The 72,089-nt window shown below is 40.2% G+C and overlaps 1 protein-coding gene across 1 annotated transcript; it reads left to right on the forward strand.

Moving 5' to 3' along the window:
- Positions 1-39,173: 39,173 nt before the first annotated feature.
- Positions 39,174-40,133, forward strand: LOC121451975 (olfactory receptor 13F1). Its single transcript, XM_041657819.1, has one exon. The coding sequence runs from the start codon at positions 39,174-39,176 to the stop codon at positions 40,131-40,133; it is 960 nt and encodes a 319-aa protein (XP_041513753.1).
- The last annotated feature ends 31,956 nt before the right edge of the window (positions 40,134-72,089 follow it).

Consider the following 72,089-nt stretch of genomic DNA (forward strand, 5'->3'; position numbering starts at 1 on the left):
CTGAGTTGTTATTCTTTGGGATTGCCCTATATGACATATTTCAAACAAGGGACTGAAGATGCCTCAGTGGCTGAGCACACGTCTCGCCCTTCTGTATGACCCAAGTTCAGTTCCCCTTTCCTGCAGCTCAGAATCACTTGCAACTACAGTCCAGAGGTCTGATACTCTTTTCTTGCTTTTGAGAGTATGCAGACATGATAGTGTGGATGTGTGCTTACACACATGTGTGTGTGCACACAAACAAAACTCACAAATAAAAATAAAATCTTTAGAAAATATTTCTACTATATTGAGATGCTCTCCTTCTCACTTTCCAGCCATGAAATTAACAATCCAAGTTCAGAGCAGTAATCATTACACCATGGTGCCAACAAGTACAACCCCCCCCAAAAAAAAAAACAATTAAGAGTTAAATAACATTATGTGTGAAAGTAATTTCCACACATCTCTTCCTGATTTTTTTATTGATACGCTTAACCCACATAAGATTTTGATCAAACCCACACCCTATTTTCTTCCCTACAATCTTCCCCTATCATCGCCACTTTTCCTTCATAACTTTTTATAAGTTTTTCTTTCCTTTATAAATCCAACTAAGTCCAGTTCGTGCTGCGCTTAAGTGCATTGGTGTAGGACCATTTATTTATTGGAGCCATGTAGAGGCCACATCCCAAAAGAAAACTTATTCTTCCTCCTATAGCAACCATCAATTACCAGTTACTGTTCAGCTAGGACTGTGGGACTGCATGAGCCCCTTCTCAGTCCATGTTGGGATTTAAGCTGGCTTGGTTTGGTACACTTCTCATGCATGATGTAGTCACACTTGCTTTGACTTCCTGTGTGAAATGGCCCTGATATGTAAAACAAATAGTGTTTCTCTGCAGGTGGCTACTGCCTCTGACTCTTACAATCTTTCCACCCCTCTTCTACTATAATACCTGAGCTTTGGGGAAAAGGTTGTAATCCAGACATCACATGTAAAACTGAGAATGTCACACTTTCTTACTCTCCACAGGATGCCCAATTGTGGGTCGTTGTGTTAACTACTATCTGCTGAAAAAAGATTCTCTTTGAAGGTTGAAAGATGCTCTAGTCTATGGGTATGAAACCTTAGTTTACTACTATTTGCAGAATAATAGCATTGGGTTTTCCTTTAACTTTGGACCCATTTAGTCATGGGTTCTTGGCCCAGGTAATGGTTCCAGGCATGGGTTCCATTCATGGATCAGACCTTGAATCAAATCATGAAGTGGTTGGTTACACACATGATATTTTGTGCCACTATTGCACCACTGGGCATATACTGTTAGGCTTGTTATTACTGCAGCTGACAAGGCTCACAGGTAGGTATGATTATTGAATATTTTTTCCAACTGTCATAAATAGAGCTTTCCAGCACCTCTAAAACTAACCAGTGCATATGAAATTTCCAGGCTGATATCAACTTGACTTTTCCAGTATGTGATGTCTTCAGCAGTAAGATCTGTTGCTGTTTGTTGTTTACTCTTTATTCTTTGTGTGTGTGTGGGGGGGGGAGGCTACCACCTAACTCCCAAATAAATTCACACAGAGACTTATTACTACTTATGAATGCCTGGCCTTAGCTTGGCATATTTCTAGTCAACTTTTCATACAATCAATAATATTTTTTGATTTTCATATATTCTATAATACTAGAGCTTGTTATAATTTATTATGCAATTTTTCTTCTTAATTAACTTTACCTCAGTTATACCTACAATCGCCAGTACTCTTATCATTTTATTTTACTCTTTTCCTTTGATGCTATTTTCAAATTATGTCTCTTAGCATCTCACAGCATTTTTGTAGATTCAAAATTTTACTTTGGATGCTCCTTAAAGCAAGCTATATCTAAACTTAAGGGTAGGTTAACACCACTTTCCCTCTACCCCTCTATCCCCAAATCAAATGACATACTCACTGGTTCTAGCTGGTTGTTTCCTTGATAGTAATTCAATAGTGACAAGTTTTCTAAAAAGAAGAACAAATGTGCATAGAAGAAGATTAGCACAGGTAGAGACTTAAACTCGTCAAAACTGTAATCACAGGTCACTCCTCTGGGATGGTTGGAGGCTTTCCCAGCCTGATGTTAAGGTTTTTCATACAAAGCTGAGTATGCTATCTTTTAGTGTTCTGCTTCAAAACACATGTAGCAAGTGGTAGCTGTATAAAAGAACTTCTCCATTCTGGAATTAACGAAACGATCTAACTAAATTCCATAATGCTGGTTGCATGTAGGATTAAAGTCTCTTACTGAAAAGGCCACAAAGCAATGAATCTCTGAATGTAAAGATGAACTTGAAGTCCATTCTGGAGGCAGATTCCCTTCAACCAGCTTCCTTTCACTTCATTGTAATTGTTGGTTGAAATTTGTCTGTTTCTTGCATTAACTTTTGTGAATTGCTAAGCCCAGCATTAACTACTGTCCTTTAAGAATCAATAACGTGCTAGCCTGGCTTCAATCAGGTACATTCTTGCACAATGAGAAAAACGGTTATTCATCTGGGGATAAGTATGGTGCAAACAAATGACAGCAGTAATTGGAACTGTCACCCCTTAAGTTGTCTGGAAGAATCCTTTTCTTTCATATTGCAGACATTTCTCTGAGTCAGCCTACACTTTTAGTTCTTAATCACCTGACAAGTGCAATGAATTACTAAATCCCAAGTAGTGTACTGTCTAACATCTTTAGTATCTTGACTTTCCCTCCTCCCATAGCTAAGTTCAGAACATTACTATTCATTATCGGAACTGTTACAGCTGCCTTTGAACTGCTTTCCTGGTTGCCCATTTCTTCCTGTCTCATTGTGCAATTGCCTGAATATAACTTTTCCACATGACTCCAGTGAATATATCTCTCCATTTCTGTATCACATCATGGTTCAAGCCCAAATCTCTCTGCATGTCACAAAGAACTAAGCATCACCTAGCCTCTGTGTGTCTTCCAACGTTATCTTCCCCATCAATAATGCATCTTCTACCTTCCACCAGAAGATATGAGCTCTGTAAATAGAAATAGCCATTTCTATTTCCCAGTCATCTTTATCCTGATGTGTTCCCACAATGTTCTTTCTTGCAAGCACAGTCACCCTAGTCTGGAAATGTTCTTCATTATTATTCCCTGAGTCATCTCAGAGGTACCTTCCTGTAGGAAATCCTTCCAGACAGCTACTAAAGAAATATCTAGTAAGAATGTCTCGCTGTTGTCATGAGACATTAGTTTGTCTGCGTTAATAACAATGGACCCAAGATGCAGTTAAATAGAAAACAAATAAGATAAACTTACAGAGACTGCGACAAGGAACACAGGACCTGGCCACATTCAGTTCAGATTGAGTCCCAGCACTAAGAGGGGGAAACGGACACAGGTTTCACCCCTAACCAAGAAGCTATTTGCAACTGATACCTGGTGGCAAAGGGAATATCAGTTTTCTCCCAGTGGAGAGACAGTGGCATGTCAATTGCACTCAAGGCAGGTCTCATGTCCAGGAGGAGCGTGGCCGCACAGTTTTGGTTTATGAGTGCCCTCTTTATTTTGTTGTAACATTTTTGTCTTACTGTTTTGTTTCTCTTTTCGGATTTTTGTTGTGTGTGTGTTTTCTTAAGAGAGAAGTTGCATGTACAGATAGGAAGGTAAGAGGATCTGGGAAGAGTTATGGGTGGAGGGACACATAATCAAAATATATGAAAAATGTTTAATTAAAAGAAGAAAATAAAAGTACCAATTTATGTGTGAGGGGAAAGTTGGAGGAGGGAAAGTGAATATGATTGAAAGACATTGCATGGAATTTTTAACGAAATGACAAAAGAGAAGAGCTAAGAAAAAGGAGAAAGCAAATAGGAATAATATTACTCCCTTGTTAGACAAGAAGACAGAATGCATAAAGAAAAGTAAACTTCCTAAGGATGAAGACGCACTTAACGTGGCTCGGGCTGTAAGTGATGTGCTTGCTCAGAATGTGCATCTCACACGTCCGTGTGCTTCATTATCTCTCCACGCTTCTCTGATTTTTATCTCAGCACACAGAAGAGTCTTGGGGTACCATAGTTTATAACTCTATTCTCCACTAGACCATGAATCCTTCGGGGCTGGGTCAATGCCTATTTATTTTCGTTAAATTGTCAGCATCCAGTGTAATCCTGTTATAGATGAGATATTTGGAGCCATGAAAAATGGCTAAACAATTATTCAACTTCTTCTGTTTACTTTTTTATCCTTAGTTGTCCCAAAACCGTAAACACCTAGAACATACACTTAAGAATAGACTAATCATGAGCTTCTAATCAGGCTGCCTAATAGGAATACCTGTTTGACGTTCTAAAAGTAAGTTTAGTGTTGGGAAAATGTACACCTGTTTTTCTTTTTAATTTTTGGCTGGGGAGGATAAAGAGCCAAAGGGCATGGGAGAAGCTCTATGAACCCAGAGCATCTCTTATGCTGAGCTTTATTAGGAACAGCTACATACTACACAATCACTAATCCGTGTTTCCAGGGAATATAGCATGCTTCTTAATTGATCATCAAGGAGAACAAAGGTAAGAAATCAAAGATAGAAAAATCAATGGGAAATGAATAGGATTGAGATGTCTGGTGCCAAAAACACAAAAAAATAAATAAAAAGGAAGTTTAAAAAAGGAAAAAGAAGAAAATATATGGGAATATAACAAGTTCTAGGTCTTAAGGAATGGCACATTCCAGTTTCCTTGAGGTGGAAATGTCTATTGTACAGATCATTCCTCTCGGTCCTTAGTGTGCCAAGGATCAGAGCTCTTAGATGTAGAACGTGCTTCTTTCTTTGACAAGGCAATTGGCAACACTAACCCAATTGAACCTGCCAATCTCCCGTCCAGAGGCCCACCTCCTCAGGAAGCCGATGTACTTGAAGGCACGGGACGGAGATGGGAAGAACAGTTACTTTATGGAGATAACATACTTGCACCTCCCAGAAGCATCTCCCTCAATGTGGTTGCTTACAGAGCTTCCTTTATAGATCTGCAGCCTTTTGAGTTCTATCTCAAAAAAAAAGTATAGCTTTTTCTTACCTCCATTTCTATCTCTTCTTTGATCAGCAGCCCAAGTCCTAATCATGTCTGCTCTCACTCTCTGGACACTCTTCCAATTGCTAAAGAACTCCCACATCCCACTAGGCGACTGTGTCCAGCCCTTCATGGCAGAGCCCGCCTGTTAGCTTTGATCCTGACACAAAGGATGTGTCTCTTCTTCGTTCTCATGCTGCCAGGAGATACCAGAATTTACAGTTTGCCGGCTTCAGTGTTGCAGAGCACTGACTTGAATAAAGCGTCTCCATGTGGGATCAGCTTCCCTGTTGTGTTCTCACAAGAGTGTGTTTACATTTTGTAATTGTTCAGCCACAAATAAGGCTGCACTTCCCAGTTCTAGAGCCATGCACGTGTAGACAAGCCCCCAGGCAGAAGTGCCTGAATGTAAAAGGGGTCCTCGCGTGACCTATGTGCGTGCATGCGTGGTTACATCCACTCTGACTCAGCTAAGCCCTTTGCACGCATGCGTGAGCCCCATCATCTGCGTCATCTGCTTATGTTCTAGCCACGTCAACGCCCCCTGTGCGCAGGTGCTAGGCAGCTTTGAAAAAGCTGGATGTGTCCTCTCTCTCTCTCTCTCTCTCTCTCTCTCTCTCCACACCGATTCCCCAGGCCTGTACACGACCCCTCTAATAAACGCCTAAGCAGTTTTGTTGCGTGTTTTGTGATTCCTTCTTACTCACACCAAGTAATTTCAATTTAGCCCATGTACATTGTGTTTCCTGAGTTAAGTCATGGAGAAGAGTCTGTTTCCAGCCTTCTCACATTGTATAGTAATGTGGTATGCAGACACAGTAAATATTCTGTGAGTAAATGAACCAATTGCTAAATTGATTAAAATTTATAAATACAACATCCATATCCTGCCAGCATGTTTATACATTTGAGTAAGAAGTATGCTTCGTATATGTTACAGTTGTGTAGCTCGGTCTTCTTGTGGGACTCCTAATAGTGGGAGCAAGGGCTGTCTCTGACTCTGGTGCCTGCTTTGGGGACCCTTTCCTCTGACTGGGTTGCCTGTCCAGTCTTAATAGAAGTGGAGGTGCCTGGTCTCTCTGTAATTTGATATACCGTGGCTGGTTGATTTCCCTGAGAGGCCTGCCCTTTTCAGAAGAGAAACAGAGGAGGAAGAGTGGATGGGGTTGGAGGGTGGGCTGTGAGGAGAGGAAGGAGGTGAAACTGTGATTGGGGTGTAAAAACACAGATCTAATCTACAAGGGAAGTAGAAAAAGACAAGATCTCCTGAGTAAATTGAGAGCATGGGGACCTTGGGAGAGGGTTGAAGGGGAGAGGAGAGGCAGAGAGGGCAGCAGAGAAAAATGTAGAACACAATAAAATCAATTTAAAAAACCAACAAGAATGAAATTAAATAAAAACAAATAAAATATGCCTTGTGTCTGGAAGTGGTTCGGTCTCCTACTTTTGGAATTCTCAGAGCCTCTGTCCTCAGCTATCATTATTTCATCATTTTGCATTTTGGTGATTATATAGTAACTTTATAATAGGTTTGAAATGCTGACTCAGAGACAGGTGCACAACCTCCTTCTTTCTTTCTTTCCTTCTCTCTTTCTTTCCTTCTTTCTTCCTTCCTTCCTTTCTTTCCCCCTTCATATTTTATAGTTTTCTTATGCTTTTAAAAATGAACTTTATTTATTTTACATCCTGACCACAGTTTCTCCTCCCTCCTCTTCTTCCATTTCCTTCTCTGTCCCCCACAATCCACTTCCCCTATGTTTATGTTCAGTCCTCCCATTGGTATTAACAAAGCATGGCATACCAAGCTGCCATAAGACCAAGTACCTCCCCATGTATTAAGTCTGGGCAAGGCAATCCAGCATGAGGAATAGATTCTCAAGAGCCAGCCAAAGTGATAGGGACAGCAGAAACCAAGGTAAAATCATTTTTTTTTTGATACAAAGCTAGACACGGATTGTGATAGTCTTAATAGACATTTACCTTTCCAGAATTCTCTTGACTTGCAACTTTTCTCCAGAGCAATTACTAGCAGTGCCATCTCTTCATCCCAAAAGTTTCCACCGTTGAATTGTAAATTATATACTGATTCTAGTAAGTGTACCTCTGCACCCACACTCTTTGGCAAACCATAGGAACCCTTCTGAGTTCTCCATTCCTCCACGCATGCGAGCCTTGGCCGTCTACCCTGTTTTCTTGACGTGCTTAGATATGTGTAGATTTTAAGAGCGGAGCATGTGTTTCCCCCATCGTCATCATTGTGAATGCTCTGTATGCTTCCCCTTCTCACAGATCACTTCCGCATCATCAGCAAAGTTCACTGTAGTCTCTAGTCATTAAATCCTTTTCTGACCCGAACTTAGGTCAAGTGTTCCTTTTGGAAATATTATATTTCTTCATGTTTCCACTAGTACTACAAGAAACTAAGAATGTTCATTGAAAGCAGAATAAGCAAGAAGGCAAGCAGGCGAAAGAAGGAAGGAAGAGAGGGAGGGTAGGAGGCAGGGAAGAGGGAGGGAACTGGAGGGGAGGGAAGAGGAAAATAAAACTTTTTTCACACATTCACATGTCAGAAGTACACTAAAATGTTGGCTATCACCCACATATAGTCTTTTTTTCCAATGTAACTACCATATTCATTATAAAGATTTTCAAGAGTTTTTGTTGCTTTTTCCAGGGGGGGGGGTGGGAGTTGAAGCATGTTTTATCTGTGTAGCCCTAGTCCTAGAATTCACATTGCAGACAAGGCTGGCCTTGAACTCACAGAAATCCATCACCTTCTTTGCTGCTGGGATTAATGGTGTGTGCCATCACTGCCAGACACCGTTTTTATTAATTTCTAGCCTGTAATTTATATTTTATGATCAAGATTTTGTCTAGTTCTCAGACTCCTGTAATTGATAGTTTGGTTCTATTCATTTTAGGAATAAAGACTCAGAGTTCCTTCACAACCTTCTAGCTGTGTTTAAGCAATATTTTTCATCATTGTTGAATGAAAATCCGGGTGTGTCTAAGATACAGTTATGACCTGCTACTCATAACTATAACTATTGCACGATTGCAGTGCAAGCTGTTTCCAAGCTGCAGCTTCTTGGTTTGTGCTGTCACGACACACACACACACACACACTTCACCTGTAGACTCTTTGGTTGCAGCTAATTTCCAATGCATGATTAAATTAGCTGTAGTTATGAGCATTGCATGCAAGAGGCATGTGACATCGGAGAGAAGCCTGAGCCTGCCTGCGTGCTATCAGCAGTAACTGAGAAGAAAGGAGATGGAACCCAGTTTTCCAGGAGGATGCGCTGATGGTTTCTCATTTTCCCTCCTCCTCCAGTTCTCCCCTGCCTTTCTCTTTCCTGCTCCCTCCCTGAAAGATTGAGGCAAGTGGATTTCCTGTACCTCATTTCCTACTCAAGGGTTCCAACTGTGCTTGAATCCTGGCAGCCCAGGCAGAGGCTCTCCGGGAGGAGAGACAGTACAGATTTTTCTTCTTTCTCCTTCTCTGTTTCCTTTTTGTCCTCTGCCTGGCTGTGCCTCTCTGGAGAGCAGGTGGGCCTGCATCCCCCTTGCCTGTAGTTTCAACCCTCACTAGTTTCTTTTCCTGTTCATTTGTTTTAAGTGGGAATGTTGTTTTCTTCTCCTTCTTTTCTTTGGGTGCCCCTTCATTAAATTTTCTTTGTTTGAATTGAGGGATGAATTCTGTCTCCTGCTGGGATCTTAACAGAGAGAGAAATGATGTCTTCATATTTGGTATTTTCAAAGTTTCCATTACCCAAAGTATATTAGGTGAGAGTCAAACTGGCAGCAAAAAATAAAACACCTCGCTCAAAAAAAAAAAACTAAAATGAGAGCTAGGGGTATGGACTGTGGTATAGTATTTGCTAAAACGCATGAATCTCTGGATTCAGTTCTTAATAATGCAAAACATTAAAAGGTTAGAAAAACCTAAGTTAATTAGGTTTTATTAATTCTGCATAACAAGAAGTCTTGAAATAGGCGGGCACCGATAACTTTGAGGCTTTACTGTTGCAGACTCTGGCATTTCCCTGACTCACCTAACCCTTTCATTAGGGTCATGTGCTGACTGTTTTACCTCCTACCATTTAATCAGGAAAAGGGCCACACGCTGTTTGTCCTTACTGAAAACTAAACGTTTCCGAAGCTGCTCTCAGCTGACTGATACCAGCGTCTCTGTTTTCTTTTGTTTGAGTTGTGCCCTTCAAAAATACAAATGTTGAGGGGCCTGGAGAGATGGAGAAAATCATTAGGAACACTGACTGCTCTTCTATAAGCTCAGCTCAACTCCCAGCACCCTCATGGCAGCTAACAGCCATCTCTCACTCCAGTTTTAGGAGATCAGGTGCCCTCTTTTGGCCTCTGATGGTACTGCATATAAGTAATGCACAAAGGCTGTGTAGGGAGACAGAACACTAATACACCCCCCAAAAACGTAGACGTTTGCTTATGAAGGTGACAATAGAAAGTAATTCAAACAGAAAGATGGGAAATTATGCTGATGAGTAAAAAAATATCAAATAATTTAGTTGGAAACAATGAGAATTTACACTTACATGGTGGCAAACAGCCACAACCAGTATATGTGAAGGGGACCTACTGTGTTTTCACAGCACCGAGATCTAAAGGAGAGAGCGGAGAAGTATTTTGCCTTCATTTTCAGACTTTCATTTTTCATAGCAAGAACTATATACTGAATTTTATTCTTGGCATTTGACCAATGTTTCTTGGCATGCTACAGTTTGGAACTAAAAGAAAAAAAGAAAATTAAATAAAAGGGAAAAACTTGTTACATTTGCAGCCTTTGGGGGCAGATTTCTTCTTCCCTGGGCTTTCACATCCTCAGAAGTATCCTATTATCTGATGATAGAAACATGAGGCTTAACTAAAACCAAAACCTACAAATGAGGTATAATACGTTTCCTTCACCTACTCTGGTTTCCTGTGCTCACACTGTTAACAGTTAACGGTCTTGATCAGGTTCATTTTCTCCACCAGTTAAAGAATTAAAAGGCAGGGAAATCTCAAATTCTGCACAGGGCGTCAGAGAAAATCTCAGACACAGCAGACAGAATCAGCCACCTAAAAAAGGCTTTTATTAGGGCTGAAGAAACACACACAGTGAGCACACAGAGAAAGACCCTCTGTAGAGCAGTGTTTTAAGGATCTCTGAGGTTCTTCCTCCATTCATTTATGCCAAGTCAGTTTGGACAAAGACAGGGAGTAAATCAGTCTGGATCTAGCCATGAACTCCTCACACTGATCCACAGGCAGGGCTGTAGTGGCATTTCTATTTTATTTTAATAAATAAAGACTGCCTGAAGATCTAAGAGTAAAACAGACACACAGGTCAGCCTTACAGACCAGGTACTGGTAACAAGAACCTTTAATCTCAATAGCCACACGAGTTGCCATAGAAACTGGGCACTGAATGCCTTTAACCCCAGTGGTACATGCCTTTAATATCAGCCCTAAAGAGGATTATAAAATGGGAGGAGACAGCTCTCAGTCACAGTCTCATTCTGAGATTTCTGGAGTTAGAATCGCCATTTTTGGACTGAGGTCTAGGTAAGAGCCAGTGGTTACTTTTCATATCTTCAGGTTAACTCTCTGGGTTTTTATTAACTGTGCTCTACAAGGGACCTGTACTGCTAGAAAAAAAAAAAATGAGCCTGTAGGTCTTTGTCTTTCATCAGAAGTATAAGGAAGAAGCTGAGGAAAAAGCAGGAAGTTTGCTGGTTTTGCTATCTGTTCATGGCCCCTCTTCCTTCCTGTCTGTCTGCTTGTTAGGGGTCTGTCTAACTCCTAATCCCTTGATACTATCATTACACATCTCCAGATAGAATATTGAGAACATTGGTCCTGATGTTGCAGCACAAACAGTTCTTTGCATATCAGTATCCATTGTGCTGGGAGTATCTTCAACACAACCCACTGAAGCCCCAATCCATTGGCTAATCCTTGTGCTTCTGAAAGACAGGCACTGACTGTGGACTAGCCAAAACTTAGTGCCAGAAAGTGAGCTCTGGAGGGCAAAGGTGGAGAGGCATCCCTTTCTGCAAGAACGGGATGCTAAAATTCAGCCCGCTATTCACACCAGCCTTTCCAGCTTGCACAGATACTGACGCATGCCCTTCTGAGACTGAGTTCCTAGCTAACACACTTCTGAGTTTGCTCACTTGAAAAGAGAGCTTATATCAAAAGGGGTGTTGGCAGTCCCACATCCTGCTTACAGTGTTTCCTGCCTCCTGCATGGAAATCAGACAGTCTGGCTATAGACTTATTATGGAAGACCCCCCCCCCCCTCCATCTTCAGAAGATGTAAGAAGAGCCCCTATTTCTATCACATGGGCCTGACTTCCTCTCTTGGGAGTGTCTGGTGCTGAGACTGGAACTCCCCTCAGAGCCCAAACCCTGCTTCTGTTTATCTGTCCGAGGTGCTGAATGAATCTGATCTCCAGGAACAATCTCTACCTCAATGAAAAGAGCTCTCATCTGTCTAAGCTACAACTTATCACAAAGGGGATCAACGCTAGATAAAACGACTCCAATTCAAAGGTCAGGAGAAGCAGAGACAAGCTGGGAACAAAGAGGTAGAGAGGAGATCAGAGAGAGAATATTGAAGAGAGTCCCAAGTAATTGCTGAAAGGAATCTGAAACCACTACTAACGTTAGCAAGTACATTATGATGATAAAATTACAGCATGACCACTGAGAGACAGAGAGGGGAACTGGGAGACTGAATGTGTGTGTGTGTGTGTGTGTGTGTGTGTGTGTGTGTGTGTGTATGTGAGAGAGAGAGAGAGAGAGAGAGAGAGAGAGAGAACCTGTGAATCCCCACCTAAAGATTTTGATAGATGTCTAGCCCACAGTGCTCTTATCATTCTGTCAGTACACATTACTACCCCATGTTCAGTCATGTGGAATAAAGAACAAAGTAGACCTGCCTTAAACCATCTGCTTCAGTCACCTCAGGACTCAAGATCGCAGAACTGGGGGAGAAGAGCGGCAGTACTGCTGATGTGTCTCAAAAGCAACGAAACCCTAGAAGCACAGACTCTAAGCAATGAACTTTTAAAAATAATTATGATTTTGTCTCCGCACAACTAGAAAAATGAATATTAACTTTAGGCGTACATTGTGAGCTGTTGAGCCGGTGTATAATTTTTAGACGGTGGAAAGCTAAGAGCAAAGCAACCTGGTTTACACTAAAGTGAGGATTTTAGAAATTAAAACTAAACTGTACAATTTGCTCACTGTTACAGCTACCTGAGAAAAATGTTTGAAAGAGGGACATTTATTTCAGCTCCTGGGTTCATTCATGAACCCATTATTCCAGCCCTTGGTAGGCTGGCTTCATAACTTTGGGCCTGTGATGAGGCAGAAGCATATGGTGAAGGCTGTGCAGCAAGGAAGCTGAGAAACCGATCAAATCCACTGGCAACGATTACCCTTGCAAGGGATGCTCCTGGTAACAACTTCCTCCAAGTAAACCTACCTCCGAAGGTTCACAGTGTCCTAGAACCCACTGTCAAGTGAGGAATCCCTAAAGGATTGAGTCATTAAGTCCAAGCCCTCATGTTCTGACCACCCCTTTATAGTGACACTAGCAGCGGACACCAAGCCTTGAACTTGAGCCTTCTGTGGGAAGCATGGTTTAGTTGACCACAGTGGACTTTCATTTGAATGGCCAGTATCCATTTCTAATAGGGTTCTGTGGGTCCCAGATTGAGGGGAGTTTCACAAAGAAACTTCCCACAACTGTTTATCAACTTCTAGGACAAGTTCAAGGTCTAGTCAGCCAAGCTATGCCACAGAAGTGGGTTGTTGATAGCAAATGCCCATCTCTCTTACTTTGCTGTGTAAGTACATCATTTCTGATACACTTTCAATCTGTTCCCGAAGTGCATAGAGAATTCTGCCTCAGTTTACTCCAATGTCAACCCTGAAGCTAACGAGTCACTGTTAGCTTTGCTCAGTTACTCTTGACATATTCACACATGGTTATCCATATTGTCTCTTTAATCCTGCGGTAAAACTGCATGAGGGTCTCTTAGAGAAACACTGACTACTTTGCATCTAAACTTTAGTCTCTCGGCAGGTAGGAGTTTGTGAGTGGGTAGGAAATGGACGATTGCCTTTGATATTAAGAAGCTCTGAGGCTGAAGAACTGTCTAAATACCAGATTAGAGTCTCGCGGTGCTCATATTTCTTTGTTGATAGCTATTTTACAGGAATTGTTCATTAGCAAACCATTTGCAGTTCTCAAGATTAGATTTCACGCTTCAAATCATGTCCTTTAAATGCAACACTCTTTCATAATCATGTTTATAATCTACACACCAATCTCCAACTTTTGATGTAATCAAAGATTCACTTCTCAGAAGAAAATCGTAGCCTCTCCAATATTTCTGTAACTTAAGAGTCTTCTAGTTGAAATGGAGCACTGAGCTTGGAGTGATGACTTCTGAGAAGAGACACAAGCTCTACTGTTTTGTATTTAAGTGACCTTGGGAAACAAATCAAATACTTAAAAGTTTTAGTTTCCTCACTCTAAAACAAGAATTTGCAACTTCCTTAGCTCATAGAGTTGTAAATTGGGTGAGAAAACATAACTGAAAGGTCCCAGCACATGCTGGGAGCTCAAAAAATACTTGCTATCCTTTGGTAGAGCAATCTCATTGTCTTCGCCATCACCTCCCAAGTATGTAAAGCCATTGTAATGCCGAGGTCCCTGCTGAGACGGGGCAGTTCAGAGTTGCAAAGTAACTGGAGCAGTTATGTTTTCTATGGGAACAAATCCACACTTCCTTCTGCAATGGTTCACATGTACATTAGCTGCTTAAGATACTGGCAACACTTAGCAAAGTTGCTCCAAAGGACAATAGTAGGTATTCTTAAGGACGAAAGCAAATGTCACCCTGAGAATCACCTACCTGTCCAATATCTGTTCTCCAGGATTCTCCACCACACGCCCTGTTTCCACCTACCTTAGTGTCTTATCTTTCAATTCACCTTGTCCCTATATTTCCAGGCCATGTATTCTTACACCTGTGTTTCAGGGGTCCCAACCAGCACCACCTCATAATGCTGCCTTTTTTGTACCACCAGCTGCATTCACAGATGACCACACCATCATGAACTGGAAGATTCTTGGGGACATTGAATTCAGACCCTACTTCAGAAGTATGAAATCAGAATCAGGGCTTTAATAAGATTCTGGGTGGTTCCTGTGTATGTCGAAGCTTGAGATATACAATCCAAACTGGTTTTCAACTCTTACCATGTATTAGAAACCATTTAGAAACTAATATGTGTATATATATATATATATATACATATATGTCTATTACCTGCTCTACAGCCTATTCTAATTTCATTACCATCATATGCACACTTACCATTTGGAATTTTTAAAAGTTCTCAGATGATTGCAGTAGACTTCATGTATGAAAGTCTCCTCCTCACTCTGTTATGTTAATTGATGCAATAATGCTTTAAAATTTTGCTTTCTTATCCAAGGACACTAATAAATTGAAACAGTTTTGTCTAACACCTACTTAACTATACTGAAGAGGCTAAAGAAATACACTCCAAAGTATTGTGTGCGCAATCGCAATTGCATACGAACATACAATTATCTCAAAAGCATAGAATAAAAATAAATGACAATGCATAGGCTCATAACCATATATACTAAAAGCTTGACCTGCAAACAAACCCACAGTTCACAATCTCCCATTGTCATTTAAAAATAATAAGCAAAAGCTTTGTATGAGACCCTGAGGAATTCAATGGAAAGGGAAAGACTCCCTTCTCCAACCACTCTTTCCACAAAGGTGCTTAACAATTGCAATTTACCATTCTTTCCTTCCAGAAGAAAATGCTCAGCACGAAGATAGTTCCTTTTTATTTATACAGACTGGAAGCACACTGCACATGGCTCCTTTTTAAATTGCCATTACCATTTAATAACCTGACAAATCTTCCCTTTCCCATACCTTACTCTTTCCAGTTACATCTTTTAATATTCTGTGTTGACTAAAATTTTCCTTGTGCTAGGTTCTTTTTGATGTGCTTTTGATTCTTTGCAAATAGTTGTTGGTTATTTTTCATGTCAAATACTGAACCTGTCTACGTTGGCACATTTTGGAAAGGATGTCTATGAAGCACGTTTTAGGTATATAATTCCTGGATAAAAATTACTGACAATTCTATTTTATATGTGTGCTGACAAATTGATATGAATCTACTCTCTCAGCACCAAACACACTTCTATGCACTGCTGTTCCCAGAAGCTCAAGAAGTCATCAAGCATTTGGTTTAGAACAAAAGAAAGTTCTATGCATGAGTGGTGTGTCAAATTTCTTTATATTTGGAAGGAGCAAACATTTCATTTTGTTCTCACTATCTCCTTTTGTTTTCTTTCTTTTTGTACAATATATCCTTTTCTTATTTTAATGTTACAGCCAAATAAACGAGTTTCAGAAATCAGATAATCAGCAATGTGCTATTTCCTCTGCACCTGTGTGTCAAGAAAGAACACTAAAATGTAGGGCAGAGATGAGAGCCATTGGCAGGTCTCACCCCATCCCACATGGGAAAGTATGGAGGGTCCCACCTGGACAGAGCCATTTCCTTCTGCCCTCTGATCACTGGCTGAGGACAGGAAGAGTCTGCGGCAGATGCTCCAGAAGGCTGGCTATAAGGAGAAGGGATTTCTGAAGCCCAATTCTGTTGTCTTTGAGCCAATGGCAGCATCTGTTCCTACCTCAGGGATGATATGGCCTTCATAAGAAACAGGGTCATCTGACCAGAAAAAGCTTAAAAATAGAAAAGGACCAATTATAATCCAAAATTTCTAGGACAAAAATCTAAAGAAATGTGTCCAAATTCACTTCTACTAGACGCAGGTCTTAGAAACCTGATTCATCATTTAACAATGGTTGGCAATGAATATTTTCAACACTGGCACCCTTCCCAAAGAGAAACAGGACTCCTTTAAAAACCTGTCTAGTTTGTCACCTATCAATCAGGAATATTGGTAATGACTTCTCAAAAAATGAATAGGAATTACTAAGCAACAGGTGAGATACAAGTTTAAATCTAAAAACATCATTCCTTAAAAGGATACTGACCTGAAGAATAATTAGATAGATAGATATCGCGAGATGGAGTTGCCAGCAAAAGCACAGTGTAGAAGGTACCGTTCCACACACAACAGCTTGCCCCTTGTCAATACACTGTCGAATTCCTATTGTATGGAAGTGTACCCACCATGAGCAGCGACAGAATCCAAGCAAGTTAGCTCACACAAATCCCTATATAACAGATGAGGGCTCAGGTTGCGCACTTCTGTGACCCTGAAGAAGTAATTTAAAGAAAGAAAACAAAGAGAGTTTGTTCCTGAGAGAATGTCCTTTTTTTCCTCTTTAAAATACTTAATCTATTTATTCATTTATTTAGGATTCAGAGTCCTCAGAGGTGCTGTGCATATCGTCATCACCATAGTAGTGACAGGACTCAAGTTTATGACATGGGGGCATAAGACTGTGATCCTGATGACGGCATCCCTTAAGAACAGTGGTTCTCAACCTGTGGGTGGTGACCCCATTGAGGGTCAAGTGATTTTTTTATGGGGGTTGTATATCAGATATCCAGCATATCAGATATTTGCATTACATTAGTAAAATTTCATAACAGTAGTAAAATTACAGTTATGAAGTAGCAATGAAAATAATTTTATGGTTGGGGGTCACTATAGCATGAGGAACTGTATTAAAGGGTTAAAGCATTAGTAAGGTTGAGAACCAATGCCTTAGAGGTTGAGGCACACTGTGGAGGTGACTTCATAATTACAGACATGTCAACAGGCAGTGGAACAGGATCCAACATTAATATGGTACCTGGGGAGGCAGCTCACCTGTGGGACAAAAGAACACGAGGAAGGCACCCAGCATCAATTACTGTTGTGGACAAGACCATTGTAATTCAGGCAAAAAAGGAGTAAGGGAAGATGATGGATGCCATATGACAATGGACAAGATTTGCTGATAAATGCTCCCGTTATTTAGCCAGGAGGCTGGGACCGAGGGAAGGTGAGATTCTGTACTGCAAACATAAACCAGTGAAATAAAAGCTATTACTTATTATCACGCCACCAGGGCTCACTAAGGAAAAGACTGTGCATGAATATTCTTATTTACAACTAAAACACAAAATAAAATTCCAAAAAAATATGGCCGGTATGATGGAAAGCCTAAATATTTTAAGAATCTAGGAAAATGTTATATAGCATGGAAGAAAAGTATACTAAATTATATATACTATACAGACATATTGGTTTAAAATATATATGTAGAGATATAGAGAAAATGTCAAAACACTGGAGCTATGACAGAATTATGCTGCTTGGCTGTGGTGTTTGGTGAGACCTTTGAATAATGAAAACGATAACACAAACATACTTAACATAGCATACTAGACCGCAGAGCAGACACATAAAAAGCCTTGTGATTAGCGTTCTCACACACACCTTTTGCTTATTGGTCACGTCATTACTTTATGCACAATGATGCAAGCTTAGTACTCAAAGCAGCTGTAAACTTTGTACAATCGGTGCTTTAAAAAAAGGCCTGCACATTGTCCAAACATCTGTCAAGGAGGATCCTTTCCAGATGGGAGTGTGAAGAGATTTTTAAGGGTTTAACACTAATTTTCTCCTCTTCCTCCATCTTCTCTACTTCTTTTAATCAAGAAATTAAATTATGTATTGCTGGCCATTAGAGAGTATCTGCACTTTAATACTTCACAGACACTTCTTGTGCCAGAGCATTTTCTTTAGGTGTCACTATATTCTTGAAGACAAATCTGAGTCTCTTGCAGCCCATGAGATGTCCCAGATTACGTGGACATATAGGTCATAGAACGTTTCGCCCTAAGTTGACACTAGAAAATGAACCCCAGGGGAATAGATAGTCTTCCCTCAACATCTCCATCTCCTGGAATAAAACAGCTGCCCAGTATCAAATAGGCAATTACAATTGTTCAATGCTGACCAGATACTATTAACCCTGGGTCAATTAACTTAATGCTAGCTTATTTTACAAAGTAATTAAAAGAAGACTTGTGAACTCCTCTTGCTGACCCAAATTCAGTAATTTGAAAACATGCTCGTGTAATTTTGATGTCTATCAAAGTGAAAGCACTCGCAATTCACACTTCTTCCCATTCCCACACCAGAGGAAGGGGAAAGAAATGTATCCGGGTACCAGGAGACTCAAGCCCTTTAGAAATTTCTGTCCAAATCCTGAGTATGCCGCGGACAAGGAGCACTTTGGAAAGCGTGTCATAGCGGGGCACTTCTGTGGCTCAAATGTTGGTCCTCAGGCTCGTGTTTACTCAGAGAGCACCGCCTATTCAAGTCTTGCTTAGCATCTTAGCTATATTCTTCTCTAGTGATGGGATTAAAAACATGCACCACTACTACCAGGTTTCTATGGCAAACTAGGGTGGCTACTGGGATTAAAGGTGCGTGTCACCACTGTGGGGTCTGTAAGGCTGACCAGTGAGGCTATTTTACTCTCTGAGCTTCAGGCCAGCTTTACTTGATAAAATACAAATGAAATATCATTACATTTTGTGTTCTAGCTTTCACAGTAACTATTTGAGCTTTTGTCACTTTTATTTTCCTTTTCAAGCATTGCCTAGCATTGGGAAGCCTGTTGTACAGAGGAGCAAACTTTGTTTTGTTTAGAAACATTAATGCCTTTCAATTACCACATATTAGAAAACAACAAGAAGCAAAAGGTGAAAGTTTCTTATTGTCAAAGGCACCTTCAGACGAGGGCTGTGTTTGGCTGTGGATATATATATGCACACTTGTTTGTCAAGCCCCAACACTGACTCGACGCTAAGAAACAGCAGGCTTACCAAGGCCACTACAAGTTCTCTGGCTTTTTAATCTGCTCACTGTAATGTTAGAAACAGGGAACTATGTAACTTGATGTAGAAAAATTAGAGAAGCATTTCTTCTGAAGATTTCCTTAGTTGTAAGTGGAAAAGAGATGTCCATCTCCTGGAGGTATTGCTTGGTTGGAAGCATCACCTCAGCCCCTGATACCTTATATCCGAAGAGTCTGCAATGTTTGGATGGAACTTTCTAACCCAAGCCCCCTCCACCTCCGAGAAAGCCTGCCAAATGGTGACCCCTCCCCAGAGAGGGTCAAGACCACTCGCACAGGCTGTTTAAACTACTCCCTAGAGAACATACATGTAGTCTTCCTTTCCCCTCTCCATGGTTTCCTGGTCTTTCTTCCTGGAGGAAGCCCCCCAGGGAGCAGTGGCATTCATTAAACCTGGGCTTTTTCTAATTTGGTTTGATTTGGTCGGATTTGGATTATTGCATTGGCAGAGAGGCTTATCGAGCCGCAAAAACTTTACAGGTAGTGACTCCGGATCTCCACACTGCTCTCCAAGCTGCTGCTTCCTCAACTGGAGATACAGAAATTCCAAAAATTCACACTAACCCTCAGTTAAGGAGCTTGTCCTCTCTATAGCGACCAAAGGATGAAAACTTCGGCAGCATTGTCATCCTGACCCTCGCCTTGTGATAGGTGTATGTTATACAGACTAGTTCTGAACCAGTCCTTTGCTTAGTCTCCGAAACAGAAAAGGAGAACACAGGCGATCAAATGGCTGGTTTGAAGTTGCAAAGTTGGAAAACCTGGAAGCCAAGATTGCATCACGATCTACCTAACTCCAGCTCCTATAGCCTTGGTGTCTTTGCTCTACAAACGCCACACCACGGCCTATTGCAAATAATGAGCCTGTCTCATCTCCAGAATCAGAGAGGTTGGCTTTTATTGGTGGCCTTTTCTCATTTGTCAACTATTCTTCTATTTAGAATTAAATGCAGTGTCCTTTTGAAAATAATGCTGTCTTAAAAAAAAAAATGCTTCTGGCCGGGTGGTGGTGGCACATGCATCCTTTGATCCCAGCACTGTGAGCTAGCTCTAGGCTAGCCTTATCTACAGAGTGAGTTCCAGGAGAGCCAGGGTTAAACAGAAAAACCCTGTCTTAAAAGCAAAACAATATAACAACAAAAAAATTGCCTGTCTCTGAACCCTTACATTTTTATAAGTATTCCATTTCCTCGATAAAGAAAAGTGAATACATTATCTTATCAGAGAGCTACCGAAGTCATTTAGTAATTTATTTTCATGTAGATGAATCAGTAAGAAAGAGTACCAGGAAACTGCTGTAAACTGCAGAGTAATGCTGACTAAGTTAAACCATGGTGGCCTGCCCGCAGGAGGCATCCTGCAAGCTTCCCTGCAGAGCCTCACTCTTTTGACAGGCTCTCCCAGAGTGGCTTTTGGTTTTCTGACCATAAGCATAACTATTGTTCAGATCTGTGTTAGATCTGAACAAGAAATAAACATTGAAATTTTACATGGGGCTTTGTGGCAAAACAGAACATTATTCTCTTAAGTTTGTGCCAAAAATTCAAGAACTGTCCTTTTGAGGAATTTACTTCAAAGTTACGCTACCCTTTCTTATCCTAAAGTTACTTCTCAATAAAATTCTAACTATGAAGCTTTCTTGACAGCTATGTGTTCTGTTCTCTAATTCTCAAAATCGTAAAGACCAGAAAACCTTAACTGTGATATATCATCTGGGGCCACTTGGGATAAGATGCAATTTTCCAAAGGTTTTCACAGAGTGCATACACTTCCTATTTTCATTAAAGGAAGCTGAAGCCTTGAAAAGTCAGTTAATCACTGTGTCAAAGAACACAAAGCTGGTGTTGCTCAGGAATTGAGTTTCTCTGTCTGAACTTCATACCACCGACTAGACTGAGAAACAGGGCTGAGTGCCTGAATCCCAGGAACTTACCTAGGCCCTGCGTCTGAGGTGTCTGGAGTTTGCATTACCAGAAAATGTATTATTGCTCAGATCTCACTCTATGTAAATTCTAAACCGTAGGGAGCACCCTAGACAACATCTGTAGACAGTCAATACCCAAACCCAAAAAGCCTGAGAGTTCCCCATAACTTCCACAGTGGGAACCTCCCTTGGCTTCTGTCAACTGTCTGTGCCGAGATGGAATGGCAGAGCAGCCTGTGCAATTCTGTGCTTTCCTATGTTGCAGGATCCCTCTGTCTTCGCAAAGCCTCTTCCTTATACCCCTTCATTGTAAAGCAGTATGGAATTTGACCAAGTCCTTTCATGACAAGGAAGAGCCCCAAAGGAGCCCACCCAACACTGTAATAGTTGTTTGGTGTATACATGAAAATTAAACTATCATAGTTTCTGAATTGTTGGTTTACGTTCTAATGGGATGTTGAGGGAATCAGTAAGTAAGAAAGTAAATATTTATATAATATTTAATTATTGAAGTTATGTGAAGAAGGAGAAAAAAGGAGGAAAGGAGCATGGGAAGAAGGGAAGTAGAAAGGAAGGGAGGGAGGGCAGGTGAAGGGAGGGGAAAAGGAAGGTAGGAAGGAGGGAAAATAGGAAAGGAAGGACAAATTTTAAAGGTCATTCCATCTTTGTCTTCCCTAGCATACCCACTCCTTGGGGACCATTAGTCAATGCTCTCCTTCTCTGAGTCACTCTGCATAGTGACACTGACCCTCACCTTGGTTCTCACCCAAGCACCGCCCCCCACCCTGGGCAGTCTCTGTCTCCTAGCAGCTTTTGGAAATATGCTTTAAATTAATCCAGCCAGTTAGTTTTAATGGACTTGAAATTATATCTCAAATGTGAAATGCTATCACGTTGGCAACAATTCACAAAGGAAAGGAATTTGATCAGTGAAACATCATGGTACACTCGATGGCCGTCCAAGCTTATAATGCTCAATAAATTCACACACATGCTTCCATCTGGACAGTGAACTGTCCGCCAAAAGGGTCATTTACACATGATTTGCAGGATGGATGCTGAAAGATGCATTGCAAGCATTTGCACCCAGCAACACCCTGCAAAACGGGAAGTGTGCAAGCACAACTGAAGTACATACGCGAACCGCTTTCCCTGTAGCCTTCACCTCCATTGCCTTTCGCAGATGGACTTCAGAGAACCAGCTTTTGCAAAGTTTGGCCTACCCGTTCTGACAGTTGGAAGCAGAAGAATTTATTTGCATAGCATCGTCTATGCAAACCATATATCCATTCCCCAAATGTTCCCTTGAATTAAATAAGGCAGGAATGTAGACTGAATAAATTAAAGAAAATCATAGCATGCAAATTTCATGGAAGGAATTAATTAAAACCTGCACAGCCATTTGGCCAGGAAGAAAAAAAGAGGGAAGAAACTAATAAGTCTACCCAGGCCAGGGAGAAAATACTTTAGATGATATTTTTGGAAAATGGAATGTTGGAAATGATAGGAAATAGTTGAAAAGTATCGTTATGAGAGGGGTGATAGGTGACATCACTTAAAAGAGATTAAGCAAAACTGAGAATTAAATGGGTCTTTAATGTTCTGTAAGTCTGGGCTTACACATAGAGCAAGATTTGCTTCTAAGAAATTATCATAAATTGCATTTGGTAAGACGCAGTTGTACTGCCTCATGATGGGAGGAATCTGAATGAAGGGACTCTTAAGTCTCCTGTGATAAATTCAACTTCTTTTCAGAAGCATAATCATAATAATGAAATAGAAAAGAGTGTGTTACACAACTTGATGCACTCTGCCTTAATTCCCGTGGGTGATGTCAAAATCACTGCATATTCCTCCATATATTCCTCCAAAATACTGTGAGAATTTTCACTGTTAAGATAGCTCAAAAAATCAGCTTTCTGAGATTATTAAATTTTCAGATGATGCTGTCTACATGAAGCCTAGATAGTTTTCTTTTAAATGCTGAGTACCGAATAAGCTAAGCATCCTTTGGCAGAAGCTTTCTAGTATCCAGCTGACAATAGGCCACTGCGAGAAGAGGTTTGGAAACTTCTTAGAAAGCACAGCAATGGAGAAGAAGCATCATATGACACTTGCATTAGCTCCTAAGAGAGGACCAGCAATAGGGCATACAGAAGGACGCTTTTGAGCCAAGGAAGAGTGTATGTAAAGAAACAGAAGTCTGGAGGTTTCTGTCTAGTTACCTCCCATTTTCTGGCAATGCCTAAGCATGAAGACTGAGAAAGGGGCAGAGAATGGAGCACGGATGGATCTCGTCTGTTGCAGGGAGGCAGGGAGACAGGGAGACAGTGGCAACATGCCAAGCAAAGTACCAAAGTCCAGGAGATGGGGTAGGGTCTGTGATGAACTGGAGAATGAGGATTCTTTCTTAAGGGACACACCCCCTGACCAGCTCATTGTGTTACATTGTGAGATAACGCATTCAACCACTTAGATCTATAAACCGGCCAGGCAATGCTGTGTTACTGCTAGTGATACAATACATCATCTTGTAGCTTCTTAAAATGACAAAAGCGGCTTTTGCACAAGTCACAATCAATTTCACTATGTCTTTTCCAAAAATTATTCTGTAGAGTAGGCTCCAAACTTCCATATGGATAACGGAATCTTTGTTAACAAATTCTATTTCTTGCTACCAATGTGAGCCAATAGCATCAGAATCTTAGGATACAGGAGTCTGCCTTTTCAAAACCCTTGAGTTTTCCCACAACATTAGACTATTAGACACATAGTAACAACATCTTATTTAAGGAATATACAGTTTGTGGTGCTGGAGGTATGACTCGGCCAGTAAGAACACTGGCTGCCCTTCCAAGAGACCTGGGTTCAATTCCTAGCACCCAAATGATTGCTCACGTCTTATCTGTACGTCCAGTCACAGGGGATTCAGTGCCTTTGTTCTCCATGGGACTCCAGGCATTCACATGGTGCATAGACATAAATACAGACCTTCACATAAAATAAAATTGAAATAAAAAAATACAGTGTGAATGAAAAAAATCCCATCTTTTCATTTATTACTTATACTGTACATGACTTGAATCAAAGTTTAGTAAAAATCTAGAAAGCTGGGATAATAATGCTATTAAGTTATAGCCAACTTTATCATGGGATAAAGTTATCATTTGGTCTCAACCAGACTTTCTTTAGATTAGCAGGGATGTGCTAATGGGAAATCTGTCACTAACAGTCAAAACATTAAACATTGTGGTTTAGTTCTGGCTCACATGCCACCTTCCTTGGCCTCCAGAGCAACTGCTCACAGTCACCAGAGATAAATAAAACATCATCATTCTGCATCTTCTTATCATTCTGTGGTCTTACCTGGCAGGAATTTTTCATGTGTCAAAACCTGGGCTTGCTCCCTGCAAAGTCCTTCCCTGTATACAACTCCAAATCCGTTTTTTTTTTCAGACATGACCCAAATGACTCCTCTTCACAATTAGTTAATAAGGGAGCAGTAATACCCTTCATTAATTATATACATTAGACTTTGAGGTATAGAGAATAGTTTGTCTAAATGGTAACTATATTAGCCCTTCATAGATGCCTGACAAAATCTCAAGTTTGAATGGTTTTGCAAAGATTGCCAAAGCAGGGGTGCTTGAGCAATTAAGCCACAGACAATCAGCTCAGACTAACCATGGCTGAGTTCATTAACAGTTAAGTGGAATTCTATTTAAAAAAAAAAAACACCTCTAAATCTATTCAATTACTACATGGAACATCCTGTATTCCATTGTCTTATTTGGTGAGATCTAATGCATTGTAACATCTAGATCATTCACAAAAAGGAAGATCTTGTACCACAGTTGGACCAGTATAGGACAATGATTAGAAATCATTTGATGAATTTGAGAAGACAACATACCATAAAGAACATGGATCCTGTAGTCAAATGAGCCCAGACTCAAACGACACAATTGAACAGTTTGTTTCATTGTCAAAGCCTCCATTAGTTAATAAATTAGATAATTAAACATGGAGGAAAATACCCAGTTTCTTGCCTGGGTATAACCATCACACATCCTTCATTGCTGTCGTTCACACGTTGAACTGACCTGTTGACAGGGACAAGCCATTTCCATTATAAAGCCTGGGCGAACTGAGGCATGAAGGAAAGATGCATCCGGTGATTGAGCCCAGATTTACAAGAGGCCTTCTCAGAGGGATTAAACTTGCTGAGATATGTGGTATTAAAATACAGCTTGCAGCCCACTTGCAATGTCAAAAGCCTATTTCTGAGAAACTTTGAATGTTTACAGCCATATGCCAGTCAACCCATGTTTAAGCTATACAGAAAGAGCACCATGTCTGAGAAGCAGACACACGAGAGGCCCACACAAGACCCGAGAACCTCTCTCGGGAACTGTTTAGGAATCAGAATCCGGCCCTTGGCTTTTTAGTCACATAAACTTGAGCATAGTGTACCAAGAGTTAACTGGTCCTTTAGAAACTTATTAACAGGAACAGAATTTTCAAGAGACAGAGGACAGCGCAGACAGTAATGGATTTGTGAATTCACAGTGGAAGAGTAAGCACATACTGCTGGCCCTGTGCCTTCTTACCCCGGTGTTAGAAGTCAGGTGAAGGGTGGTTTGAAAAAAGATGTATCATCAGAAGATGATTCAGAAACAAAGAGCCAGAGCAAATAAATAATAGAACACGTTTTAGCAACATTCCAGCAAAGACCCAGCAAACTAATAGTCTCTCCAGGTGCCTCCAACCTGCGCGTTTTCTAATGGTCAGGGCTGTGCCCGTTAGATAAAGTGTCTCTATCTGGTATGAAATTTCTCTTCTTTCTAGACTCAAACAGATAAGACTCCTCTTTCGTCAATCCAAATGTGCACACTGAAGATAACTCAGTAAGCGCTCTCTCTAGTTAGAGTCAGGTCCCTTTAGGGACGTGTGGCCACTGCTCCAAGCTCAGTCGTTTATCTTGATACTAGTTTGAAAGCTATATATAGTTATGTCGGTAGATGATTGAGGTCTTGGATACTGGATGTTGTGTCTGATGAGCTGTCCTCCAGGGGAAGGACTTATCTAGCTATAAGCATTGAAGGCGGCACCTTATCACGACTCCTATGGGAATGACAGCCCAGTGCTCACTGGTCCAATGGGATACATAAAGTGTTCTCCTTTTACGTGGCACAAAGGCTAGCAAGTCTGTCTGCAGCCAACCTCACAGTAAATGCTGCGGTCGCTTCTCAAGGGCACGTGTTGCTATGGGTCACCTCTTCACCTGCAGTATTATAGAAATATTCCAATGTGCTGCAGCAAGTTAAACATGTCCGCACCTGTCAAACCACTTAAGTAATAATGAGAGTCTATGACCTTAGGACAAACATGATGTCAATTTCAAAGACCTCATGCTATAATTAACATCTCATAAATAGAGTCTCTTTGAAATGACCCTTCCTAAAGCCCTTAAACTAGTTGCCCATATGCCCTAGCTGAATTATTCACGGCACTAAGTTTATGGAATCAAAGAATTTTTAAAGACTAGAATTTATTTCATCTTTGTTACAGCGAGAAAGATTACATTTCTAATAAAATCTTAATTAAAAAAGAAACTTGTTGTCTCCATTAATAGGTGAAGATATGCAATATTGGATCAAAATGACTGTTTTATGGATTATGAATCAGGTCAAAAGAGAAGTTTCAAGTCTAGACAGTCCAGACAGAAAACACCCGGATAATGTTAAATGAGAATTTTATACATGTCATTTGGTACATTTGGTATACGTTTTTTATTAGGAAAATTTGTCATGGATTTTGATCTGAGAATACCTTTTGGACATTTTCTTTTAAGTTTCAAATTAGTAAATGGCTATTGATCACTGTGCAAGGCAACTGAATACATTTTTCTGTGTCCGGTAAACGACCAGTAAATCAAGATTGAAGACATTGCAGTATATGATGTGTAATTTTTCTGGTTTTATTGATTTAGAGATTTCTAAATTTTAATTCAATTTTATCTTGAAGACCATGCTTCCATTGTTTTTAATTTTTAAATCACGAGACTTGAGTCTCTTGTGATAACTCCTGAAAATTATTTATCAAATAAATTGTTGGCCCTTTAATAAGTTCCTGATAGCCCTCGAATCCCCCAACTACTAGGTTAACCCTTTCATTCTATTCGGTTGCAGCCAGTTGACACATATTTATAGGGCACTAATATTGTGCAGAGTGTTGGGAGCCCAGTGGGAGCGGAAGGAAATGAGAGGCTGTCTGTCTCTACAGGATCCCGCAGAGGCTTTGCCTATAGCACACCTTGTACCCATTTCACTTTGGCTATGGCCTGCCAGAAGTACTCATCAGCATTGTAAGGGATATGTGTTTTTTTTTTTTTGGCAGCTCTTCCCCAGCTCTTTGCATGGTTCACTGACATCAGTCCTTTTCACGTCTATTCCATTAGGGAAGAACCTGAAGGACACAATTTCCCTTCCAAAGAGTCGTTAACCTAGCATACAAATTAGGGAAGCCTTTTCTGCAGAAACAGAACTCCCATTTCTTATCAAATTATAAAGAGAAACAGATTGTTCCACATGCTGAAAAAGCTGTTGAATGAGGAAAAAAAAAAACCCAGAGTTTTAAACCCAAATGTACTGACAGAAAAGTTACGTATTCCAACATGTTTGTTTTGCAATGATGCTGATGAACGGAAGCACTAATGAGCTCACGGAGCTTCGTGGAGGACACTCACGAGTTGCCCTTTTGAGGGAAAGAGGACATTTACAGTAACAAACATACTCAGGCAGTGTGCTCAGACTGACCAGGTTTTCTGCCTATATGCATATGTTTGACCCATATACGTGACTAGAACAGTAGCCAGTGAGGTTTGAAAAAGAGAGGCAATGACAAGGACATACAGGAACTATCAAAAAACTGATGTGGTGTCCTCAGGAACCACCAGCAGGGTGACTGGTACTCACCCCGAAGGCTGACACTGGTCTCAGTGGACATTCAGGCTTGTGAGATACATGTGTGCGCATCTAAGTTGTTGAATGAGATCCACTTACTGGGCATCAGAGCTACTTCTCCTAAAGACATAAAACATGATTGCCAACTCAGGATCCTCTGTCCTAGACAGCAGAGTTCATACACTTCATTCTTCAGATTGCACTATAGTTATTAACAAATGCAGCATTTTACACGTGTGTGTAATGTAAAGAACACCTGTCGTGAAAGTAAGCATACCAGAAGATGGAGGTCAGGCCACGCCGCACTGCAAGGGCAGGTAGCACTTGTTCTCACTCCGGCAGAACCACCTGTCAACACCCTCCTCTAAGCAAGTGGCTAGTGCGGCCACTATCAGTCACATTAGCACCTGGAAGGAAAAAAAGGGAGGAAAGAAAGAAAGGAGGAAGGGAGGGCAGGAGGGACGGAGGAAGAAAAGGAAGGAAAGCAAATCATCCTCATTTACCAAGAGAACTTAGAATACTTATTAGAAAGCCTGCCCATTCATCATTTCAAACACCTCTGCATTGTTCTCTGTTGTCACACACAAAAAAAATACTGATAAATTATAAACCTTACCTCTTTCCTACTCACATGCCTCTCTACTTTTCTAGAAATTCAGTATTTTCCAAATGTGGACCAGTTGTAAACTTGACATCCTTGTGTGAAAAAAGGAGGAAAGAATGAAAGAAAGCCAGGAGGGAATGTTTATAATATTTAGTTTAAAGATTTAATTATAGATTTCATATATTGATATAGATTGCCCATGTTCACCACTCAACAATCTGCCCACCTCCTTTGGTTAAAAAAAAAAAGGAATCAACTAGATCGTATTTATGTTCCTCTCTCGGGTGACAGCATTAATGCCTTCAGCTTGGGCTGAATCGTGCCTCTAAAGATTGCTGTACTGATACTGTAATCCTCTGTACCTCAGTCTGAGACATCATTGCGAAATCGGAGCATTACAGATGTAATGAATTAGAAGGAAGTCATACCAGATTGCCTGGTGCAATATGACAGGTGTCCTTAGGAAAGAGAAGCTGTACCCAGAAATGCACACGGGGAGGGAGGAGCGGGTGGAGGGCCACATAAAGATGAAGGCAGAGACTGGTACTGAAAACTCCCTCAACGCATCAGCTATCTAAAAACATCCTCAAGCTACCAGAAACCAAGGTGGAGCCACAGTGCTCCGAGGGAGCCAACCCTTGGAAGAATCTCCCAAACTGTAAGACAATATACATTTCTGTTGTGCGAGTCACCAAGTTTGGGGCACTTTGCTACGTTAGACCCAGAAAAACCAAGACACTTTCTTTGGAGTCATTGCCTGGAAACAATAGTGTCCTTGCTGTCAAAGAAGCCCCTCCTCCTCCCACTCCTCACGGAGAGCCTGGCACTGGGACAGGCTTGAGCTCAGATTTGAGAATCATTGACTGTGAACACAGCTCTGCATCAGATCTTGCGTTGTCACGGTCACACAAAGAAGAATCAGGCTTACCCTTGCTGCTTCTCACAGAACGTTCCTGTACTTATCCTAAACAATGCCCTGGCAAGGCAAAAACCTATGAAACAATAATGTAAGAGACACCTACAGGCATAAAGACAGGGATAAATCTTCTTCCTTCTACTGTCAGTACCATCCATCTCAACGTTATACAAATATTTCTTAGCATTTAATCTTTGATATGGTGCTACCAACCCACCTCAATAGTTTACTTTGTTTTAATATAATTTGAGTAAAGATACACGCAACCACTTTTTCTGTTTGTAAAAATAAAAAAACAGTAGGCACGGTCTCAGACAAATTAGTATTTTCTGCCATCTAGTGGCGAGTGGTAAGTACAACATCATAGAGCTAAAATAGTAAAGTCTTCCTCCTGCTCACCTTCGACTTATTTAAAGAATGCTTAACTAGCAAAAAAATAAACAGCAGAAAAATGTCTGAAAAAAAATCATGCTATTCACCTACAATATAACAACAATTTTAAAGAATCCTGTCTTGAAAAACCCAAAAAAATTCTAATTATCAATATTCAATAGTGTAGAGCTGTATTTGTAGAACAAATCTCCATTTGGTCACTGTTGAACTCCAGCTATGGTAATACCAGGATGACCAACACACCTGATCTGCAGAGGAGGCACCCCTGTAACCTAAACTGTCTACATGGGTTCATTCTACCTTTTTGGTTTATATTCTCAACCTTTGGTTCCTCTTTTCACTCAAAGACCCACTTCCCCATCCATTAAAATCCAACACGGTTTGGATCTCTTTTTCCATGGTTTATAAACACTTTGGTTTTGCCTCATATTCCTGGTTCTGGATTATACCTCTTTATGTCTTATTTGTTTGGGCTCCAGTTAATTGACTTTGTTTCTTAGAAGCTACCGTATATAGAGACAGAAAGGAAGAAAAGAAAGGAAGGAAGGAAAGAAAGAAGGAAGGAAGGAAAGAAGGAAGGAAGGAAAGAAGGAAGGAAGCTCACTATTGGTGACCATGTTAATTCACATGGCCTGAAACTTTGTTATATCCAAAGTGCTGCCCTCTCCAAGGCCCTGGGTAGGTGCCAAAAAAAAAAAAAAAAAAAAAAAAACATGAAATGCTTCTGTGCCAAGTTGAGCACAGCATCCTGTACGAACTTAGCTTTGTATAGCAGAGTTCATTTGTTGAAGTCCTGGATCCAATAGCCCAGCATGTAACCATGTCTAAAGACCCTTGAAGAGACTATTAAGTCAAAACAAGATTTTTGAGGGGTCCTTATGTCCCCATAAGAAAAGGAAGGGAGGGAGAAAGATGGACAGCGACCAGCTTGTGAACATACCCAAAGGAGAGCTGTCTGTAAACAAAGACACCAAATCTGATGGCATTAGTCTTGAAGGTTTTGCTTCAAGAAAGTGAAGAAAAAAAAGTTCCTAAAGTTCCAGCTTTTCTGCGCTGGGGCATTTTGTTATGAGAGCCCTGGCACACTAACACACTCCTCTGTGCAACAACCCTAACCTCCAACACACTTTCGGCTCAAAAATGTGTGGCTAACTCCATAGTGTCTTCAGCTTTATTAATAGCCTTACTTATTTCTTGGAAAAGAAAGTTGTCTTTCCGTTAATCCTGATTCATCTTTGGAGAAGCAGAATGATTTTTCAACCAGATTGTTGTTAATCCAGGAATGAACAGCTGTTTTCTTTGTAAGAACTCAATGAACTATTAAATAAATTCTCCCGGCCCCCCATATTGATCACAATTGCACTATGATCTAACCAGGCATACGACCTTCCTGCACTCACTCAAGCAGCTTCTCATCCTATGCCCTTTGCAAATGCATCTTTGGCAAAGTTTCTAAGAACTTCCACAGCAAGTCAAAAGTAGCCCCTAATTCAGTACCCTCCAGGACACATTATTATCGTGGTTGAGAGATAATTTTAATATTTGCAAATCTTCTCAAAGTATGCTCAACTGTGTTTCTCTCGCTACTGACACTGAGTTCTATTGAGCAGTGAACAGCAGATGATGGTATAACCCAAGAAATACATGAACATCTCTCAGGACTCAGACTCTTGTTGTTTTGAAAATTTCAGTTTCAGTTTTCTGCCATTTCCTTGTCCTCTCTCTTAATCGCAGCAAAGTGATTTATTAGAAATTCAAGCTATATCGATGGTGATTGCTTTTCTGCTGGCTAAATCCTGTTTAGACCCCAAACAGTAGCACAAAGCTGTTCAATCCACTAGACTATCCTGCCTGCTAACCTCCAGCCTTACCACTGGCCATCCAGCCTTCCAGATCCGCTTGTCTTTTCCTAAAAGCAAAATGATGTTTTTCCAATTCAGGTTTGAATGAATGTTAATCTCCTTGCCTAGAAGATCTTTATTTCTGGGACTCATAGGTCTGCTGTGGTCGCAGGTCTTTAGTAATACCTGTTTTAATTCCTTTGCAGACCACAGCCAGGGTCCCTCCCCTCCCCCACAGCTCACAAGAGCTTCTACCACTGCATTGCATTGCTTGGTTAGATTGAGAAGTTACTATAGGAGGGGCTTATGGATTTATCATCTTCTCATCTCACATATCACATATCGTGCTATAATTAACACAATAATTTAAAACCAGTGCCTGTTAAGAAATGATTTATTCAAGATTTGGAGGGACTCTGTCTTTATTTGTTTGTTTCCTTGGTGTTTTGTTGTTGTTTCTTTTTTCTTATTTGGGGAGCAGAGGGCAATGGAGTGGAAACATGAGTTGTGTGGTTCTGCAATGCCTAGGTTATGTAAACAAAAGGAGACCTTTGACCTGATAGCCTCCATGAACCTCCCTGGCCTGCAGTACGGTTTCCATGAGTGTGGTCCTAGGACAAGCATTGGTGCTTGTATACCATCTACTTCTTCAATGTCGTCCCTCTCAAGGGGAAAATAAACTAACCCTGTGCTTGGCATCTGTCACTCTTCAGATTATAAAGCCACACCATCGACAGGCTGCAAGCAGCAACAGAGCACTGCGAGGAAAATCTCAACTCATTCAACTTTACAGACAATTAATTGGTAGTGCCTCCTCCCAAACTTTCTATTAACCCCAATCTCTCAAATACACACACGCGGTTCTACTGCAGACAAGCTGGGCTTTCTCTGAAGTCTCGGTGTAGGAGCAAATCCATGTCTTGACTTTTTCTCATCACTACAGATCAGCAGATTTAACCTTTCTGGTTCTTTGGATTTGCCACCTGGATCATGCCTCAGATGCTCATTACTGACCTGCTCGTCCAACTCAATTTCAACACTAAATCATTTTCTATTTTTTTATAATGATAAAACGGCTCAGCTGTTAAAGGTTAGGCAGTTAAGCGCACAACCAAAAATTACTTATTATATAAACATAGAATTACTACCGCTTGATATAGTAGCCCTTTGATTCTCATCTTTCAGAGAGTGTACCTTAGCAGTAACATATATGTGCATGTCTGGTTGGTAGAGATAATAAAACAAGAGATGTTTGTATAGTTGCATGTATGATTAAATATAAAAACAGAATTTTATACTTTATATAAGTAAATATATAAAGTTATGATTTCAGTGTTCTATACAACTTTTGAGAAAAAAAATTATTGCAGAGCTTTGAAGACACTTGTGTAACTGAACATCAGAGTTCAGAGATGTTATGTCTGAAAAATATGTCAAAAATGACTAACTTCAGTCTCTTCTGTGTTAGTCAGGGCTTTTTCCCACTGTGATAAATAAATACCTGAGATAAACAATTTTAAAGGGTAAATTCTTTATTTTGGCCTACTGCTGTGAAGTTTCAGTCCAGGGTTGACTAGATGAACTTCTTTGGGCCTGAGGAAAGGCAGAATATGATGTTCTGAGAATGTTTGTCACCTCAGGGTGCCGGGAAGCAGAGACACCTGTGTTTGTGGGCTTCCTTCTTCCCTTTTCTTGTGTCTGAGCTCCCAGCTATTGTGTTCCACGGCCCACATTTCAGGCAAAAATCCCCCCGGCTTAGTTAAAGCTCTGCAAATGCCCTCCCAGATGCATTCAGCAGTGTACATTACATAATTCTTGTCTCCCAACCCAGTGATTGTGGGTAGTTGGAGTCTTGGCCCGGTATGTCAGGGTTCTTGGTATCTGAGTCAAGAATGAAACAAAGCATAGGGACTGCAAGGTAACAGGGATGCTTTATTGAACATGAAGATTAGAAAGGAGCACACTGTCCAGACTGACAGCAGGCCACATGTGCCAGAATATTCAAGGACCTTGATTACTGTTTGAGGTGTCGTTTTCAGGGCCTCAAGAGGAAGAAAAGTTTGGTTGCTAAGGGACATAGTGTGGGCAGTTCTTTGCTTTGATTGACAGATTAACTTGCACAGAAACATTTTTTATACTAGCATATCCTTTCCCATAATGCATCTTATTTGAATTGTATGTGTTTGTAATTAGGCATAGGCACAAGGAAGGGGTTCTCCTTAAAACTTCACTTAGTTTGAAGTGGACACAAAACTGATGCATGTACTCAAAACCAGTCTAGGTCAGAATGGCCCCTTGCCATTTGTTACAGGGTGAAGTTCTAGGGTATATCTGAATACATACAGGACATTATTGAGGGAGTCAGTATGGGGAGTCTTTATTTTCATTGTTTAAAGCAAGCATTCATTCAGTCCCTGCAAGGAGTATGTCTAGTTCTTAGGTTGCTAACAGGTTGGTAGGTACATTGTTTATAGAAGGGTGTGTGCCTGACCTAAGCTAAGTGAAATCCTGGCTTGCTAAACTATTCTTTTAGCTTGCTCGTATCACCAAGATCAGCCATCACATCTTCCGACCATTACTAATATAAAACGAGGTTAGCTACAGGGATACGCCAAAGGTACCACAATAAGTCAGCTGAATGATCTAAGATAAAGAACAATTAAAGATTGCTTAATTGTATAACATTATTTCTCCATTTCTGTGTAACATTGTACGGGGGTTATGTCTGACGTGATAAGGCAAGAGAAACACTGAAAAGCTAGAAATAAAAGGAAAGACAGAAACTGTTATTATTCAAAGGCAACTGGATTGTAGATGCAAACAAGTAGGAAAAAAAATCCCAAGGAATGCACACAGTTGCTATTAAAAGTAAAAAAAAAATTTACCCAAATATCAATATTGTCAGATTACATGATATAGCTATATTTCTATTAACCAACAACAAATAACTGGGAAATAGTTCATCTTAAATACTACCCATAATAGAATTAAAATAAAATGGCTTATAGAAATTGGCAGAATAATACAAGGCTTATATACTGAAAGCCACTAACTAGTTCAGACAGAGTTTAAAGGGGAGCTATGAAAATGAGAGGTGCAGTTTTATGGATTAGAAGACTTGATCTTACTCAGAAGTGAATCCTCCTCATCTGAACTACAGAGTAATGTCATTCAAACATAAAGGATCAGGCATGGTGACACCTACCTCTAACTCCAGTACTGGACAGACTGATGAGAAAACCACCAATTTAAAACATAATGAATTTAAGGACAGATGACGTGAAGGAACTCTGTTTAAAAATAAAGAAAAATAGGCAGACAGTTTGAAAAACTAACAGGATCATTCTCAAACTAAAGTGGAAACAAGAATGACCTAGGATAAGAAGAGTAAAGTTTAAATAATTTTCACTACCTCACTATAAAACACAGTATAAACCAATAATCCAGGCACCATTTCACCAGTAAAAATTAAAGACAGTTTTTAAATGGAAAAGAATACAGGAGTGAAGAAAGGATCTCACACACATGCGCTTAATTGGTCTTTGTACCAAGCCTTTTTCTTTTGGGGTCACCAACCAGCTCCCAAAGCATAATTCAGAGACTGGTTGTTAGTTAGTTTCAAATATTCGACCTAGTTTAGGTACATTTTTTGGCTAGCTCTTTTAACTTAAATTAGCATGTTTCTCTTTATATGCCTTTTTCCTCAGGGCTTTTTACCTTACTTTCTGTATATCTTGCTTTCAGTAGTACTTGTCTGCTGGCTGGAGGCTGCCTGGCTGACCCCGGGTGTGTCCCTCATTCTCTCTCTTCTCTTCTTTTCTCATTCTTTTCCTCAGAACCTGGATTTCTCCTACTTATTCTTTCTGCCAGCCAGTCTTGTCTATCCCTCTTCTGCCTAGCTAGTAGTTGTTCAACTTTTTATTAGACTAATCAGGGGCCTCAGGAAGGCAAGGTGAAACAAATGCAACTCATCTTTACATAATTAAACGATGCAGCAAAACAAAAGTAACACACCTTTCCACAGTTAAAGTAGTATTCTTCAGCATAAGCAAGTGAAACACCTCTCTGCCCAGTTAAAATAATATTCCACAGCAGGTTTTCAGTGAGCAGTTAAAATGGTTTAATGGGGACAGGCTCTTGTTTTCCCAGCATCTGGTGCTGTAATAACTGCACATCTGTCTTGCACAACAGACACAATACCAATTCGAAGTCTATAATAAGCCTGAAATGTTGGCTAGAGCTTCTTTCAGAAACTTCAGACTGCTCTTTTCAACTTAGTAAAATCAAAGATTTGTTACACAGATGGATTTGTTGCTTTTGATTCTCTGACTAAGCGCCTGATATAAACCATCGAAAGGAGGAAATTGGATATTTTGGCTCACAGTTTCCAAGGATTCAATCTAGATAGTTTCATATGAGGCAGAAAAACATGTGATAAAAGAGAAATGTTTGCTTCACAGTGATAAGGAAAAAGAGAAGGGGTGATCAGGGGCAAGGTACCTCTAATAGTCTACCTCGAAGAAACCCATGTTCTCCAGCCAGGGTGAATCTCCTAAAAACTATCTGGAGAAGTTCCCAGAACATGAAAGAGTACCTTCTAGCACTGTAAATGCTAGTTGGTAGAGGTGAAGGTTAAGGTTGGTTTGACTGATATCTCTGTGCTTGATGACATAAGGAAGTATTGTCTTCAGCAATAGGTCCCAATTCTCAGGTTGTGGAGATCAGCCAATAGTCTGCAATAGCCCCATACACTCTATTTAAATCATATTTACTCCTACTTCTCATCCTTAATTTCTGCCTGATCTACCCCCATTCTTTATCTCCCATCATCATGTCAAACAAAGAAGTTCCCAGAACTTCTCAAGATAGCACCAGCAGTAGTGGGCCAAGTTCACGATATGAGATCAATTCAGAGGGACACTTCATACTCAGATTATGATATGCTTCCCACAGTCCCAAAAGGCACAGTGACTAAAAGCTTGATCCTCTGAAGGTATCTTTAAATGTGTATCCTCCAATATATTGAGGACTCTTCACTGGATTACCCCACATGCATGATCTTATGGGCAGCACAAACTGTATGTATGTATGACATGATGTTGGGAGATAAGGAGTGGAGGTGGATCAGGCAGAAGTTAAGAATGAAAAGTAGAGGTAAATATGATTTATGAGAAGGAGAAGCAGACAGGGCTCTCACCCCTAAGAAGCCATTTTCAAGTGCTACCCACTGGCAAAGGAAAAATAAGTTTTCTCTAATAGAGTGTCACTAGGTATATCAGCCACACTCCAGGTCAAGCCCCATGCCCAGAAGTAGTTGGCCAACACAAAACAAACTCCATGGATTTTGCTTGTTTGTTTGTGGGTTTTGTTTCATTTGGGCATTTTTTGTCTTATTAGTTTTCTGTTTGTTTTGATTTTTGCTTTGTTTTATGATTTCCTGAGAAAATGAAAATATGAAGTTGGGTAGGTAAGGATATAGGGAATATCCAGGGGGGTGTTTGAGGAGGGGAAAATAAAGAAAAAGGAAATATAAAATCTCTTGTATTAAATTCTCAAAGAATTAGTAAACTGTATCCAGAAAAGAGAAGGAGAATAAGGAATCAAGATTCACGTCTAGTTTACAGAATAGAGAAAAGTTTAACATTTAAGTACATACTATACATGGGGTACTATGTTGGTTACTTTACAGAGGGTCTCTTGCCTCCCAGAAGCCCTAAGAAATACTGACACTTCATTTTTACCACTGAACTGAAGTCGGTGAGACTCACCAGTTTGCTCCAGAGAATAGAACTAACATGTGGAAGTGGAAAGTGTTCACTGCTTTAAAGCCTCAGGCCTTCCTGTGGACAAGGCAACCCTACAGCTAAAGCTGTCAGTCACGCACATGATCTCAGGCCCTTAAAGGTTAGGTACCTATATGAGTGAGTACATAGTAGGCCCCAAAGGACACATTTTATTTTCAAATACCAGTAAGTAGACATAGGGGTTTTGGTTGAGGCATCTTGATTTTAGATAATGGTTCAAATACATAACTATATTTGTCTAAAAATGAAGGGGTGTTTGTTAAGTAGAATAAATTCAATAATGGCCATGAGTATAGCCTATTAAATAAGCATAGAGAATACAGTGTCAAAAATCAGGACCTCTCTTGATAGCAGGCAAGTTTAAGCTGTTGTCATGAAGCTCAAAGAGAGAGAGCCTGCAATTAGCATTCTGAAGTCAAGATGCCTTTCTATGCAACAGCTAACTTCCCCACATAAAAAGCATTCCTTCATCACGTGTAATTTTGCTTTCCAAAAAGATTGTAAGTCTTCTCATTAAATCATCAGCAGGAAGAGCAGTTACTCAGGCTTTTGATCACCCAATTTGGTGCTTCCATTTCTAATATAACTTATCGCATACGTAATACAAAGATCTACTTCAAATTGAAGGAAAAAAATGAAAACATTATTTACCCTTCTTTATATCCATGTAGCTAGCCTAACTTATTTTATAACATTTGAAAAAGAGCAAAGTTTCTCAGCCATCCTAGAAGCAGTGACAGTAGGAACATGTTTACGTCTTGTTTGAATAACACCACAATTAGACCAGGCAAACTGCTGATGATAATTGGATCTATGGGACATCATCTCTGGGGCTTCAGCACTTGTAATATTGTACTGACAGATTTGCAACTTTAATTTGCTGCAGTATTTGGAAACTCTTCAAAAGCAACAAATATACTAAATTGCCTTCCAGATCGAGAGGCTGGTCCTTTGGAGAATGTTTCTGTAGCTCAGCCACAAGGACAACTGGAAACATTTGAAAGATGCAGAAATTAGGTGTCCCCCAGTATGAGAATATCCTCCATCACTTTCTTAGGTTTGGAAAGGGAACTCTGGCTTGTTTTCCAACATTCAAAGTCTTCAATTAATTTCTTTTATTTATTTATTTATTTATTTATTTTTCAATTAATTTCTTTTACATCTGCATAGATATGTACATTATTTTACCTATTGGTTCTCCAAATCATTGTAAGTATATCTCTAGGAGTGACATAAGAAACCGTTAACATGGGAAATAAAGATTTTCCTATAATAAGAATGTTTCTAAGCAAAGAGAAGAAAATCAATCTCAGTAACTTAAAGGTAAATATGTATTTGTAGACCAACTACAAATGTAGTTTGGGGAGGATGAAGAAAAATATTATTTACTTTGTTCTTCTCTCATGATGTTTACTTAATGAATTCTTATTCCATTCCACCTTGACAGGAGAAAGGCTGGCTGCAAAAGCATCAAGTTCACCATTTATCTGTTGACTTCATAGCTAAATTATATTAACGACAGATTGTTTAAACATTTACTGCTACAATAATATTCTCATTTAGAGAAGCACTTAAATACGAAGTACACGTTCACATAAAAGCAAACTATCTGAAATTGTGAAGGAGGACCTTTTGCTTTATATATATGTAATTCATTAGTACATGTTTACATGAACATACTATCATAAAATGGTCCAAGCAAATTGGACCTCTGTCACAGTATTTTTCTTCCTAGGATTTTCCCATTACCCCAAAGTTGAAGTCGTCATATTTGTCCTGTGTCTGCTGATGTACCTGACCACCTGGCTGGGAAATACTATTCTGATCTCCATCACCATCCTAGACTCTCACCTACACACTCCCATGTACTTTTTCCTCAGTAACCTCTCCTTTCTGGACATCTGGTATACCTCTTCTGCTCTCATTCCAATGCTGGCAAACTTTATTTTGGGGAAAAACACCATCTCATTCTCAGGATGTGCTTCTCAGATGTATTTCTCTCTTGCCATGGGCTCCACTGAATGTGTGCTCCTCTCCATGATGGCCTATGACAGGTATGTGGCCATCTGCAATCCCCTAAGATATCCTATCATTATGAACAGGAGAGTCTGTGTTCAGATTGCAGGCAGTTCCTGGCTGACAGGATGCCTCACTGCCTTGGTGGAAACTGGACCTGTACTTCAGCTGTCTCTCTGTGGTAAAAGCATCATCAATCATTTTACCTGTGAAATTCTGGCCCTCTTGAAAATGGCTTGTGTGGACACATCCATGGTACAGTTAATCATGTTGGTGATCAGCATCCTTCTTCTCCCATTGCCGATGCTGCTTATTTGTGTCTCCTATGCATTCATCCTCTCCAACATTTTGAGGATCAGCTCAGTAGATGGACGAAGCAAAGCCTTTTCAACATGTGCAGCCCACTTGACTGTAGTGGTTCTGTTCTATGGGACAGCTCTCTCCATGTACCTGAAGCCCTCAGCTGTAAACTCACAGGAAATAGATAAATTTATGGCATTGATATACGCTGGATTAACACCGATGCTGAATCCTATTATCTATAGTTTACGGAACAAAGAAGTAAAAATGGCTGTGAAAAAATTGCTGATTAAAAATCCCTTTAATGCTATCTTGACTTCTGTCCTCAAATAAATATTGGAAAAGGCATGCTCATCTAGATAAAACTTCAACTTTATTGAGAAAACAGCATAATAACACAAGTCAAAGTTCTGGAAAACCTAATTTTCATTAGGAACCTTCCATTATGCTCTATACCAGTGATATATAATATATCAACCCTTTAATACAGTTCCTCATGTTATGGTGACTACCACCCATTAAGCTATTTTTGTTGCTACTTCATAACTACAGTTTTGCCACTATTATGAATCATAATGGAAATATCTATATTTTCCAATGATCTTAGACAACCCTTGCAAAAGAGTCATTCAACACCCAAGGTGTCTGGACTCATGGGTTGAGAACTACCATTCTGTATCCTGATTTGCCTGGTAAAATGTTTCATGTCAATGATTCATTTATACAGAACTGTTTTCAAAAACAGTGGTTAGTATGAACTTAAAATAATAAAGCTACCTGTTCTTTTCTAGCTGACCTACTAAATGATCTCACTGTCCTGCTGTGACATAACCATAAAACTAAGTAATGTAACAAGGATATAGAATTGTTAGTCCAGTGAATTTTTAAGTAATATTTTCTCAATGATTTGTAATTATCTCTGCATTTAAAAATATTTTAAGTTAGTATTTACAAAGTTCAAGATATAAATATATATATATATACACATATATATGAATATATACACACATATGTATTTCAGAAAACCAAGTGAGCATCACTTTTTGTATTCTTCCTAGTCTCTAAAGCGTTAAAGTGTGAAAATTGTTTTGTCAGATTTGGTGGACCAAGTTTGAATGACTGCTTATGTAGGCTGCACATATTTCCATATGAATGAATCAATAAATATCTGTGACATACAAGAACACCATAATAGGATTTTGCATAATTATAATTGTATGTACGATGTGTAATAGAGATATAAAATGGGAGATTTTGAATTGTGGGTAAAAGGTCAGAATAATCTCATATATATTTCAGTGTCTTAATAAATTCACCAATTACTCACCCACAATACTATTTTAATATGTTGAATAATTGCCCTGAGTTTGTAGCTCAATGGTAGAATTATAACCCAGTATATCTGAGGACATAGATTCAACCCCCTAGTACTGCTGAAGAGGATTTTTTAAACATGTTTCTTAACTGATCATGTATTACTGATGAAGAAAGAACCCTACCCTGTATTGATTACATTTTTAAAAAGATGCTGTATTAATGCAGAAATATACTGACAAAAATATTCATAAACATATTTAATACATGTAAATAAGACTGAAAATTAGGATGTTGCTGTGATAGAAATTAATGTATTTTCCCTTCCTTTAAAAATCCTCCTGGAATCTGGGCATAATAAAGATAATGTATAAATTACTTTCTTGAAATTATGTACATGATGTCTTCATCCTATGTTCTTCTTGATACTACAGACAAGTCTCATGAGATCCTTAGATTTTTTTATTTGTTTTGTTTTTCTAGTTTTTCAAGACAGGGCTTCTCTGTAGCTTTGGTGCCTGTCCTGGAACTAGCTCTTGTAGACCAGGCTGGCCTTGAACTCACATAGATCCGCCTGCCTCTGCCTTCCAAGTGCTGGAATAAAAGGCCTGTGCCACCATCGCCAGGCCTGCGAGCCTTAGGTTTAAGGAGAGATGACCACACCTAAGTGTCAGCCCCACGCTGGGGTGCATGCTTTTAATCCCAGAACTGTGGAGGCTTGGGCAGAAAGATTATAAAGCCAGCTGTAGTTACACAGTGAGGTCCTCACCCTAAATAAAGAGGAGATAATTAAAGGAAAAAGAAGGAAGAAAAGAGGAATAAAAAGGGAAAAGAATGAGGAAGGAATAAAGAAGGGAAAGAAGGAGAAAAGAAGTTATATGAGACTCCTACCTGAGCAAGGCAGCACTCACAAAGAATGCCTCAGTCATTCGTGAATGGATTTGTGAAAGAAGTGTGCGAGAAACATGTAAGGATGTAGTGAGGCAGAATTCTTCTGATGATCTTAATTCAAATTGGCATGCCTGAGAAAAGTTCTCGCTCTCAGCTGCCTGACGCTAAGTTTCGTCAACTCAAAATTTCTCCAAAGGCAGAAACAGTTATTTTTATTTCATCTCTACTTAAATAGTTTACTGGAAGCAATGACCACATATGACACTGGTTGGGGCTAAGAGTCCACAATTTATAGGGAATATGTAAGAATAAGGAATTGCCTGTGGAGAATTTGCCTCTGTGTATTGTCCACTGGCAAAACACAATAGCATGGCCTCAGTTTCCCTGGTTGGGTCATCAGTAGCCTAGACAGGGTCCTCTAATTTCATGAGTTTGGAGTGTTAGTATTTTATGGTTTGGGCATGTTTTGTGCACCCAGAGATGAAACTGTGTAAGTCATCCTAGATTGTGCTCTATTTTTCACTGTCATATGTCCTATCATGAGCATCCCTGACTACTAGAGCAGCCCTTACTGTGTTGAAAAAAAAAAAACAGTTCATTGGAATGTGGCTGACTGAATCACAACCCAGTTCATTTCTGCTTCTCTGGGGGAACATCCAGTTCATTCTTTGTTTTCAATGTTTATATTCATTGTACTGCTATATTTCAGTGCACAGGGGATTGACTTCAATGAATGAGTGGGTTTTATTCTGGAAGTTTTACCATTTTAACTCTCAGAGAGCAGCCATGATTTCAAGGCCTAAGGGAGAATCTCACTGTGAGTCACCTTTGGGAACTATCTCTGGGTACATTCATACAAGCTGACAGGAAGCGTACTTTCTTGTTAAATAGTCTATGGCTCCTGAAGGGAGCACTATCCCACCATGTAGGGTAACTCCATTAAAGCCACACACACACACACACACACACACACACACACACACACGTGTGCTCATGTGTGCATGTGTGTATGCATGTGTACATATGTATTATTTTATGTAACTTTATAAAATTGGTTCGTTTACTATGGCTTTTTAAAATGTACTTAGTGTTATTTATATATTCCCCTCCCTCTCCCTCTAAGACACATTCCTTCCCTCCCTCACCCTTCCTGCCTTCCCTTCCTCAGTTAAGTCTCCCACTACAATTTTCCCTTTTTCTATTATGGGATCTGTGTCTTGCTATCTTTATCTCTAAAGCTCATTTTTCCATCCCCCAAAGGTCTTTTCAACTTTCCTTGTTTTTATGGCTATTCCAAGTTACATACTCAAAACTAAAGATTCTGTGCTAGGTTCCACAAATAAGAGAGAACCTGTGGTGTTTGTTTTTCTCATCTAGTTTACTTTATTCAGTATGATATTTCCCAGTTCCATCCATTCACCAGTAATTTTCATGATTTCAGTTTTCTTTATAACTGAATAGAGTTCTATTGTGTATTTATACACCATATTTCCATTATTCACTCATCAGATGATTGACATTTAGATTTTCCCATTCCATACCTATTAGGAATCAAGCAGAAATTAATACTGTTGAACAAGTAACTGGGACTAGGATGTTCAGTCCTTTGATTATACATCAAGAAGCAGTATTGCTGGGTTACATGTTAGATTTATTTTTATTGATCCATTTTTATTTTAGGTGAGTATTTTGCCAGCGTATATGTATAGGTACTATATGCACTCTGTGCATGGGGCCAGGTTAGGATATTGGGTTCCCTAAAACTGGAGTTACAGATGATGGTTAGGTCCCAGGCAGGTGCTGGAAATTGAACCTGGGTCCTCTGAAAGAGCAAACAGTGCTCTTAACTGCTGAGTCATCTCTCCAGCCCAAGCTTCTTAGTTTTATGATATCTAATTTGTAAACTGTTGCTTTTAATTCCTTAGAAAATGGAATCCAGTTGAGAAAGTCCATTCCTACACCTATATCTTACAGGATTCTACCTATGATTTCTTTCTAGTACTTTGAGACTTCAAATTGAGGTCTTTTAACCATTTAGAGTTGATTTTTATGCAGGGTGATAAATATGGGTCTAATTTCATTTTCCACGTGGACATCCGATTTTTCTAGCAGCATTTGTTGAAGATGCTGTCACTGTTCACTGAAAGAGTAAAAGTTGTGGGTGGGATAGATCTGTGAGAAAGGAACATTTTGAGAATATCGTGTGCTTGAGTGTAAATTATGTAGTAAACGTGACAACAATGCAGAAGGATATGAAAGACTTGTTTTCAGTCACCAGAACTCCTCATGCGTGTAGAGACTGTGCCTCGTTCACTGCTGGATGTGTGGTAGTGCACTCACTGAATAACTGCCAGACTACAGATAAACCCTTTGATCTCACTCTTGGTTGAAGGAGAAAAAGACAGAGAATGGGAAGAAAAAAGAGCAGACTACCTAATACTGAAAAATGAGGTATATTTTTATTGTATTTTATTCTTCTTACAAAAGTTCATATTTTCCCAAGTTTACATCTGCTGTTTAACAACAACAAATCTAAGTATTCCCTGAGCCTGAGCCTTTCTCACTTTTTTAATAGCACTTGGTGGAAGAAACAGGAAAACTTTGAATTCAAAGTCAGCCTGGGCTAGACAGCAAAACCCCATTTCAAAAATTCAAACAAATAAATACAATATTAATTGATTCTTTAAGAAAACTCAAGAAGGAGTCTTGGCAAACTAAAAACCAGCACATAGTCAATAGTAAAGTATAGTTTTTGAGGGTCTGGGATCGTTCAGAGATTCACCAGTCTGACAATGAACAAATTTGAACAAATAAGAGGCTTTTTTATCCTTATTGATTCTCTATGGATTTCACATCATGCATTCTATTCCCTCTTACCTCCCTATCCCCTCACATCTGCCCTGTCCCTACAACCTCCCTCACAAAACAAAACCAAACTTAAAAGAAAAACCCAATACCAAACAAAACAAATCATAAAACAAAACAAAAAGAAGAACCGTCTTGTCATGGAAGCTGTATTGTAGTCTGTTGAGACACAGTTTACCCCTTATTCAGCTCATCTTTCCTTGAGAGTGTTCATTGCTGTGAGTCTTTGGTCTGGCTCAAGGCCTCTGGTTTCTGCAACACCACTGATAATGGCTCTCACTGGGGCTCCTCTTGGATATCCTGTGGTCCTGTGTCATGGAGATCCTGCTGTTTTGAATAAGTAGGTTCATCTCCTTCACATGTTCCAATCGTTCATAGATTCGGTGGATGTTATGCTGATTATGTTCTGGGCCTAGGTGGTAGCTGGGTTGGTCAGGTAGCTAACTTTCCCTCATCATCACTATCCAGTTGAGCTCTCCAGCACTGCCTGAGCTAGCTCACCCAGTGTAACCTACAGCAAGGCACAGGGCCCTCTCACTGTTTGCTGTGGGGGCAGACAAGGGGGAGGTCAGCTCTCCTGCTCTCAAGTATGTTTGTACCCAGGGCTGGCTCCTCTGCAACCCTGACAATAGGGTCAGCTAAGTGGCTTTTTATTTCTGGCACAAGATCTACGCCCAAGATTCAGAATTCTCAATGTATATCCCCAAGAGAAGTTGGCTTATGGGGTTATTAAGGCAAAAATCACAAGATTATATGTATCCTTCCTATGTGTAGGCAGGGGCTCATCTTAACACAAACGTCTTGCAGTACCTACTCATCCTTTTGAGCCGAGTAAGCAAGCTTGATGACAAAAGCAGAAAGAGCAGTTAGCCTATGACCTACCATCTTGCAAAAACAGCACTTTAATTTTATAAGATCAGTCAATTACAAGAATAGTCTTTAACATCTGAAGAAAAAGGAAGTGATCTGATAGGGTACAGCTTGTACAAGGTAGGGGCTTACAAGCCAGAGGCATTTCTTTATATATATCTTAGGAGATAGATAGAAAGATAGATAGATAGATAGATAGAATGATTTAATATAAATAGTTATATATGTCGTTATATGTTGCTGTATATTTTGCTATATATGGACATACACATACAAACACAAACACAAATATATTGGTATATATATATATATATATATATATATATATATATATATTACTATGCCTAGGATATATATTTTTATACAGAGTATATAAAATTTTAAACAGAATGTTACATTTAATGATATGGAAAGCGGCAATGAAATACTAAAGTAAGAACACAAAGTTAAAACATAGAAAAATGTCTGTACAGTATTTTATATTTCCAGGTACTGTGTTTTAAAATTAATAGACATTGTGTTATCAAAGAATACCTATGAAAAGTAGATACTATTGTTTTCATCTGAATGAGCAAAAACTGGGAATCACAGACCTGCTCATAAGTATCTCATATTCATACAACTTACAAGCTGTGCATCTGGCACCCAAATCAGAGCTATTTGATTCAAAAGCATCCATTTTTTTTCAGTACATTTTTTCCTAGTGAAGACATTTTCCTGTCACAAAGTGCATTGTCTCATAGTAAAAAAGAAGAGCTTAGTTATTGAAGGAGAAAATAAAATTATGATGACACCCTGGCCATCCTGACCTCTGTAGGGATGTTTCCTCATGCCACCCAGACTGTTACAAGCATCATACATGTATTTTATGTCCATTGTTATTCACATGTCAGACTCAATCCAAGTGCTCACATTTTGCCTCCACTTTTTATTTTGCATAAATCTATAAAATTTTACTAAGATAAATTTCTCAGTATATCAAATAGGGAGAAAAAAATTCTGCCTTCAATGATATTTCAGTATTAAATTAAATATGTTGAAAGTATTGTTTCAGTATTAGTGTTGAGAAATCAGAAATATCCCCAAATGCTCATATTTAGTCCATCTGAAGTTGACAAGGACAAACAGAGAACAAAGCTTTCTGATGTTTCATGAAATGTGTGAAGCCGAGACAACATGAAATGTTGACTTCTGGAACCTTCTCCGCAACAGGAGCACAATACCCTCCAAGCTATGATTAATCACAGACAATTTTTCAGATAAAAGTTTTTCTTTTATGAAAGAGAAAACATTAATCTCATTTGCACACAGATGCAATCTTGATTGATTTTAATGAGCATGCTACATGCTATAAATAGGCATTTAAAATATTTATCAAGTAAGTGCTTGTCACTTTCATATTCTCATTCCTGATCAAAATGACATATCTATTTTCTTTAGCCTGTTCATCTCTTAATGTCTACAGCTCTATTAATAAAACTCAAAAAATAAACAAAATAAAAGTGGCTGTATGTATAATATTTTATTTTATTTTAGTAATAACTGTTCTCAAATTAAAGGAAACACTGCAAAACAACAGACCTAAATGTGTTTTTGTCATGAGAAACAAAGACAAGCTAGGCACCAGTACAAACTAAAAGAGACAAAGAGACATGATGACTCCACACAGCACTCATGCTAGGCTGTGTACTGAACCAGGAAAAAAGTAATTTTCTGCAAAAAAAAAAAAAAGGCGTTTTAAAAATCGGTGAAACTGAAATAGGTTTGTGAACTATTTCAAAAACTATTTTAGGGGGTGAGTTTCTGGCCCACGGCGCCAGCCTGGGACGGGGAGCTCGGGGGTTTCTTGGCCCCCTGTCCTGCTTGGGCTCTCTGCTGCCTCTTTCTTCCTGGCCCACCCAGCTTCCGTCCAGAGCCCTCCCCACTTCGCCCCCACTGCCCTCTTTTGGCGCGTGGCATCGCCCAGCGCAGCCTATCTGGGCGCTGGGTCCGAGTACCCGGGGCTCCCGGGCGGGCAGCAGTTCCTTTGTTTCTGTGGCCTGCCTGCACCAAGCGGGGTAGGCGCTTTGTCTGCGAGCTGCCCAACCAGCACGGAGGCCTGATCTTTCGGCGCCAGGAGACCCAGCATTGGGGAGACCCAGCATTGGGAGAGCCAACATTGGGGAGAGACAGCGTTTGGAAGGCAAGGAGACCTAATCCGGTAAAAGAAGATCCATAGGGAGCATTTGAAAGAAGAGATGGGCCGACGTCAAGGCAAGAATTCGCCCAACAAGCTGAAAAGCAACATGAAGCTACCAGAAACAAGCGACCTCTCAACGGGAGGACAAGAACCCCTTAATCAAGAGGAAGGAGAAAAGATTGACTTCATGAAAGTGATTGACACCCTTAAACAGCATGTAAAAAACGCCCTTATAGAAATGGATGAGAAATATAACAGAAAGTTTGAAGAATTGAATAAATCAGTGAATGATACCCTAGAAAACCAAGGAAAAACAATCAAACAGATAATGGAAACAGTTCAAGACCTGAAAACTGAAATGGAGGCAAAGAAGAAAACACAAACAGAGGGCCGTCTGGACATGGAAAATCTAGGTAAACGAATAGAGACTACAGAAACAAGCATAACCAGCAGAATACAAGAGATAGAAGAAAGACTCTCGGATTCTGAAGATACCATAGAGAAAATAAACACACTGATCAAAGAAAACAGCAAGTCCAACAAACTCTCATCACAAAACATTCAGGAAATATGGGACACAATAAAAAGACCAAACCTAAGAATAATAGGAGTAGAAGAAGGAGAAGAAGGGCAGCTCAATGGTCCAGAAAATCTATTTAATAAAATTATAGAAGAAAACTTTCCCAACCTAAGGAAAGATTTTCCTATGAAGGTGCAAGAAGCATACAGAACACCGAATAGGCTGGATCAAAAAAAAACATCCCCTCGCCATATAATTATCAAAACACAAAGCATACAGAATAAGGAAAGAATATTAAGAGCTGCAAAGGAAAAAGGCCAAATTACTTATAAAGGTAAACCTATCAGACTTACACCTGACTTCTCCATGGAAACCATGAAAGCCAGAAGGTCCTGGATAGATGTACTGCAGAAACTGAGAGACCATGGGTGCAAGCCCAGATTACTATACCCAGCCAAGCTTTCATTCACTATAAATGGAGAAAATAAAATTTTCCAGGATAAAAACAAATTTAAACAATACGCAGCCACAAATCCAGCCTTACAGAAAGTAATTGAAGGAAAATCACTAACCAAGGAGTCCAACAATGACCACAATAACTCAGACATCTAGAGACCCTTCACCAACACAAAACAAAGAAGGGAAACACACAAACTCTACGACTAAAAAAAAATGACCGGAGTTAACAACCACTGGTCATTAATATCACTTAATGTCAATGGACTCAACTCACCTATAAAAAGGCAGAGGCTAAGAGATTGGATAAGAAAACAGGATCCAACATTCTGCTGTTTACAAGAAACACACCTCAACCACAAAGACAGGCACCTACTCAGAGTAAAGGGCTGGGAAAAGGCCTATCAAGCAAATGGACCTAAGAAACAGGCAGGTGTGGCCATACTAATCTCTAACAAAGTTGACTTTAAACTTAAATCAATCAGAAGAGATGGAGAGGGGCATTTTATACTCATAACAGGAACAGTTCATCAGGATGAAGTCTCAATCCTGAACATCTATGCCCCTAATATAAAAGCACCCACGTACATAAAAGAAACATTGCTAAAATTCAAGGCAGCCATCAAACCGCACACACTAATAGTAGGAGACTTCAACACTCCTCTCTCACCAATGGACAGGTCAATCAGACAGGAACCTAACAGAGAAATAAGAGAATTAGTGGAGGTAATGAATCAAATGGACTTAACAGACATCTATAGAACATTCCATCCAAATAGGAAAGAATATACCTTCTTCTCTGCAGCTCATGGAACCTTCTCGAAAATCGACCACATAGTCGGTAACAAAGCAAACATCCACAGTTACAAAAAAATATTAGTAACCACCTGTGTCTTATCAGATCACCATGGATTAAAGTTAGAATTCAACAATAATGCTACCCCCAGAAAGCATACAAAGTCATGGAAACTGAACAGTCAACTATTGAACCATAGCTGGATTAAGGAAGAAATAAAGAAAGAAATTAAAGTCTTCCTGGAATTCAATGAAAATAAAGAAACAACATACTCAAACTTATGGGACACTATGAAAGCAGTCCTAAGAGGAAAGTTCATAGCACTAAGTGCCCACTTAAAGAAAACAGAGAAAGCTCACATTGGAGACTTAACAGCCCACCTGAAAGCTCTAGAAAAAAAAGAAGCAGACTCACCTAGGAGGAGTAGAAGACTGGAAATAATCAAAATGAGGGCTGAAATCAACAAAATAGAAACACAGAAAACAATACAAAAAATCAATGAAACAAAAAGCTGGTTCCTGGAGAAAATCAACAAGATTGACAAACCACTATCCAAGCTAATCAAACGGCAGAGAGAGAATTTGCAAATTAATAAGATCAGAAATGAAAAGGGGGACATAACCACAGACACAGAGGAAATTCAGAGAATCATTAGATCTTACTACAAAAGCCTATATGCCACAAAATTGGAAAATGTAAAGGAAATGGATACTTTTTTAGATAAATATCATATACCAAAGTTAAATCAGGACCTGGTGAACAATCTAAATAGACCTGTAAGTCGCGAAGAATTAGAAGAGGTTATCAAAAACCTCCCTACCAAAAAAAGCCCAGGACCAGATGGTTTCAATGCGGAATTCTACCAGATCTTCCAAGAAGATCTAATACCTATACTCCTTAATGTATTCCACAAGATAGACACAGAAGGGTCATTACCAAACTCCTTTTATGAAGCCACAATTACTCTGATACCAAAACCACTCAAAGACTCAACCAGGAAAGAGAACTACAGGCCAATCTCACTCATGAATATCGACGCAAAAATCCTCAACAAAATACTGGCAAATCGAATCCAAGAACACATCCGAAAAATTATCCATTATGATCAAGTAGGCTTCATTCCTGAGATGCAGGGCTGGTTCAACATACGAAAATCTATCAATGTAATCCAGCATATAAATAAACTGAAAGAAAAAAACCATATGATCATTTCATTAGATGCTGAAAAAGCATTTGACAAAATTCAACATCCATTTATGTTAAAAGTCTTGGAGAGATTAGGGATACAAGGGTCATACCTAAATATAATAAAAGCTATATACAGCAAGCCGACAGCTAACATCAAATTAAACGGAGAGAAACTCAAAGCCATCCCACTTAACTCAGGAACACGACAAGGCTGTCCACTCTCCCCATACCTCTTCAATATAGTGCTTGAAGTTCTAGCAATAGCAATAAGACAACATAATGGAATCAAGGGGATTCGAATTGGAAAGGAAGAAGTTAAACTTTCGTTATTTGCAGATGATATGATAGTGTACATAAGCGACCCCAAAAACTCCACCAAAGAACTCCTACAGCTGATAAACAGCTTTAGTAATGTGGCAGGATACAAGATCAACTCCAAAAAATCAGTCGCCCTCTTATACACAAAGGATATGGAAGCAGAGAGGGAAATCAGAGAAGCTTCACCATTCACAATAGCCAAAAACAGCATAAAATATCTTGGGGTACATCTAACCAAGGAAGTGAAAGATCTATTTGACAAGAACTTTAAGGCATTGAAGAAAGAAATTGAAGAGGATACCAAAAAATGGATGGACCTCCCTTGCTCTTGGATTGGGAGGATCAACATAGTAAAAATGGCAATTCTACCAAAGGCTATTTATAGATTCAATGCAATCCCCATCAAGATCCCATCAAAATTCTTCACAGATCTGGAGAGGACAATAATCAACTTTATATGGAAAAACAAAAAACCCAGGATAGCCAAAACAATCCTATACAATAAAGGATCTTCTGGAGGCATTACCATCCCTGACTTCAAACTCTATTACAGAGCTACAGTAATGAAAACAGTGTGGTACTGGCATAAAAACAGAGAAGTCGACCAATGGAATCGTATAGAAGACCCGGATTTTATCCCACAAACCTATGAACACCTGATTTTCGATAAAGGAGCTAAAAGTATAAAATGGAAGAAAGAAAGCATCTTCAACAAATGGTGCTGGCACAACTGGATGTCATCTTGTAGAAGAATGAAAATAGAACCTTATCTATCACCGTGCACAAAACTCAAGTCCAAATGGATTAAAGACCTCAATATCAGCCCGAACACACTGAACCTGATAGAAGAGAAAGTGGGAAGTACCCTACAGGAGCTGGGCACAGGAGATCGCTTCCTATGTATAACCCCAGAAGCACAGACATTAAGGGCAACATTGAATAAATGGGACCTACTTAAACTGAGAAGCTTCTGTAAAGCAAAGGACATAGTCAATAAGACACAAAGGCAACCTACTGATTGGGAGAAGATCTTCACCAACCCCACAACAGACAAAGGTCTGATCTCCAAAATATATAAAGAACTCAAGAAACTAGACTTTAAAATGCTAATTAACCCAATTAAAAAATGGGGCACTGAACTGAACAGAGAATTCTCAGCAGAGGAAGTTCAAATGGCCAAAAGACACTTAAAGTCGTGCTCAACTTCCTTAGCAATCAGGGAAATGCAAATCAAAACAACTTTGAGATATCATCTTACACCTGTCAGAATGGCTAAAGTCAAAAACACCAAGGATAACCTTTGCTGGAGAGGCTGTGGAGGAACGGGTACCCTCATCCATTGCTGGTGGGAATGCCATCTTGTGCAACCACTGTGGAAGTCAGTGTTTCGGTTTCTCAGGAAATTCGGGATCAACTTACCCCTGGACCCAGCAATACCACTCCTGGGAATATACCCAAGAGATGCTCTATCATATGACAAAAGCATTTGTTCAACTATGTTCATAGCAGTATTATTTGTAATAGCCAGAACCTGGAAACAACCTAGATGCCCTTCAATGGAAGAATGGATGAAGAAAGTATGGAATATATACACGCTAGAGTACTACGCTGCGGTAAAAAACAATGACTTCTCGAATTTTGCAGGCAAATGGATGGAAATAGAAAACACTATCCTGAGTGAGGTGTCCCAGACCCAAAAAGATGAACATGGGATGTACTCGCTCATAATTGGTTTCTAGCCATAAATTAGGGCCACGGAGTCTACAATAGATGAACCTAAAGAAGCTAAGTAAGAAGGTGAACCCAAGGAAAAACATATAGTTATCCTCTTGGCTAAGGGAAGTAGACCCAATTGCTGGGGAGAAAATTAGGATCTTGGGGGTGGGGTGGGATGGGGGTAAGGGGAGATGGGGAGAGAAAAGGTAGAAGGGAAGGAGGGGGGATTTGGGGAATCAGGAGAATTGGGATAAAGGAAAGGTGGATAGGGGAGCACGGAACCACAATTCTTAGTTAAGGGAACCACTTTAGGGTGAGCAAGAGATTTGACCCTAGAGGGGCTCCCAAGTGCCCAACATGAGGTTCCCAGTTAGTTCCTTGGGTAGCTGAGGATTGGGAACCTGAAATGACCCTATCCGAGAGCAATACTGACGAATATCTTGCATATCATCATAGAACCTTCATCTGGTGATGGATGGAGACAGAGACAGAGACCCACACTGGAGCACTGGACTGAGCTCCCAAGGTCCCAATGAGGAGCAGAAGGAGGGAGAACATGAGCAAAGAAGTCGGGACCACGAGGCGTGCACCCACCCACTGAGACAGTGGAGCTGATCTACTGGGAGCTCACCAAGGCCAGCTGGACTGTGACCGAAAAAGCATGGGATAAAACCGGACTCTCTGAACATGGCGAACAATGAGGGCTGATGAGACGCCAAGGACAATGGCACGGGGTTTTGATCCTACTTAATGTGCTGGCTTTGTGGAAGCCTAGCCAGTTTGGATGTTCACCTTCCTAGATATGGACGGAGGGGGGAGGACCTAGGACTTACCACAGGGCAGGGAACCTGGACTGCTCTGTGGACTGGAGAGGGAGGGGGAGAGGAGTGGGGGGAGGGGTACAAGGGTGGGAGGAGGGGGAGAAGGGTGGGAGGAGGGGGAGGGAAATGGGAGGCTGGGAGGAGGTGGAAACTTGTTTTTTGTTTATGTTTTTTTTCTTCTTTTCTAAATAAAAAAAATTATTAAAAAAAAAACTATTTTATGTAAGGGGACAGCTAGTAAACATTTTAAACTCTTCATTTTACATGGTCCTGTCACAACTACTTGACTCCTGTAGCATAAAAGGAGACATAAATCAGATGGAAAAAATGGCTTGATGTATGCAATAGGATGGAGAAGAGAAAATTTGTGTAAACCCAAGGACGGTGATAGATGAATATGTACATGTTAGGGCTCTCTAGACAACACAAACCCACCAAGACTAGCTAGCATAAATCTGCAAGGTAGACCAGCAGGCTACAGTTTCCAGATGAGGCCAATGCTGTGAATCAGAATGCAGTCTAGAGCAGTAGTTCTCAACCTGTGGGCCATTACCCCTTAGCGGGTTGCATATCAGAAATCCTGCATATCAGATATTTACATTTCAATAGCAAAATCACAGTTATGGAGTAGCAACGAAATAATTTTATGGTTGGGGGTTGCTACATCATGAAGAACTGTATTAAAGGGTTGCAGCAGTAGGACGGTTGAGAACCTCCAATCTAAAGGCAAAATTCCTTACTACTCTGGTGTGGGAGGTCTTTCTGTCTATGTGTTGTTTTTATTGGTTAATGAATAAAGAAACTGGCTTGGCCTGTAGCAAGGTAGAACTTGGTTAGGTGGGGAAAACTAAACTTAATGTTGGAGAAAGAAGGCGAAGTAGAGAGAAGCCATGGAGCCTCCACCAGAGACAGATGCCAGAACTTTACTGGGTAAGCCACAGCCATGTGGTGATACACATATTAATAGAAATGGGTTAAGTTAAGATACAGAGTTAGCCAATAAGAAGCTAGAGCTAATGGGCCAAGCAGTGATTTAATTAATACAGTTTCTGTGTGGTTATTTCAGGAGTCTGGGCAACTGGGAAGTGAATAAGTGGAGGGAGACACACTACTAGCAGCCTCTCTTACAACACTTCTCTAGGGATTTTCAGGGGTTTCACCTAAAACCATCACCTGACTGGATGAGATCCAACCATATTGCGAAGGATAATCCATTTTACAAAAGTTCACTGATCTAAATGTCAATTTCATATAAAAGTCCCTGACAGCATCATCTAGACTGGTATTTAACCAAACACGTGGGTAGCATAGCAAAACAGAGCTGACATATTCACTAGATAGTACAATCTAGTTCCTTGACAGTGATGTAGAAGTCACATTTTTTTCAGTATTTTTTCTTTTTTGAAGAGAGATTCTTTTTTCATACAATATATCCTGTTTATAGTTCCCCATCCCTCTAATACTCCCAGTTCCTCCCTACCTCCCCTCCCCCTCTGGATCCACTACCTTTCTGTCTCTCATTAGAAAACAACAGGCTTCTAAGAGATAATGGCCAAACATGACAAAATAAAATATAAGGTGAAGAAAAGAACTATCAAATGAAAGCTGGACATGGCCGCACAACAGGAGGAAGAGAGCCTCAAGAGCAGGCAAATGAGTCGGAAATACACTTGTTCTCATAGTCAGAAGTGTCATAAAAACACTTAGCTAATAGCTGTAATATATACACAGAGGACTGTTGCACACCCCAGTAGGCCCTGTGCTTGTTGCTTCAGTCTCTGTGAGCTCATATGAGCCTTCCTAAGTTTATTCAAAGAGTCCTGTTTGCCTGGTATCTTCTAGATCTTAGAATCTTTCTGATCCTCTTCTGTGAGATTCCCTGAGATTAGAGGGGAGGGATTTGATGGAGACCTCAGCTTTAAACTCTCTCTTCATATAGTGCTGGCTGTAGGTCTGTATCTGCTCTGATCTGCTGCTGAAAAAAGCCCCTCTGGTGATGACTTGATAAGGCACTGATCTATGAGTACAGCAGAGTATCATTAAGAATCATTTTACTGATTTATTTTTTAGACCAGTAGTATTTGGTTTTAACATAGGTCTCTGGGCTATCTAGTCCCTGACCCTTGGTTTACACAAACAATATTGGGTATGGGTTGATTCCTTCTTGTGGAGTGGGCCTTAAGTCAAATCAGACATTGGTTGGCTACTTCCACAAGTTCTGTGTCACTATTACCCTAGCATATTTTGTAGGCAGGACAGATTGTAGGTCATAGGTTTTGTGACTGGGCTGGTGTCCACATTTCTCTTTGGGTAGCCTGCAGAGCACACAAAAGAGGTTAGAATGCAGTAGTGAAGGCTCCATGTAGGCAGCAGCACTATTTCTCCATGTTCAGTGAGCTGTGTGTGTGTGTGTGTGTGTGTGTGTGTGTGTTTTCCTCATCAATGGAGAATGGACACACACACACACACACACACACGCACTTCAGATTTCAAAGAGAAACTTTGGTCTTAGCAACAGCCTGGATTCTTTGAGGATTTCCATGGGGCCCTCTTGGCTAGTAGCTCAAAATTGACTGCAAGCTAGTACCACCACTGGAAACCTCACCTGGTTACAAGAGAGCCAACTGAGACTCTGTATCCCCCATTACTAGGAGTCCTCATATATTCCAGGAAGTTTTCATTGCACTAGGTTTACACCCCAACCCCAAGTGCCCCCAGTTCCAGGCGTCTCTTTGAATTCTCTCCCTCAACCCCATCTCCAACAAAACCTGGCTTCTCCACTCCCATTCCCACCTAACCATAGTCCATCTATAAATTTATTCTATTTTCCTCTCCAGGGGAGATAACTGCATCCCCCCACCGCCCCATCACTCCTCTTCATCTGACCTCTCTGTGTCTATGGATGATGGAGGTTTTGTTTATTGATTCTACTTCTGGTTTTAGGTCTTGAACAGTTTTATTTAATTCCTTACACTGTTTGTGTTTTCCTGGATTTCTTTAAAGGATTTATTCATTTTTTCTTTAAGGACCTCTATCATCTTCATATAGCTGGTTTTGAGGTCTTTTCTTATGCTTCAACTACATTAGAACGTTTGGGACCTGCTGTGGTAGGATAGCTGGGGTCTAGTGGAGATGCATTGCCCAGGCTACTGTGGATTGTCTTTTTAGGCTGGCATCTCAGCTTCTGGGTTTCGGGCAATTAAAGGTCTAAGTGCTCATTTCTGGACTTGTGTTTGTTGAATGGTACTTTAGTACCTTGGTTTCTTTTTCCTCTCTTAGTTTTCAGAGCCTGTGATGACTGTGTGTTATCTGTGTTCCTGCATAGCTGGTGTGTTCACAGGGAATGCCTGCTGGTATTGGAGGCTGGATAATTGGGATGAGCTGTGGGAGGGAAGGTTGGAGGAGAAGGTCTTTGTGATTTCTTGGGGATAAGATCAGAGAGAAAAGGAAGATTGCAGCAGGTGATCTGCTACAGGGTTTGGAATTAAACTAGAGGGATTGAACCTCAGAGCAATGGGAGACTGTAGATCAGCCTCCAGCCTACTTGTTGACCTCTGAGTGACAGCATTTGGGTTAGCAGGAGGTACCTTCTTGAGTGGGCATGGGGCTCAGCAATGAATGGGGGGAAGGAGGTTAGGAGGGACTAGTCTGTGGAATCCACAGAGGGGTGAGAAAGGTGGAGAGAAGGCTGAAGCTGATGTTCTGGTGCAGCATTAGAGACAAACTGTGGGATGAAGTCTGTGGAATGGAGAAATAGAAGAAGGTCTGCTAAAAGTCACATATTTTAATTGTGCACGTGGTTACAAGAATCTGTACATGGAAATAAATTGCATAGATTTATCAAGACAAGTGTGTGCATACATATTCATAAATATCTTTAAAAATTATAAACCTGAAAAGCTGTGTATTCTATTAGTAATGTCAAATCAACAACAGCTTTGTGGCTTTGATAATATGTCACCACAACATAAAGGTCAGAATTACAGACCATAACGTGAGTATATACTTAGAGATAAAAGTATTTTATGACATTGGCAAAACTTAAGTTTGAGATATAATGTAATGGTACTCTTATTTTAATTTCTTCAATAATTTTAAAATATAAGCATCATTCTTAGTTAAGTTGATGTGGGAGTGTCATATATCAATCTGTTGATTTCATTGGTTAAGTAATAAACAAACTGCTTGGGCTCATAGCTTAGAACATAGGTGGGTGGAGTAAACAGAACAGAATGCTGGGAGGAAGAGGAAGTGAGGTAAGATGCCTCAGACAGAGACGCCATGCTCCGCTCTCCCAGGCAGACGCGATTCAGCTCCGACCCAGGATGGACGTAGGCTAGAATCTTCCTGGTAAGCGCACCTTGGGGTGCAACACAGATGATTAGAAATGGGTTAAATTAATATGTGAGAATTAGCCTAGAAGAGGCTAGATAGAAATGGGCCAAGCAGTGTTTAAAAGAATACAGTTTCCGTGTAATTATTTCGGGTAAAGCTAGCCGTGCGGGCGGCTGGGTGCCGGGGACGCAGCCCGCCGCTCCTATTACTACATTAAGTTGCCCATAAAAAAACAATAACAGGCTATGTTTTGCCCATTGTTTGCTGATATCTAAGTTATATGGCAGTGTGTATTACAGCTCCATGTTGTTAATTGCATAGCTGTTATAATAAGTGGTATCTTCAACTGGTTCCCCGAAAGATCAGGTAAAATGCTTGGGTCAATTTTTAAAAACTGCCTTGTTATTTTCAGACCCAAACTAATAGTGCCAGCTCTCCTCAAGACTAACTCCTGTGCCTAGGGATGTAGGGGAAGACAACTCATTGGCCTTGAAGTAGCACAAACATGTTCTGGTTTCCATGGGAACCCTTGGTGCTTTCTTCCTCTACAAAGATGTGTCGGCGAAAGGATAAGGAAGAATGATGAAACATATCATTACCCGGACTAATGGAAAAGATGCCAGACTCTAAGAATTGGTAGCCGACAAAAGCCCTAGACGTTAGCTACCATCCTTACCCTCAAGCCAGTGTATTTATGACAACACCCAAACTCAAAGGCTACAGCGTGAGTAATCCTCAGCACACTCTGCAAAGGGAACAACCGAGAACTGGGGACTGTTCCTGTTATTTTGCACAATTTATTGAAGCTTTCTAATAATGCTGAGAGTTGAGTTTGCTTATTCCCATTTTGAAAATGAGGAGACTACAGTTTGGAAAAGATGAACAACCCACCTGACACTATTTAAGTGGTTTGTGGGAGAACAGAACTTATACTCCAGATACCCATTTTCAAAATGTGTCATGCTTTCCATTCAGAAAATGAAAAATAGTTATAAACACTCATTCATTCATCACCAGGGATCAGACTAACTCCAAAGGAATTTACTGTCTTTGAAAGAGATGGATCAGAGCTAATTTTACAGTATTTAATACTTTTAGTGATTCTCATTGAGCATACTTTGAAGGTAAAGAATAAAGCCATCTCTTTATAACTTTACGTTCGATGTCATTTATGGCTGACCAATCATGCTTTCCTTGTCACTTTCATCTTTATTTTAAAGGACAACTTTGAAATGTATGTATTTATGTTATATAACTTGTTTTAATAAACCAACCTAGTTATTCATGGAAGTCTTACATTTCACTTGGTGGTTTTGGTTAACATTTTGAAGCACACCCAATGTTTCCCAGCAGTTTTTATATCTTTGTTTCTTATGCCATAGATGATATGTACAGCATAAAAGCTGCTACTCCACAACATGCAGGAGAAGCAGCTCTGTAGCTTGTGAACTGACTTTCCAAAGGTCTTGGGACTTGCGTTTTGCACACATAAGGAAAATGGTACCATAAAATGGTGATCATCACAGTCAGATGAGCTGAGCCATTGGAAAAGACCTTGAGTCTCCTTGTGACTGAGTTCATTATCACAGTGGTGCAGAGTATATAAGAACATATAAGAGAAAAAGATTACCAGAAGTGGAAGAACCGGGAAGACCATATTTAACCATTAAAGTAAAAGCATTAAAGGATATATTGGTTCATACTAATTTGTAGGCAGCTCAAGAGTGTACATAAGAAGTAATTATTAATGTTATAATCATTTGACAAAAAAAAATATTTGCTCTTTTTTGTAGAGAGCCATGACATAGAAGCCTTGAGAATACACACCTTTGTGCTCATAGTAATGAAGTATCTTATAAGGCTACAGATGGCCACCTATTTGGTCAAAAGCCATTATGGACGGGAGAAAACATTCTGCTGTTCCCATTGCAGATCCGAAGAATATTTGAAATGTGCATACAGGGAAGGAAATGCTTCTTTCCTTTGATATTAGGACCACCAGTGTTAAGGGAACAGAGAAAGTTGTGTAGCAGATGTCTGGGAAAGAGAGGCTGCCCAAGAGAAGTACATGGGCATGTGAAGCCAGGATGCTTGCTTTCATCAGAACCCCACTGTCAGAATACTAGGTACATAACCGGGCCCTGAACAAAGTGATCTCAAGCTCTGGCTGCCCAGAAAGATCCAGAAGAATGCATTCTTCTACAAATGTGAGGTTCATCCTATCCATTGCTCAACGACAAAGGAGGAGCCTTAAAAAATGGCCATGGCAAAGCAGCTGTGTCTTCCTCCTGCTCAGGAAACATTGACCACCAGTTATCAAAGGAGCAGGAGGAAGCAGAAGTGAGGAGTGGGGTTCAGAGGGCTGGTTTGTGGGTACTACAGAAATAACATTCTGGGATATTGTTTCAGTGTTATGGCTCAATTTTATTCCAGAACGAGGGAAATATATAGGATGGGAACAATAACTGGGGCACAGCTAATTTGCATTTGGCTGTACACTCCTATCATACATACAGCTGGATCACGATACCTGTTAACATATGGAGCATCATTATTCTGCCATACACCTGGGAGCACAAAACCTGGTTATCATATGGGCCTGCAGGGAGAGAGCATCTGCAGGGATCTGTGTCTAAGGTCATGCTTGAGATAGGTCAGGTATCAGGTTTAGGGACAGCTTCCAGATAAGGTCAGGCCTCTGAGCCTAGAGATGCTATCCAGGGAGGGAGGGAGCCCTGCTGGAAAGGGAGTCCTCCATTTTGCACCCAGCTCAAAGAGCTATCCAGTCATGGTGGACTGCAGCCTTAAGTGCCTGGTATTCCAATAGTAACAACAGTAACAAATATATAAACAAGACTAACAAATGTCTCACTTTTACTCCAGGGTGAAAGTCTTTTAAAGCATTGATATTCACTTACTTTTAATGGCATTTGCACCTAAAATAAATAAATACTAGAACATTGAGAACGTCTTTGCCGGAGAGTTAATATGTAAAGCTTTCTTTAGGATCAGAAACTAATTTGGAAGGAATCTTCATTATTAGGATGCCCTGAGTTTTCCATATGGACAACTAAGTCATTTCCTAACCTAGTAAATCCCAGTGGCAGAGCAATGAGGAAGGCAGGGAACTTAACAGAGACTGGAAATTCAATGTCGAATATGAACAGGGCTCAGATGAAATGAATCTACAAGGGCAGGTAGAAATGGGAACTTAAGGGATCTGGTTGGGGGATGGATGGAGGGGGAGAGTACTGAAAGAGATGACTGGAAAGGGAGGAGGCAATTCAGGGTCAGGCAGAATCCTGATGCAAGGGAAACTCCCACCAATCTACAAGGATAACTCAAGCTACTCCTAGTAATAGTACTGAACTGACCATCTCCACTGTTCAAAGTGATGATTACCCCAATTGTCATCATAGAACCTTCATCTAGTAACTGACAGAAGCAGATACAGAGACCCACAGCCAAATATAAGGCTGAGCTTAGGGAATCCTGCTTAGTGAGTGAAGAAAAATTGTAGGAGTCATAGGGGGTCAAGGACACAACAAGGAAACCTATAGAAACAACTAACCTGGCTCATAAGAACTCACAGTCTGAACCAACAACCAAGAAGCCTGCAAGGGACTTTCCCAGGCCCTCTGCATTAATGTGATAGTTGTGAAGCTTGTTTTACTGGTGGGACTCCGTACAGTGAGAGCAGGGGATGTCCCTAATGCTTTGGTTGGCTCTTGGGAACCTATTCCTCATAGTTGGTCACCTTGTTCAGCCTTAATGCATGGGAAGGGGCTTATTCTTACTTCAACTTGTTTTGCCATGTTTTGTTGATACTCATAGGAGAACTGACTTTTTCTGGACAGAAACAGAGGAGGGGTGGATTGTGGGGGAGTGAGAGGGAGGAGTGGAAAGAATGGGAGGGGAGGAGAGAGGGGAAACTGTGGTCGGGATGTAAAATAAATAGATTGATTAAATTTTAAAAAGTCTATACATTTTTGTGAACCTAAAGCTCAGTTTAGTGTGTATTTTCACAGGACAGACATTTCCTCACAGCGGATTATGTGTACGCACTGCAATCAGCATCTCTCCCAGGTGAAGTTAATCACTGACTAAATAGTAATTGGCTACTCTTACTATTCCTACGGAACATGACTTCTTAGTCCCACTCTCCAGGTATGCAATGGAGAATTCCTGGAGAATAATGCATAGACTGTCCTCACTTATTATTCTGTGACTTTGGAGTTGTTCTTCATGGTGATTAATGATGTTGTTTTGCTAAGGAGTCACCATGTCAAATTGCTCTCTAAATATTTTTACTTGTATTTGGTGGTGTCCTCAGCCTTGTTCAAATAAGTTTCTTCTTGCTGTGAGTAGTAGCTAATGTAAAGACTCTTAACGGCGCAGAGAATAAGAACTATGGGCCAGCCATAGATGGGAAGTCTGTGTCAATCCCATTCTAAGGCTTCAATGACATCACAGAAGAGGGAAGCGAAAGGATGTAAGAGCTGGAGGATGAGATGCACTTTGAAATGCTATTCCCTGGACATGACATGGTCCATAGCAGCTGCACAAGACATATACAAGATCAAGTCAGTTAAAAATTCTCAGAAACCTGGCACTAGAGAAATTCCCAGGCATCTACAAGGATGACCCCAGCTAAGGCCCTAAGCAATAGAGGAGAGGGTGCCCAAACTGGCCTTGACCAGTAGTCAGACTGATGAATATCTTAAATGTCACCATAGAACCTTCATCCAGCAACTGATGGAAACAGAGGCAGAGACCTGCAGCAGAGCACTGGGTTGAGCTCCCAAAGTCCAGTTGAAGAGTGGGAGGCATGAGAATATGAGCAAAGAGGTCAAGACCGTGATGGGTACACCCACTGAAACTAATGGGAGCTCACCAACTCCAGCCAGACAGGGAAGGAACCAACATAGGTCCAAACCAGTCCTTCTGAATGTGGGTGACAGTTGTATGGCTGGGCAGACTGTGCGCCACTGGCAGCGGCACCAGGACTTATCCCTACTGTTTGCATTGACTTTTAGGGAACTTATTCTCTTTGGATGGATACCTTGCTCAGCCTGGATATAGTAGGGAGAGCCTTGGACCTTTCCCAAATCAATGTGCCTTACCCTCTCTGAGGAGTGGATGGGAGATGGGGGAGCACACAGAGGGAATGAGAAGAATGGAGGGAGTGGAAACTGGGATTTGTATGTAAAATGAAAAAACATAGATTGTTTTCTTGAAAATAAAATAAATATAAATAAAATAAATTTCAGCATGGAAGAGCAGGAGCTTTTGAGGATCCACCCCTAGCTGAGGAGTAGATTGCTTTGGCAGTTGATGGCTGCTGTGGGAGAGTTAATTTTCTTTAGGAGTGCGGCCATGGGTAGGTTTTCTATGCCTCCGTGTATGACTCCATACTCATGTGTATGGAGCAGAACTAACTGGACTCATTGGGTTACAAAAAAGAGGACATGAAATTGAGAGGGCTATGTGCTAGTCAGAGTCAGAAGGACAGAAGGAAGGGGATGAGGTTAAGATACCTTGTGTACTTGTATGAAATTTTCAAATAATAAATTAAAAATAAAATAAATACATTCACAACAGAAATTTAATTCGAGTAATTGTTAAAATGTTCTAATTAAAACAGTAATCTGGATACTATGAATGAAATTAGGCACACGTCCACTGTGAATTCCATGTTTATCATCGAGGTTTTTTAGCTTGCTTTCTTTTCATTATTTCTGACAAATTAATTTCACGAAGGATGCCATGAAGAACCATTTTCGGAATAAAAAGATGGATAAACAACAAAATAAATAAACCCACAAGACAAAAGCAAATTCCCTAAAAGACACAAAAGAAAAAACTAGCTTAGATTGAATATTCAAAGCATAATTATAGATAGCATATTATTTAATTATGTTTTAGGAAAGTCTACTACTGGAGATGTTAATACTCAGATCATAAATGTGCTTTCCCAACATACATCTTAATTACTGTGAAATATGTGAATTCTGAAAGCTTACTCAGTATAGCAAAAGTAGCACATAAAACATGCCCACCCCATAAATCATGGTATCAGTGAAGATCATGGGAACTATACAGAGTTACTTTTACATCAAAGGACCAGAGACTAATAACTGGGGAAGAGACTGTGGATGTGGGAGGGGGGACACAAGTGTGACAGAGAAGGGAGGGGTAGGAGTGATGGAGATAAGATAGTCAGGTATCAAATTTTCAGTAAAAACATTCTTAAAAAAGGATCATAGATGTTCAGAACCGGAAGAGCTGAAGAACATTTAGTGAAAGTTTCTACAGATGTATATCTGGAAGTATAAGTGATAATATAATATTCTCAAGTAATTAGTTAATTTTTGATTTATGAATGCGTAGCAACAACGTTCTTCACTCAGCAGCAGCACTAGGTCATGATGAGATGCCACGTGAACTTTGAACAATGTTTTGCTCAGAGGACAGCTAGTTGAATCATACAGGACAGTCTGTGAATGCAGGTACATGGCTGTGTAGCCATATGAGGTATAAATTATGATATACCTTAATGTATGGACCACAAGTGTGATTATCAGATAGTGATGATATCCGTCCATGTCTGACAAAATCCATTTCCTTCTGAATTCAGAAAAGATGCGGGCAAATAAGAAGCTTTTTCCTCTCTTTGGAAACACCTTTGTAGGGAACTAAGAAGTGAAGGCATCCAACAAACTAGGGACAGTATGAAGGTCTTCATATCCCTCAAGACAGAAAGAAAACATAAAAGTTGTTCTTTTGTGTCAGCATAAAAATTAGAAGCAGCTACCAGATGCCCACTGTGAGGATCCAGAAAAGGCAAAAGCAGGCAAGTGGATGACCCTGGCTGATCGTCTGTGTTTCGGGTGAGTACTGGTGATCCTTGACTGAGAGACACACACCTGGCAAATGAAGTTAATTGCTGCTAACATTACTGGGTCCTAGAACAGGAGTGTTATATAATTGGAGTGCTAATCATCTAATTAAGACACTTCATGTGATATTCAGCCATGGGCTGTAATGTATCACAGACTCACCAGATACATTCTCACCCACAAAAATATGGGTAACGTAAACCTATATGCTTGTATGTATCCAACACTACTTTATATAACTGAGTGTAAAGGGGGAAATATTGGCCATTCTTACATTGTTGCCAAGTGTATGAATCAAACATCTGACTGAACCTAACAGACCAACTCCCAGGAGGATAATCAAGGTGATAGAATAGCAAAGTGTTGTTAATCAAGTAAGATAGAATAGCAAAGTGTTGCTGGTTTCATAAACGAACCTATAGGTAGCTCTTCTGCATGCTCAGACAGAATATTTGGGCCTCCAACAGCATTCTGAGAAAACTGACATTTGAGGTCCAAAGCCTACACTTAGTACATGAATAGTAATTGTATAATACAACTGTCATACAAGCCAACACTGGAAGAAACATTCCAAAACACAGTTGCTCAAAATTGGCTTGGGGGAAGGCTGAGCTGGTTCCTGATTTTCCCTCTGGTCCTGAAATGTCTTTATCCTCAACAGTCATGTCTTAAATCTTTGTTGAAGCTCCATGTGAGTACATATTACAGTGTCTCATGTGTTCTGTATAAGGCCTAATGATAAACATGTGTGAAATGTTTACTTTGAAAGTCAGGCCTGTCTTGAAATTTAGAAAATCCATCAGCATACAGCCTAGATCACTATCTCACAGCAGCAGTACGCTGGAATGAGACACTCTGTAGTTTACATAGCTCAGGTGTCCTTGCCCTGGCGCCGCCTTCCACTGCTTTAGCATGTAGATGTGTGTGGCTTACTATACAGTAATACACACTTACATCTACTGAGGCAATCTATTATGCATTGCTGTATAATTATTTACACAACACAAGAGTCATATGTAATATGATTATGACCAGTATTGGCCTCAAGATCATCAGAAAATAAGTGAATTGAGCAAAGGAATACTGACCGGGTTCTGGTGATTTTTAAGCTTTACAATCTGCAATAGGGCTTTAATGTTCTTATTTTGAGGGGCATGTGTCTTTCTGTCTGTGTTTGTGCATGCGCGGTGCACAAGTGATTCTGGTGTCTTTGAATACATATGAGTAGATGTACACTCCCATGCACATACGGAAGTCAGAGAATATTGAGTACCCTCTTCTATCACTCTCTGCCATCTTTCTTTAAGACAGGGTTTCTCACTGAACCTGGAGCCCTTCTGGGAGCTGCAAGTCCCAATAGTTCCACTGTCTCCCCCTCCTCAAGTGTCTTCATTACAGGTTTGTGTGGCCATGGATTCATGGCCTTATATATGAGGAATAAGTGCTCTTACCTACTGAGTCATCACCCCAGCTCCTATAATTTTGACCCTTTAGTTCAATGTTTCAAAATGAACACTTCCAAAGAATATTTAAAAATAAATATGAAAATGTTTGTTGTTTTTTCGGTATGCATGCTTATACAAATTTATAAGCATGTACAAGCATATATGTGTGTATGTACATATATTCACACACATATATACATATACAAACATATGAGCAGAGATGGAAGGGGAGAAAACATACATGTTTGTGTGTTTGTATGTAATTAGAATTGTTTTTGCTTTGAATCAGGAGCAGAAGGAGAGAGAGCACAAGCAAGGAACTCAGGACCGCGAGGGGTGCACCCACACACTGAGACAATGGGGATGTTCTATCGGGAACCCACTAAGGCCAGCTGGCCTGGGTCTGAAAAAGCATGGGATAAAACCGGACTTGCTGAACATAGCAGACATTGAGAACTACTGAGAACTCAAGAACAATGGCAATGGGTTTTTGATCCTACTGCACGTACTGGCTTTGGGGGAGCCTAGGCAGTTTGGATGCTCACCTTACTAGACCTGGATGGAGGTGGGTGGTCCTTGGACTTCCCACAGGTCAGCCAACCCTGATTGCTCTTCGAGCTGATGAGGGAGGGGGACTTGACCGGGGGAGGGGGAGTGAAATGGGAGGCGTTGGCGGGGAGGAGGCAGAAATCTTTAATAAATAAATAAATTTAAAAGAAAGTAAAATTACATAATGAAGACAAAACAAAAAAAAGATATTTTCTTACCTTTTTTGTCTGTTTTGATTTTTTATTTCTTCGAGGTTTTCTTTTGAGAGAAAGAAAGAAAGAATATGAAGTTGGATGGGAAGGAGGTGGGAAAGACCTTATAGACATTATGAAAGGGAGATATAAAATGAAAATATATTGTATTAAAACTTTTAATTAAAAGAATTTCTTATATATTTAAAGAACTTTCAAAATCATGTTGAAAATAGATAATATGAAACTTATGAGGATAACTGAGGTTCATCTTTTTGAGCTGTTCTTATCAATTCTTAGAATTTATGCTATAAAACATGCACTATGTAATTTTTAAAATTATCTCCAAGCCATCATCATTCTCCTATTGATAAATACACAAACACAGTGGCTACATGATTCATAGCCAGTAACAGAAATGCTAAAAATGACATCATTAGGGTATGGCTATAATTACAACCTTTTTATATTCTTGGAACTTCAAAAACTATTGATGAATGAATCAAAATTAAATATATTTTAAACTGTTAGACATACTCGATTTTTTTGAAAGATGAATTTATTAATGAATCTGTATATTTTCTAATCATTGAGTAACAGAAGCATGCTCAGCTAAATCAAGCCATCTGGCACCCACTCACGCTCACCAAAGTGATATTTTGACAGATGCTGTCTTCCAACATACCTTCAATATTTTCCACTCATGATACCAGATATATAAGTATATAAAATAAATATACAAGTATTCATTTACTGCTAAATCATATAGAAATTTATATTTCAACAATTATTTGATATAAATATATTTTTATTTGAGCTTTAAAAATTCTATGCTAGTGAGATGGAATGTCCTTGCTTGTTTTTACAGAAAGAATTAAATCTTGACTGAACATTTGATATCGAAGGATATAGATTCGACATTGTTCAGACTTGGTTGATATTTTGAATTTATAATCATCAATCGTAAGAACACTGACTTGAAAATGTACATTAAAAATAGCAGAAGTATTTTAGGTCCATTTAAAAATTGTTGGAACATAGCGGACAATGAGGACTACTGAGAACTCAAGAACAATGGCAATGGGTTTCTGATCCTACTGCATGCACTGGCTTTGTGGGAGCCTAGGCAGTTTGGATGCTCAACTTACTAGACCTGGATGGAGGTGGGGGTTCCTTGGACTTCCCACAGGACAGGGAACCCTGATTGCTTTTCGGGCTGAGGGGGGGGGGGACTTCATTGGGGGAGGGGGAGGGAAATGGGAGGTGGTGGCGGGGAAGAGACAGAAATCTTTAATAAATAAAAATTGTTGGAAATCTCTCTTAAAATTAAGCCAACACTCTTTTTAGAATTTTTCTTTTTTATGCAACTCAAGTCAGCAACCAAACCACAATTTTAAAATTAAATATTTTAACATGACTTAACCAAAAGATCTAGTAATCTGGTATTTACATGCTGAGCAGGGACAGGAGGAAATATTTACGGTCTTTGTTCCCTATAATTTAGCCATCACGTTTCTAAAACAGACAGAGTGAAGAAAACCCGGAGTGAGTTAGTCCTGAGTAAATGAATATTGTTTACATGGGCACAGCTATGTCGAGGAACCAGGACTCCTGACCTAGGAGACAATTGGAAAAAAGTTTACCGTGTGTGACAGGCTGAAGAGGGTGGCAAAAGTCTCCTCAGAGTCCGAGCCTGAGTTTACGAAGGATGGATCACTGTAGGGAAGACTACAGCTTCCTCGCAGGGCTGTTTCCAGCCTGAGACTGCTTGTGTAAGACTTTCTACAGAGACTAGCTAGCCAGCGCTGTAGTTTCCAGGCGGGGCAGTAGTGGGAGCAGTACCACCTGATCCTACTTCCCTGTGTGCATCTGTGTGTCTGTGTCGGGTCTCTCCCCTCTTCATTCCAGCTTGGGTCTCTCCTTTCTTTAAGCAGCTTGGGACTCGGCACCAACAGGGAAATAAAAATCTGTGAAAATAAAAACATTGCAGTTCACAGTGTACAATATGCTTGTTTACTGGCGTTCTGTGGTGGGATGACGTGCTTCGTGAAAAGTATGCATGTTTTGTGTTTGGCACAAAAGCACAGAGACTTCATATAATGAGAAACACAAAGCTACCACAAACACTTCATATTCATTCATGTTTGACTTTGATCAACTTTTGGTCACTGGGCACTTAGACATCTTTACAATTTTTACAACTGTCCACTCAGAGATTCTTACATTTGGGGTTATAAAACACAGTTTAAGAGGAAGTAGGGTGAGGGCTGGAGAGATGGCTCAGCAGTTAAGAGCCCTTGACGGTCTTCCAGAGGTCCTGAGTTCAACTCTCAGAATGCTGGCTCATGTGATTATAATAGGTGGCCCTAATAGGATCTGACTCCCTCTTCTGGTGGGGATGAAGACAGAGCACTAGCAGGCATAAAAAATACATGATTAAATAAATATTTAAAAACGAAAAGAGGAAGTGGGGTGAGTTCCACCTGATACAAGCCTGTGCATAACTTGGTGACATTTTTGATAATGTGGCAAAACCTAAAGGGAGGTGGGAGCAGTTGGCCCAACCAATAAAAATAACGTTTTCATGTGCTTAAAGTCCTGTAATAGTCAAAAGTTAGAGTTGGACCATCAAGATCTCAGTTAGAAAAGGAACCCCTGCCAACGCAGATGTCCTGAGCTTGACCCCCACCACCTACAGACTGGTAGGAAAGAAGCAACCTGTGCCAATTGTCCTCTCACCTCCATACACTTCATTGTGCAAGTACTCTCCCATGTAAATAACAGGTAAATACATGAAATAATTTTTATTAGCGAAATTAAAGATAAAGGATTAGAAAGAATGAAACAGGAATCTGTGCAGCGTAAGGGCTATGACAGAAATGTGTCATTGGGGTCCAGCCAGAAGCATCTATAGAACAAAATTCTATCTCTAGAGTGACAGGAGCAGGACAGAATTTAGGAGCAAACCATTTAGGTACCAACCTGAACCACCTGGAGGTTAGCTTAGCAAAGAGTGAACTAATTGAGCAGAGATGTGGAGTGAGGCCGCCAAATAGGAAAGAGAAAACTACGCGGGAGAATAAGTTCAAAGCCCACCATTCACAATGAGCAAAGAGCTGTTGGTGAACCCGGGTGGTGTGGCCCAAGTTCACCCTGCGCTCAGACTGCTCTTCTAGAGGAGCTGTCTACAGGGAAGGACAAACTCATACTGGATTTATTTTGGAATTTCAACTCATCTGAAAATATTGATAACTGATTTTATCTCCCTACTCACTCCCTGCTTTTAATCATTCTCCCTGAGCCTGTAAGAAGATCCCAGGGAGATCGGGGGGGGGGAGCATTTCTGTTTATTTTCGGCTAAGGATATCCAACTTTACGTGTCTTCTAGACTAGTTCGTCTGCCAGTCTGAGTCCTTGAGATCTCAGCAAGCTTCGACCCATCAAACCTGATGCCGGTGCTTCCTCCCAAACTCTCTGCATCTTAAGAGGCTCTCTTTCAGGACCTCCTGCCTTGGTTTGAGTTTTAAGGTTGTATTATCTCCCAGGGGCAGTACAGAAACTCCTCCCACCACTATCCGCACATCCTCATTTCATCTCAGGCCTAATCTCTTCATCTCGATGTGCACCTGGAAGGTGTGATTGATATTAATGGAGTGGGAACTAAGGGCATTTATCTGGTAATTAATAGCTATGAATAAAAGATGTGTTAAAAATAGTAACTGCTCTCCCCACTTGCCCTTGGTCACCTGTGGCAAAGAGAAGAGCTGATCCAGCCCCTCACCAACTGCAACACTTGGGAAAATAGACCCTGTATCTAGCCTCAGCATCACAGTAATGCTGACCATGGTGACTGGGACACACATGAGTCTGGATGTGAGCATGGGAGATCTGCTGCCCCATCTGCCATAGGGTGGCATGAACACAGGAGAGATGCTACCCCCCTCACCACCTGCAGCAGGAGGAAGAGTTGACCCTGAGGTCATGTGCATGGGAGAACTGGTCCAGCACATCACCAACTACAGCACTCAAGAGAACAGGCCTTGTGCCTCACTCAGACAGCACAGTAGAGCTGTCCCTGCTGGTAGGGGCTCAGGTGAGCTGTTCCCAAGAGTTTGAGCTTAGGAGAGCTAGCCCTAATACTTGTCTGACGTGTGGTGGTTTGGGGAGGGGATAATTACTTCCCCCTTTCCCCTCATCACTCATAACCTACCGCAGGCAGGAGCTGACCACTCGAGAGCAAGAGAGCTGGCCCTGCCTCTCACTAGCTGCAGCTCTCAGGAGAATGACTCCTGCACCTCCTCTGGGCAATGTAATAGAACTGACCCTGGCGGTATAGGTGTGGGTGAGCCAGGTGTGAGAGCAGGAGGGTCTTGCCCCTTTCTGCTTGGTACATAGGGTAAGCTAACAGGGCACTGCTGGAGAGCTCATCCTGACGGTGAGGATGAGGAAAACCTGGTGAGCTGACAAACCCAGGAACAACCCAGGCTCAAAAACAGGGCTGTGAGATGGCCCACCTCATTTATGATCTGTTGGAGCTTGTGAAGGGGCCAACCCTATAGACCCAAAGCTGCAGGATCTCCATGACACAGGACAACAACAGGATACTCCAGAGGAGTCCCAGTTAGGGCTCAATATTGAGAACGCAACAGAAACCAGAGGCTTCTGATCAGACAAATGATTCATTACAATGAACACTTGCAAGTAAAGATGTATAAGCTAAAGGGGACACTCTGTGGCTCACTGTGCCACACTGCAGCTTCCACGATGAAATTTTTCTTTTTCATTTTTTTCTTTTCTTTAAATTTTATTTTGTTTTATCTTGGAGGTGTTGTAAAGAGATGGGGAGATGAAAGATATCAAGAGGTATAATGTTAAATCCACAAAGAATCAATAAAAGATAAAAAGAAAGAATAGAATGGAAGCAAGAACCATGAGT

This window comes from Microtus oregoni, unplaced genomic scaffold, assembly GCF_018167655.1.
Source record: "Microtus oregoni isolate MIOR12 unplaced genomic scaffold, Mior012 000008F_ref0000371, whole genome shotgun sequence".
In the NCBI taxonomy this organism is placed as follows: Eukaryota; Metazoa; Chordata; class Mammalia; order Rodentia; family Cricetidae; genus Microtus; species Microtus oregoni.

Bases quoted from the DNA above. Each gene is read 5' to 3' on its own strand.
- LOC121451975 (XM_041657819.1), top strand. From the start codon at position 39,174: ATGGTCCAAGCAAATTGGACCTCTGTCACAGTATTTTTCTTCCTAGGA.